This window comes from Homo sapiens, chromosome 6 (genome assembly GCF_000001405.40).
Source record: "Homo sapiens chromosome 6, GRCh38.p14 Primary Assembly".
NCBI classification, from domain to species: Eukaryota; Metazoa; Chordata; class Mammalia; order Primates; family Hominidae; genus Homo; species Homo sapiens.
In genome coordinates, this window is record NC_000006.12 from 4,326,959 (window position 1) to 4,398,495 (window position 71,537).

At 44.4% G+C, this 71,537-nt stretch overlaps 1 long non-coding RNA gene across 3 annotated transcripts, besides 6 other annotated features; it reads right to left on the reverse strand.

Moving 5' to 3' along the window:
• Nucleotides 6,886–7,490: an enhancer, noted in NCBI's record as "H3K27ac-H3K4me1 hESC enhancer chr6:4334078-4334682 (GRCh37/hg19 assembly coordinates)". NCBI's record gives its function as "activates a minimal SCP1, AML or CMV promoter by ChIP-STARR-seq in primed H9 embryonic stem cells {active_cell/tissue: H9 hESC(primed)}" and the evidence as "EXISTENCE:reporter gene assay evidence [ECO:0000049][PMID:30033119]".
• On the reverse strand, nt 14,796–20,204 carry LOC101927888 (uncharacterized). Of its 3 annotated transcripts, NR_187665.1 has the most exons (4): nt 20,052–20,204; nt 19,675–19,911; nt 18,765–18,848; nt 14,796–17,891 (listed from the first exon to the last, which is right to left on the reverse strand). It is a non-coding gene; the product is annotated as an uncharacterized LOC101927888 (long non-coding RNA). The 3 variants fall into 3 exon arrangements; NR_187664.1 differs by having other exon boundaries at nt 19,675–20,204; NR_187663.1 differs by having other exon boundaries at nt 14,796–17,908; nt 19,675–20,204.
• Nucleotides 31,341–32,092: an enhancer, noted in NCBI's record as "H3K27ac-H3K4me1 hESC enhancer chr6:4358533-4359284 (GRCh37/hg19 assembly coordinates)". NCBI's record gives its function as "activates a minimal SCP1, AML or CMV promoter by ChIP-STARR-seq in primed H9 embryonic stem cells {active_cell/tissue: H9 hESC(primed)}" and the evidence as "EXISTENCE:reporter gene assay evidence [ECO:0000049][PMID:30033119]".
• Nucleotides 31,341–32,738: a biological region, named in NCBI's record as "VISTA enhancer hs2060".
• Nucleotides 31,370–32,569: an enhancer, noted in NCBI's record as "BRD4-independent group 4 enhancer chr6:4358562-4359761 (GRCh37/hg19 assembly coordinates)". NCBI's record gives its function as "activates an origin of replication core promoter dependent on BRD2, P300/CBP, MED14 and CDK7 cofactors, and independent of BRD4, by STARR-seq in HCT116 cells {active_cell/tissue: HCT116}" and the evidence as "EXISTENCE:reporter gene assay evidence [ECO:0000049][PMID:35650434]".
• Nucleotides 31,390–32,738: an enhancer, noted in NCBI's record as "VISTA enhancer hs2060". NCBI's record gives its function as "enhancer in: somite[3/9]" and the evidence as "EXISTENCE:transgenic organism evidence [ECO:0001131][PMID:17130149]".
• Nucleotides 56,621–57,820: an enhancer, noted in NCBI's record as "MED14-independent group 3 enhancer chr6:4383813-4385012 (GRCh37/hg19 assembly coordinates)". NCBI's record gives its function as "activates an origin of replication core promoter dependent on BRD2, BRD4, P300/CBP and CDK7 cofactors, and independent of MED14, by STARR-seq in HCT116 cells {active_cell/tissue: HCT116}" and the evidence as "EXISTENCE:reporter gene assay evidence [ECO:0000049][PMID:35650434]".

Genomic DNA, 71,537 nt, shown 5'->3' on the forward strand with positions numbered 1-71,537 from the left:
AGACTGCTGGGAATTATTGGGTTTTCCTCCTTGCACTGTAACCTAGAAACGGCTGCCAGGTAGGAAGCTGGTACAAGTGCAGGGCTCACTTCATTTGTCTTTGTTCTCACTGGAGTCATAGTCTTGTGCTGCCTGTGGTTCAACGTCTGAAAACAGTTGTTTAATAGATTTTGTTTTCCAATTTTCTAATGATTTATGGTCGGAGGGCAATTGCCAGCTTTGATAGAACCAAGGAAATATGAGCTCAGAGGAAAAGATAATGACACATTTGAAGAGCACAAATACCATAAAGAAACACAATACACTGAACAAATTATACCAGGCAAATAAGAATTAATTGACCAAAAAGAGAAAACAATTAAAATAGCTTTTACATAGCTTCAAGTAGCCAAGAAAGGATATTCAACATGAAGGTAGAATAATAATTTGAGAAGAACCAACTGAAGTTATTGGGTTTGAGAAAAACAATTTGGTTCCTTCTGAAAGTATTGCAGACCAGATATGCTGAAAAGCTCCCCATGGAAAGCATCTGGATGCTGGATATATTTTTAAATGTTTTAAAATACAATACTGAATCCATAAGTGAGTAAGTCTAGCCTATACTTTCTGCCTCCCTCAACAAATAGAGAGTTGAAACAAGTATAGTCAATGAAGCTGGAAATGAAGGCTGCCCTCATTAGGATGTAATCTCTGTGAGGCAGGGATTTCTGATTATTTTATTTCCTGATAAAGCACAGCCCCTGGAGCAAAGCCTGGGACAGAGTAAGTGCTGAGTACATATATGTCAAATGAATGGATGAGTGAATGAAGCAAATGGTTATCCAAGATCTTAGAACTTTGAGTATGAATAACTTGTCAAATAGGGAATAGAAACTAGGCCTGGGAACCTGGAAATGTTGTAGGAGCTGCCCACTGCACCTCTTCTTATGAAGCCACCTCTCAAAGAGTCCATGTTCTTAGTGAATTGTTGGCTTTACAAAAATAAAAGAATCCACTTGCCTGAGACAAAAGAATCACTTAGGAAACATATTTGTCTCCAGCATGAAGCCAGAAGGGATAAAACCAAGTCATAATCCCCTGAGAATTTGCAACCACTGGCCTTTCCTCTTGCATCTGGTGTTGAATTTATACTTCCTGAATGGTCAGAGAAACATTAATCTAAAATGAAATTCAAATGGTTCCAGTCTAAGACATCCAGCAGAATCAAATACAGATCCTCTTTGGTGGAAACCTTCTTAGAGTCAGGTCCTTCAGGTCGCCTACAGATTAAATTCAGCCAAATAAGAGCTCAAAATTTAAAAATATATAGATATACAAAAATCATGAGGAAGCAGGCTTCCCTGAATAAGAGTCAGAGGGAACAATCCAAAATAGATTTAGACTCCAAAAGCTTCAGATCCTGGGATTATCTGAAATGAAGTAGAAAATAACTATGAAAAATTTAATTAAAAATAAAAGATCAGATCAAAAATGAACAAGAAAAAATAGACTGTTACATATAGTCAGATAGATTTGAGAAATAAGCAAATAAAGATTCTAAACATGAAGGCAAATAACTTCAAATTTAGTCTTTTATATGCAGCTAAACAATTTTATTATAAGGATGAAACAGATATTCTCAATTACACAAGTCTTCATAATTTGTAACATACAATGAAAGTATTCTGTAAAGAAGTACCCCAGCAAAGTAAAGAAATAAATCCATGAGGAAGCAATGAGATATAGAAAGAAAGGGTGAGTGAATAACTTAGAAAAATCATATTGTTTTAGATATATTGGATTAAATGAAATGTATTTTTTTCTTTTATTATTATACTTTAAGTTTTAGGGTACATGTGCACATTGTGTAGGTTAGTTACATATGTATACATGTGCCATGCTGGTGCGCTGCACCCACTAACTCATCATCTAGCATTAGGTATATCTCCCAATGCTATCCCTCCCCCCTCCCCCCACCCCACAACAGTCCCCAGAGTGTGATGTTCCCCTTCCTGTGTCCACGTGATCTCATTGTTCAATTCCCACCTATGAGTGAGAATATGTGGTGTTTGGTTTTTTGTTCTTGCGATAGTTTACTGAGAATGATGATTTCCAATTTCATCCATGTCCCTACAAAGGACATGAACTCATCATTTTTTATGGCTGCATAGTATTCCATGGTGTATATGTGCTACATTTTCTTAATCCAGTCTATCATTGTTGGACATTTGGGTTGGTTCCAAGTCTTTGCTATTGTGAATAGTGCTGCAATAAACATACGTGTGCATGTGTCTTTATAGCAGCATGATTTATAGTCCTTTGGGTATATACCCAGTAATGGGATGGCTGGGTCAAATGGTATTTCTAGTTCTAGATCCCTGAGGAATCGCCACACTGACTTCCACAATGGTTGAACTAGTTTACAGTCCCACCAACAGTGTAAAAGTGTTCCTATTTCTCCACATCCTCTCCAGCACCTGTTGTTTCCTGACTTTTTAATGATTGCCATTCTAACTGGTGTGAGATGGTATCTCATTGTGGTTTTGATTTGCATTTCTCTGATGGCCAGTGATGATGAGCATTTTTTCATGTGTTTTTTGGCTGCATAAATGTCTTCTTTTGAAAAGTGTCTGTTCATGTCCTTCGCCCACTTTTTGATGGGGTTGTTTGTTTTTTTCTTGTAAATTTGTTTGAGTTCATTGTAGATTCTGGATATTAGCCCTTTGTCAGATGAGTAGGTTGCGAAAATTTTCTCCCATTTTGTAGGTTGCCTGTTCACTCTGATGGTAGTTTCTTTTGCTGTACAGAAGCTCTTTAGTTTAATTAGATCCCATTTGTCAATTTTGGCCTTTGTTGCCATTGCTTTTGGTGTTTTAGACATGAAGTCCTTGCCCATGCCTATGTCCTGAATGGTATTGCCTAGGATTTTTATGGTTTTAGGTCTAACGTTTAAGTCTTTAATGCATCTTGAATTGATTTTTGTATAAGGTGTAAGGAAGGGATCCAGTTTCAGCTTTCTACATATGGCTAGCCAGTTTTCCCAGCACCATTTATTAAATAGGGAATCCTTTCCCCATTGCTTGTTTTTGTCAGGTTTGTCAAAGATCAGACAGTTGTAGATATGTGGCGTTATTTCCGAGGGCTCTGTTCCATTCCATTGATCTACATCTCTGTTTTGGTACCAGTACCATGCTGTTTTGGTTACTGTAGCCTTGTAGTATAGTTTGAAGTCAGGTAGTGTGATGCCTCCAGCTTTGTTCTTTTGGCTTAGGATTGACTTGGCGATGCGGGCTCTTTTTTGGTTCCATATGAACTTTAGTTTTTTCCAATTCTGTGAAGAAACCATTGATAGCTTGATGGGGATGGCATTGAATCTGTAAATTACCTTGGGCAGTATGGCCATTTTCACGATGTTGATTCTTCCTACCCATGAGCATAGAATGTTCTTCCATTTGTTTGTATCCTCTTTTATTTCCTTGAGCAGTGGTTTGTAGTTCTCCTTGAAGAGGTCCTTCACATCCCTTGTAAGTTGGATTCCTAGGTATTTTATTCTCTTTGAAGCAATTGTGAATGGGAGTTCACTCATGATTTGGCTCTCTGTTTGTCTGTTGTTGGTGTATAAGAATGCTTGTGATTTTTGTACATTGATTTTGTATCCTGAGACTTTGCTGAAGTTGCTTATCAGCTTAAGGAGATTTTGGGCTGAGACAATGGGGTTTTCTAGATATACAATCATGTCGTCTGCAAAGAGGGACAATTTGACTTCCTCTTTTCCTAATTGAATACCTTTTATTTCCTTCTCCTGCCTAATTGCCCTGGCCAGAACTTCCAACACTATGTTGAATAGGAGTGGTGAGGGAGGGCATCCCTGTCTTGTGCCAGTTTTCAAAGGGAATGCTTCCAGTTTTGGCCCATTCAGTATGATATTGGCTGTGGGTTTGTCATAGATAGCTCTTATTATTTTGAGATACGTCCCATCAATACCTAATTTATTGAGAGTTTTTAGCATGAAGCGTTGTTGAATTTTGTCAAAGGCCTTTTCTGCATCTGTTGAGATAATCATGTGGTTTTTGTCTTTGGCTCTGTTTATATGCTGGAGTACATTTATTGATTTGCGTATATTGAACCAGCCTTGCATCCTAGGGATGAAGCCCACTTGATCATGGTGGATAAGCTTTTTGATGTGCTGCTGGATTCGGTTTGCCAGTATTTTATTGAGGATTTTTGCATCAATGTTCATCAAGGATATTGGTCTAAAATTCTCTTTTTTGGTTGTGTCTCTGCCAGGCTTTGGTATCAGAATGACGCTGGCCTCATAAAATGAGTGAGGGAGGATTCCCACTTTTTCTGTTGATTGGAATAGTTTCAGAAGGAATGGTACCAGTTCCTCCTTGTACCTCTGGTAGAATTCGGCTGTGAATCCATCTGGTCCTGGACTCTTTTTGGTTGGTAAGCTATTGATTATTGCCACAATTTCAGATCCTGTTATTGGTCTATTCAGAGATTCAACTTCTTCCTGGTTTAGTCTTGGGAGAGTGTATGTGTTGAGGAATTTATCCATTTCTTCTAGATTTTCTAGTTTATTTGCGTAGAGGTGTTTGTAGTATTCTCTGATGGTAGTTTGTATTTCTGTGGGATCAGTGGTGATATCCCCTTTATCATTTTTTATTGCGTCTATTTGATTCTTCTCTCTTTTTTTCTTTATTAGTCTTGCTAGCAGTCTTATCAATTTTGTTGATCCTTTCAAAACACCAGCTCCTGGATTCATTAATTTTTTGAAGGGTTTTTTGTGTCTGTATTTCCTTCAGTTCTGCTCTGATTTTAGTTATTTCTTGCCTTCTGCTAGCTTTTGAATGTGTTTGCTCTTGCTTTTCTAGTTCTTTTAATTGTGATGTTAGGGTGTCAATTTTGGATCTTTCCTGCTTTCTCTTGTGGGCATTTAGTGCTATAAATTTCCCTCTACACACTGCTTTGAATGCGTCCCAGAGATTCTGGTATGTTGTGTCTTTGTTCTCGTTGGTTTCAAAGAACATCTTTATTTCTGCCTTCATTTCGTTATGTCCCCAGTAGTCATTCAGGAGCAGGTTGTTCAGTTTCCATGTAGTTGAGCGGTTTTGAGTGAGATTCTTAATCCTGAGTTCTAGTTTGATTGCACTGTGGTCTGAGAGATAGTTTGTTATAATTTCTGTTCTTTTACATTTGCTGAGGAGAGCTTTACTTCCAAGTATGTGGTCAATTTTGGAATAGGTGTGGTGTGGTGCTGAAAAAAATGTATACTGTGTTGATTTGGGGTGGAGAGTTCTATAGATGTCTATTAGGTCTGCTTGGTGCAGAGCTGAGTTCAATTCCTGGGTATCCTTGTTGACTTTCTGTCTCGTTGATCTGTCTAATGTTGACCATGGGGTGTTAAAGTCTCCCATTATTAATCTGTGGGAGTCTAAGTCTCTTTGTAGGTCACTCAGGACTTGCTTTATGAATCTGGGTGCTCCTGTATTGGGTGCATATATATTTAGGATAGTTAGCTCTTCTTGTTGAATTGATCCCTTTACCATTATGTAATGGCCTTCTTTGTCTCTTTTGATCTTTGTTGGTTTAAAGTCTGTTTTATCCGAGACTAGGATTGCAACCCCTGCCTTTTTTTGTTTTCCATTTGCTTGGTGGATCTTCCTCCATCCTTTTATTTTGAGCCTATGTGTGTCTCTGCACATGAGATGGGTTTCCTGAATACAGCACACTGATGGGTCTTGACTCTTTATCCAATTTGCCAGTCTGTGTCTTTTAATTGGAGCATTTAGTCCATTTACATTTAAAGTTAATATTGTTATGTGTGAATTTGATCCTGTCATTATGATGTTAGCTGGTTATTTTGCTCGTTAGTTAATGCAGTTTCTTCCTAGTCTCGATGGTCTTTACATTTTGGCATGATTTTGCAGCAGCTGGTACCGGTTGTTCCTTTCCATGTTTAGCGCTTCCTTCAGGAGCTCTTTTAGGGCAGGCCTGGTGGTGACAAAATCTCTCAGCATTTGCTTGTCTGTAAAGTATTTTATTTCTCCTTCACTTATGAAGCTTAGTTTGTCTGGATATGAAATTCTGGGTTGAAAATTCTTTTCTTTAAGAATGTTGAATATTGGCCCTCACTCTCATCTGACTTGTAGGGTTTCTGCTGAGAGATCCACTGTTAGTCTGATGGGCTTCCCTTTGAGGGTAACCCGACCTTTCTCTCTTGCTGCCCTTAACATTTTTTCCTTCATTTCAACTTTGGTGAATCTGACAATTATGTGTCTTGGAGTTGCTCTTCTCGAGGAGTATCTTTGTGGCGTTCTCTGTATTTCCTGAATCTGAACGTTGGCCTGCCTTGCTAGATTGGGGAAGTTCTCCTGGATAATATCCTGCAGAGTGTTTTCCAACTTGGTTCCATTCTCCCCATCACTTTCAGGTACACCAATCAGACGTAGATTTGGTCTTTTCACATAGTCCCATATTTCTTGGAGGCTTTGCTCATTTCTTTTTATTCTTTTTTCTCTAAACTTCCCTTCTTGCTTCATTTCATTCATTTCATCTTCCATTGCTGATACCCTTTCTTCGCATCAGCTCCTGAGGCTTCTGCATTCTTCAGGTAGTTCTTGAGCCTTGGTTTTCAGCTCCATCAGCTCCTTTAAGCACTTCTCTGTATTGGTTATTCTAGTTATACATTCTTCTAAATTTTTTTCAAAGTTTTCAACTTCTTTGCCTTTGGTTTGAATGTCCTCCCATAGCTCAGAGTAATTTGATCGTCTGAAGCCTTCTTCTCTCAGCTCGTCAAAGTTGTTCTCCGTCCAGCTTTGTTCCGTTGCTGGTGAGGAACTGCATTCCTTTGGAGGAGGAGAGGCGCTCTGCTTTTTAGAGTTTCCAGTTTTTCTATTCTGTTTTTTCCCCATCTTTGTGGTTTTATCTACTTTTGGTCTTTGATGATGGTGATGTACAGATGGGTTTTTGGTGTGGATGTCCTTTCTGTTTGTCAGTTTTCCTTCTAACAGACAGGACCCTCAGCTGCAGGTCTGTTGGAATACCCTGCCGTGTGAGGTGTCAGTGTGCCCCTGCTGGGGGGTGCCTCCCAGTTAGGCTGCTCGTGGGTCAGGGGTCAGGGACCCACTTGAGGAGGCAGTCTGCCCGTTCTCAGATCTCCAGCTGCGTACTGGGAGAACCACTGCTCTCTCCAAAGCTGTCAGACAGGGACATTTAAGTCTGCAGAGGTTACTGCTGTCTTTTTGTTTGTCTGTGCCCTGCCCCCAGAGGTGGAGCCTACAGAGGCAGGCAGGCCTCCTTGAGCTGTAGTGGGCTCCACCCAGTTGGAGATTCCCGGCTGCTTTGTTTACCTAAGCAAGCCTGGGCACTGGCCGGCGCCCCTCTCCCAGCCTTGTTGCCGCCTTGCAGTTTGATCTCAGACTGCTGTGCTAGCAATCAGTGAGACTCCGTGGGCGTAGGACCCTCTGAGCCAGGTGCGGGATATAATCTTGTGCTGCGCCGTTTTTTAAGCCCGTCGGAAAAGTGCAGTATTTGGGTGGGAGTGACCCAATTTTCCAGGTGCCGTCTGTCACCCCTTTCTTTGACTAGGAAAGGGAACTCCCTGACCCCTTGCGCTTCCCGAGTGAGGCAATGCCTCACCCTGCTTCGGCTCAAGCACAGTGCACGCACCCACTGACCTGCGCCCACTGTCTGGCACTCCCTAGTGAGATGAACCCGGTACCTCAGATGGAAATGCAGAAATCACCGTCTTCTGCGTCGCTCACGCTGGGAGCTGTAGACCCGAGCTGTTCCTATTCGGCCATCTTGGCTCCTCCTCTGAAATGTATTATTAGAATTAATTTTACCTGAAATTTTTGTTTTCTTGCCTGCTTTACATTTTAATGTAAAACAAATGCTGCTACTAGAAAATGCAATAGAATAAAACCAAAAAGAAATGTGAGGATTAAAATGGAAGAGATAAAACTATCACTATTTCCAGATGATCTTTATAGAAAATCTACCAGGCTTAATAAACAAACGATCAGCATATTTAGAGAGTTCAACAAGGTAGCTGAATACAAGGTCAATTTACACATACACTTTACCAGAAATAATCACCTAAAATATTTACCAGGAAACAAGACACATTTACGATGGCAACAAGATGATAAAATATCCAGGAACTAATCTAGAAGAAGGTAAAACAAAAACTTTATGCAAAATATATTTTAAACTTTATTAAAGAACATGCTATAAGACCTATATACAGAGAGAGTTTCAGCAAATCCAGGCAACAGATTATGATGGTTGTGACTTGGGTGGTACTAAAAATTAGTTTGATTCTGGAAATATTTTGACAATAGAGCCTACAGAATTTCCTGATGGATAGGATGCGAAGCTTGAGAGAACAACAACAACAAAAAGAGTTAAGAAAGGATCCAAGATTTTTGTTCTGAACAACAGGAAGAATGCACTTGTGTTTTAGGAGGTAGATTGTGCAGAGCCAGTTTGAAAGGAAAGATTGGAAGTTTGCTCATGGACATGCTAAGTTTGAGATATCTGTTGAACACCAAAATGAGGTGAAAATGCAGTGTAATATATGAGCCTAGAATTCAGGAGAGAGGCACAGGCTAGAGATGCATACCAGAAAGTCATCAGTGAACAAATGGCGTTAGAGCCATGAGGCTGGCTGGCCTTCCAAAGGGAGTGAATACAGATAGAAAAGGCGACTAAGGATTGCGTCTTGAGCTCTCCAACGTGGCCAGAGAGCGGGGAGAAAAATGAGAGAGTGAAACATTGAATGAAGGTGTTTCATGGAAGAGAGGGAGAACAATAATTTTAAATGACAGGTTAAGGAAAATAAAGACTGAACATTGACCATTGGATATAGGAATGTGGAGGTCATTCATGAATTGAAAAGGAACAATGTACATTAGCAAATTCTGTCAGCTTTACTTTCAATGTGTACTTGGTTGGGGCAAAACCATGATTCAAGGGAGAATGAAACGAGAGAAATTGGATACAGTGACTATAGACAATGCTTGGAGAAGTTTTGATGCAGAAAAAGAAGAGAAGTGAGGTATCAGGAGGGAGAAGGAGGGTCAGCATGGGTTGTTGTTGACTTTAAAGAAGAACTCACAATATTCTTGAGAAGTGAGTTAAATTTAGTAGAGGGAAAAGCTGATAATGGAGGAGAGAGGAAGCATTGGGTAGACAAAGAAGGTGGGATTGAGGGGTTGCCCTTGGTGGGAACATGGAAAACTCACTTCTATGAATAGGAGAGAGTTCAAGGACATAGACACAGTTGCAGGTAGGCGGGCGGATGCAGGGTTGCAGTTTGTGGACATTTTCACAGTATTGCTTCCCTTTTCTCTGTGAGGTAGAAATCACAGTATGAGGAAGAAATGGGGGAAGAAGTTTTGAGGAGAGAGCAGAAGGTATAAACTCTGCTAGACGAGAGGAAAAGTGTCTTACCTCGTATCATACACACAAATAAACTAACTGGATTAAAAGTTTAGCTGTGAAAACCATTCTCACAGCTAGTGCAAGAAAATACAAAACTTATGTCACTTTGGGGCAAGTATAAATTTCTTAAATGAGATCTAAAAAGTACCAGTGTTAAGGGGGAAAATGAATAGATTTGACACAAAACTCCTTCGAAGACTTACACTGTGGGCAGAAAGCCACCCAGGTGCCGAAGCAAGAGACTGAAGGCACAAGATGTTCCAATATAATTAAGAAAATAGTTAGGATAAGAGAAAGTTGTATTAGAAATAGGATATAGAGATGATTATGGATATTATCAATCATTAGTTTTCAGTATTAACCTTTGTATTATTCTTATAACCAAAGAAAAACCAGGCCATACAGTGTTAGGAGCTGAAGGGACATTGTGAGAAGTGACCAAAAGACAAGAGTGTGAGCCCTCTGTCACGCCCAGATAAGGGCTGCTTGAGGGCTCCTTGGTCTAGCTGTAGCGCCAGTGCCTGGGAAAGCACCCATTACTTAGCAGACCGGGAAAGGGAGTTTCCCTTTTCCTGGGGGAGTTAGAGAACACTCTGCTCCACCAGCCTCTTGTGGGAGGTCTGACATTAGCCAGGCCTGCCCACAGTCGTCTGGAGGCTTAAACATCTCCCTGTGGTGCTGTGCTTCAGTGGTCATGCTCTTTGTCCACTTTCATGTTCTGCCTGTATACCTGGCTCCTCTTTTTAAGTTCTTAGAAGATAGCAGTAGCAGAGTTAGTGAAAGTATTAAAGTCTTTGATCTTTCTGATAAGTGCATAGAAAAAATGCTGACGTATGCTGTCCTCCCTCTCTGCTTCGGCTACCACAAAGGGCCCCCTGTCACATGGACATTTGATTTGCTTGACCTTATCAATCATTTGAGATGACTCACACTCCTTACCCTGACCCCTTGCCTTGTATACAATAAATAGCAGTGTGTCCAGGCATTCGAGGCCACTACTGGATTCCACGCTTTGGTGATAGTGGCCACCTGGGCCCAGCTGTCTTTCTTACTCTCTTTTTTTTTTTTTTTTGAGATGGAGTCTTGCTCTGTCTCCCAGGCTGGAGTGCAGTGGTGTGATCTTGGCTCACTGCAAGCTCTGCCTCCCAGGATCATGCCATTCTTCTGCCTCAGCCTCCCAAGTAGCTGGGACTACAGGCACACGCCACCACGCCGGGCTAATTTTTTGTATTTTTAGTAGAGACGGGGGTTTCACCATGTTAGCCAGGATGGTCTCAATCTCCTGAACTCGTGATCCGCCCGCCTGTGTCTCCCAAAGTACGGGGATTACAGGTGTGAGCCACTGCACCTGGCCTTGTCTCGTGTCTTATTTTTCCTACGATCTCTCGTCTCCGCACACGAAGAGGCCTATAGGGCTGGACCCTACATTATACGGGTTGAGTAGCCTTATCCAAAATGCCTGGGACCAGAAGAGTTTCAGGTTTTGAATTTCTTTTGAATTTTGGAATATTTGCATATAATGATATCTTGGGAATGGGACCCAAGTTTAAACATGAAATTCATATATATTTTGCATATTTATTATACCTATAGACTGAAAGTAATTTTATGCATGATTTTAAATAATTTTGTGCATAAAACAAAGTGTGTCGACATTGACCTATCAGAAAGCAAAGGCGTGACTATCTCGGCCATCTCTGTGGACAATCTGTAGTTGTTTAGCATCACCATCATTCCTGACTCTGAATTTATATAATGCCGATAAGCAGTCATTCTCTTACACTTACTGACATACCATTATTACAGTGAGAGAATAAAGTGTAAGCAGCACAGTAGCATCACCAGACACCTGGAACAACTGTTAAACAACAGCAACAGTAAGCAACCTTTCAGTCTCCACTTATGATGCCTTGCTTGGAGTAAAAGTTTACTGTAACTGTAATTTTTTTCTTTTTTTTTTTAGGTGAGGGAAACATTAGAGGCATTGAGGGACCAGGAAGTGTGTCCTCTAGGGATGAGGAGGCATTCTGCTGAGTGGCCTTTCTAAATGTTTCCTCCAGTCATCTGCCTCGTTATCTGCGGGTTTTGTCTTAGAAATCTCTTTTTGATTTTATAAACTGACATGACTTCACGTTCTATTACGAATGCATGCTGCCCTAGTCCTTCGATAAGTCCTTCACACATCTTCACCATGTTGTCTCTAGGCACTTTTTCTGAAGCGTTAACATCGTCCTCACTGTCACTATTATCAGAATCATCTTGATTCAGAACCATTTTTACTGCTTCATCATTGGTCGGTGAACGAATAACTGGAGCCTCATTATCAATGTTAAAATCTTCAATATCCACTTCTTCCAGCTTGCTAATGGACTCTGAAGGAATATTTTTACCATATGTAAGGAAGTCAGCCATCTTTTTTTTCTCACTTGACATACAGAATCTTTCAAAGACACGACCTTGTTCATCATTATCATTAAACATAGTTACAGACCAGAGGTTGTGCCAGGCATGCACGACTGTGTCTTAGTCACTGTGTTTCATGCATTGGCAATGGCATATATGGCATTCTTCATGTTAAACTCCTTTTGAAAACCCCCCACAACCACACCTCCGTTCACTGCTGCTAGCATGCTGTTCAAGAAAGTGTTTCTGTAATCACTTTTGATTGATCTAAGGATTCTCTGGTCACATGGCTGAATTAATGATGTCATATTTGGAGGAAATGACACAGCATAAGCATGATTTTGTTGAGAATTTCAGCTGGAGGATGAGCAGAACAGTTGTTGAAGGAAAAACAAAATCTTTCAGTCGATCATCCAGTCCAGCTTCCCTGCAGTGAGCACAAGCCACTGGTACAAAATGTTTGTGAAATGAATCAAAAACTATGCCCCAGGTGATCCATGTATTTTTGTTAGCATAACAATTGGACTGGTAAGAAATTCACTTCTTGAAAACAGCATGAATGCAAGTCTGCCCATCACAGCAAGTGTACACTTACGCGTGCCTGCTGCATTAGCACATCCCAGCCGTTATTCTGTCCTTGGCATCCTTCATTCCTGTCTCATCAGCTGGAGTTAATGTCTTTCTGGGGCAGTAACACCGCAACAAGGATGTTTCATCAGTGTTATAGACTGTTTCTGGCATCAGATTTTCATCAGTGATGATTCTGGCAAATTTGTCAATGAATTTCTCTACTACTTTGTGATCAGCAGATGCTTTATCACCACAAATCTTTAAACATATAATGCCACGTCTTTTCTAAAATTTCTGCAGCCAGCCTGTTGAATATTCACACTTCCCTTCAATTTTCAGTTTATTGTGATAGATCTTCTCTTGTTTCATAATCAGCATACCATTAAGTGGCATGTGTTCACAGGGATGCTGACAGATCAACTCTTTCAATACATGATCAAGACCTTCGTGTTCATCTTTACCCAGTGTTTTCCTACTTTTTCATTAACTTCTGCTTATCACTTTTAGCATAGAATGGCATTAGTTTTATCCTTCTATTTCTTCAGATCACATATTGTGGTCATTCCAACACCATACTCCTCTGTAAGATGTTTCATGCACCATTGTCCAGTTTCTCCAACAGCTTGACTTCCTGTGCTATAAACATAAATACTTTCTCTTTTTTTTAAATCACTGTTACCCATAGGGTTATCTGCAGGCCTTTTTGACATTTTCAACAATATCTTTATCCCACAGAGTAGAGAATACACACACACACACACACACACACACACACACACACACACACACACACACACACACACACAGTAAGTAATGCACAGAGGTCTTGGCCTCCTGTGGAGCATTGAGGGGAACCTGCAGTCAGCGTGTCTCGCCTGGATCAGTGCTATTTTATTATTGTTCATGAGCGTGCTTGCGTGGGGAATCTGGGTGTCTGCCAAAAAGATAGATGGCAGCTGAAGGGGCCTGGGAGGATCTTTTTTCCCCTGGGGACACAGAATAAACTGGGTGTCGTGTGCCTGCATTTCAACTGTGACCCATCACATGAGGTTGGGCATAGAATTTTTCACTTGTGGTATCATGTCGGTGCTCAAAACATTTCAGATTTTGGATCATTTCAGATTTTCGGACTAGAGCTGCTCAACCTATTTACCGTCAGTCTTTCCTCAACACTTGTTTTCTTTCCAGTACACACTCCAAATAGTCTCCCGTCCTGCCACTTCCTCAAGCCTGACATCTCGAAGGTCAGCAATGTTCCCACAGGGACAAATCTCGAGGGCAATTCTCTGCCCTGATTTACCTCCACCTGGTAAGAGCTTCCAGCACATTGGGGCAGGCTCTCCTATGCAGACACTCCCTCCACCTGGCTCATGGAATCCCACCGCCTCTTGGCTTTTCCTTTACGTCCTCAGCTTCCTTGGCTGGGTGCTCCTCCCATGCTTCGAACCTCAGAATAGTGAAGCCTCCCCAGTGGAGCGTCCTCAGACTCTTCCTCCAGGGTCACTCACTTTGTAAGTGATCTCTTAGTTCTGTGATTTCACAAATATTATCTGCACACTAATGACTCCCAAACTTTTGATTCTGACCACAGCCTCCCCGCCTGGATTCCAGGCTTCTATACACAATAGCCTCTTTAACATCTCCATTTCTATCACTAGCAGGCCTCCCAAACTCAAACTCTTTAAAATCACACTTGCTATTCCTCCCTCAAACCTGTCCCTTCCTGAATGTGCCACACTTTATTATTGTTACCCTTGAGTCCTCATCTTCCCTCTCCACTTCATATTTAATCCATCAGCTCTACTTTCAAAGTCTATCAGGATATGACCACTTCTGAATGTATCCACTACTCTCACCCTGGCCCAGGCCACATCATATCTCCCTGCTCATGGCGATTCCTGCTTTACTTGCCCTCCCACGTCCATTCTCCTCACCCCCTTCTTCTTTGTATCCAAATACTTTAAGTATACAAATGATATCATATCACTCTCCCACTCAAAACCCTCCAGTGGATTCCCAGCATTCTTAAAACAAAATCCAGTGTCCTTACCTTGGCCTCTAGGGTCGTATATGATGTGGTCCTTGATCTCATTTCTTGCCCTTCACCCCTTCATCTGCCACCCTTTGGGCCCTCTGGCCTTTTAGCTCTTCTGGAAGCAATTGCTCAACTCAAGGCTGAATGAGCCCATGGCTCTCTCCTCCAATGTCAGGACCAGGAGCAAGGTTTCCTGACCCATTGCCCGATTTAAATAGCACCTCCCGTTAAATCTCTTCCTGTTTGTCTTGCTTTATTTCTCTTTATAGCTCTTATCATTACCTGGGTGTGTGTGTATAATTTTTTTGGCCAATATCTCTCACTAGATTATAAATTTCATGAGAATAAAGCCATGTTCTGTTTTCTTCACCACTGCAGATTTATTGAATGATAAAATGAATGAGTGAATTCAAATGACTGAATACAGCATTGCGGATAGATCATATAAACATTGTGTTAAGTGAAAAATTAAGAAATATAATGGAAATTGTAACGCAATACTCGTTATATAAGTTATGAGCACAAGCTTCAAGGAAATTCAATGAGGGAAAGAAAGTGTTTTCAACAAATGGTGCTGGAATAACTGGATAAGTATATGGAAAGAAAAATGAACTTCAATCCTTATTTATACTATACATAACTATACATGAGTGATAGGCTAGAACATAAAAGTTTGAATTATAAATGTCCTAGAAACAAATATAGAAAAATATATTCATGAGCTTAGGAGAATGTAGGCAAAGTTTTCCTGGCTAGCACCAAAAAGAGTACTAACCATAAATGAACAAACAAAAACAACCCCCGATACAATAGGCTTCATGAAAATTTAAAATGTCTGGTTAATCAAAAGACACCATTAAGAAAAGGTAAAGGCAAGCCATGGACTGGGAGAAAATATTTACTGTATATAAATCTAAAATATGTAAAGAACTTCTAAGAATCAACAGTAAAAATAGAAGCAATGCAATTTTAAATGGGAAAAGGATCTAGACTCTTCTTTAAAGAAGAAATAAATAACCAATAAGCACATGAAAAGATACTCTATCAAAAGTCATCAGAGAACTTCCAATTAAAACTGCAGTAAGATATTCTAGACCCCAAGAATGAAACATTCACATGGCACTGGGGGCAATGTGCAATAGCATGAACACTGTGGAGTGCGGTTTTCCAGTTTCTTATGAAGTTAAACATATAACTTCCTAATGAATCAGCAATTCTGTTCCTGGGCATTTGCCCAGAAGAAATGGAAACCCATGTCCACAATAAAGACTTGTGCAGAAACATCCAGAGCAGCATTACCCACGATAGCCAAAAAGTGCCACCAACCCAACTTCATCAACTGTTGATGGATAAAGTACATCCATTCACACAATGGAATATTGCTCTGCAACAAAAAAAAGAATGAACTACATGGATGACTTAAAAACATTATGTTAAGTGAAAGAAGCCAGACGTAAAAGGCTGTGAGGTTCCAGTTCAGCAACAGGCAAAATGCATGTAGAAATCTGAACAGTGGGTGCCTCTGGAGGGTGAGAGTTGACTGGAAGGTGGCACAAGGGGACTTTCCAGAGAGATGAAAGTGTTCGGTACCTTGGTTGGGGTGGTGGTTTTACTGGTATATACCTTTGTCAAAACACCTCAAACTGTACAATTAAGATCTGCATATTTAATGAAAGAAAAGTACACTTACAAAAACACATATAGAGCAAGCCTATATATATTTCAGAGATCATTGCCTATCTAAGGACGTATAGTAAGTACTTTTGAATGGGCCTTTTCTGGGGGAGGGGATTTTTTGAGGACAGCATGTAAAATATTTTATAAAATAACAAAAGAACTCAGAAACTGATGAAGACAGCCTGTCATGAAATGAGGAGAGCGACTATATGCAGAATTTGCACCAGAGATAAGAAAGGAAAGCAGATGGGCAGGCAGGAAGAAAGGGAGCAAGATGGGAAGTCAAGAAAGAAGGTGGGGAGGCAGGGGAGGGAAAACGGAAAAGGAGTTGTGTGGAGAGGACAAGTCATAGAAAGGAGGGAGGAAGAGAGAAAGGAGAGAGAGGGAACAAGAGAGAGAGAAGAATTAACTAAATACTATGCCGAGATTGCCTTTTCTTTCATTCTATTTGTCCTCTGCACTTAACCAGCTCATAAGCCCTTGGGAGGGAGGCACTATTTTTTATAAGTCCTTGCTCCTGCCAGTGGGCAGAACTTGTCGGCTGGTGGGTTAGTTAACAGGCAGCAAGAGACTGCGTATCAACGCCAGGTGTGCACTTTGTAGCACAGACAGCCCTTTCATCCAGATTTAAGGGAGGAAAATCCTGGTAGCATTTTACTGGAAACACTTTAGAGGCTGAGGCCTTTGTGATTTCATCAGCTAGGGCTCCCACAGGCCCCAGAGGGCCTTTTAATTATTGGGAGGGGCCTCCAGGGTGCCTCAGTCTCTTCCTACAGGTGCATGGGGTGCTGATTTTAACACACACGATGTGCCTATTTCTTCAGCAGGACTCAGTGTGAACTGAGCCACCACCTGGCTCTCTTGCTTTCAGTGGCTCTCACCGCGGCCTGAAGCCCCCTGTGCCGGGACAGTTACAGTTGTCTCTGGATTCTGGCAGCTCTGTGCTCCCATTCTGCACCCATGAATTAGCTTTGCTCACTCCTGCTACAGTTCAGTTTGGCTCAATAATCACTTAGTGAGCTCCTTCCAGATGCAGACCCAGGGTGGGTGCTAGGGTACAGGATGACTGAGTCATGGTCCTGCCCTCAAGGGGCTTGCGTGTAGAGTGGAAGACATAAGGAGACAGAATTGTGAAAAGAGGCAGCAAATGCAAAAAGAGCCACAGGGGCTGGGAATCAGGTACAGGGCCCAGGCTGTGGTTCCAGGAAAGACTTCCCAGAGATGATGCCTGAGCTGCATCTCAAAGCTCCTGCAGCTCTAAATTTGGCTGCTCTTTCTCCCTAGACGTTCCAAGGCTCACAGGAGCGAGATCCCAACAAGGGTCAGCCATGCTTCTGGAAGCCCCTGCTCCTGGCTGCCAACTCTGCATCATAAGGTATCATAAGGACTTTCATGATGGGGAACACGTTGTTTCCAACATCCTCCGGATCTCACTTCAAGCCCGGCATGTGCTACCAGGAGCCACAGAAACAAAAGACCCGGGTTCAAGTTACAGCTCCAGTTCCTACTAGCTGAGTGACCATGGCAATTTAGTCAGCCTCTGTCTGCATGAATTTCCCCATGTATAAAGTGAGATCATTGACAGCCTTCTCAGAACATGGTCACGAGGATAAAATGGGTAATGTTTGTACAGCTCATAGCCCCGAGGCTGGTGCCTGGTGTGCAGTAACCACCATCTTCCCATCTTCCTCTTCCTCCGTGGGGGCAGCAGTTTTCCAGCTGTGCTTCACGGAAACCACAATTGCATCTGGTTTACTTGCTGGCAATCACAGGGTATCTGCAAAAGAAACTAGGCTTCCACATGTTAGTGAAAGTAGTAGAATTTTCATCTTTTAAGCATCTGTGGAGACATTATTTATGAATCCAATTTCTGTTTTTATTCTATCTGCAAATTACATTCTTATCATCATCCTGTAGAGGCAAATTTATTCCCAAACATAATCACAGATTACCAAAAATAAAAAAGTATAAGTATTGTCATCCATGGATAGGGAGTTTATTACATTTGCCTTACAATGACCCAGATAAATGTAATGAGAATGAGAGAGAGGGGACAGAGGATATTATGTCTCCCAAACCTCTGTCTCAGCTACTACTACTTTGATACTTATTTATATCAGCCTCACCTTAACATCTCTCAGGTGAAATGCTTTCTAAAACCCTGGCTCTATGATTCAAAAATATAAAAACACTCTAGATATTCCAGCTCTAGGTTACTCACAGAAAACTAATTCACTGAAAGTCAATTCATCTAAGGATCTATTTCCATAATGACCAATTCATCAAATTTTCCAACTTATAAAATATATATTCCTTTCAGCTGCTTATGAAGCTTATAGCAATTCATTCAGATGCGTAGACAGGGCCCAGGAGAGCCATGGGAAGTCAGGACTGCAGGGATCTGGGTCCCTCAAATCCTCCTTTGCTTTTCAGAGTCCTCCTCTGTCTGCCTACAGAACCAATTATCCCCCAATTTAATGGCTTAAAAGAACAACAAGTATTTATTATCTCCCATAATTTCTGTGGGTCAGGAGTTCAGGGGCAGATTAGCTGGATGGTTCTGGCTTGGAGTCTCTTGTAAGGTCACAATTAAGGTGATTTGTCATTTGAGACTGGAGCTGGAACATCTACCCCCTAGATGGCTACTCACCGGCTGTGGGCAGGAGGCCTTGGCTTCTTGCCATGTGCTCCTCTCCCTAGAACTGCTTCCGTGTCCTCCCAACATGGCGTCTTGCTATCCCAGTGTAAGTGATCCAAGAGAGAGGAAGGGGGAAACTGCTATGTTATTTCTGCATTGTCCTCTTGGTTACACAAATCATTCCTATCCAGCATGGAAGAGGATGACACAAGGAAGGGGAGACCCAAAGGTAGAACTCACTGGAGGCTGGTGACCAAACTGCCCCTCTTTGACCCTCAGACTACTCCTCCTCTGTCTCTTAGTCTTCCCTTCCCTCTGCCATTCCCAATCTATTGCTAGAAATTTTATAAAAAACTAAAACAAACTTTTTTGGGGGGTAAATCAGTCAATTCAGTAAAACTGGAGAAAGGGTTTTTAAAAAGCTAAAATGTAGGCAAGACAGAAAATGGCTTTACCAAGGACTAGAAAGAAATTAGTTAAAAATTAAAAACTTCCCTTGCCAAGCATTGAAATATTGCACAAGGCGAATATATTTATTTTATTATTTTATTTTATTATTATTTTTTGAGAACGAGTCTTGCTTTGTCACCCAGGCTGGGGTGCAGTAGAGCGATCTCTGCTCACTGCAACCTCTGCTTCCTGGGTTCAAGCGATTCTCCTGTCTCAGCCTCCTGAGTAGCTGAGACTACAGGCGCGTGCCACCATGCCTGGCTAATTTTTGTGTCTCCGTGCCCAGCCTGACAAATATATATAAATTCACCAAGTATGGCCAGAAAGCCTCTCCCTTCAAACAGGCTTTTTGTAAGTAGGTGGAGTGGGTATCCCCAGAACGTATCCTTTCACAAGTGGGCTTTCAGAGAACTGGCCTGCTGCATAAAATCCTCCACTTTTGGCTGTGAAACCTATGTTGGCTGCCACTTACCTTTTTCAGGCTCCTGTCGGGGAATGTGGGGGTTCTTGTGCGCACCACCTCTCCAGCCAGGCTTCAGCTCCCTACGTCCCTAATCCTCAGATCTGCTGCCTCAGGTGCCCTTGGTGAAGCAGTCTGCACTGGTGGGTTCCACTGATAATGTCAAAGCTGCTTCCACTCCTTCAGCAACTCTATTACATAGGCATCAGATGATCCTTCTTCCCACAGAGGCTGGAGAGGCTGTGGGACCTGTCACACAGGCCACACAACAAAAAGGACAGAGTGAGGATTCAAACCTCACTGTGTCTGATTCCAATCACATCTGGCCATCTCATCCCCTCTGCTTCTGACTGTGAGTGGCAGCGTTGCCTCCTCAAACCTTCAGTCACCTGTTGCACCTCAGCCATGGAATTCCAGACACTCCATCCCCTGAGAGGGGCTGCATTATTCCCAGTGGGGGCTCCTGGTGGGCCTGTCTTGGAGAGACCCTTCCCTACCTTCCTCACTGTGCCTGCAGTCCCCAGGCTTGTGACTGCCTGTCTAAATGTAGTTATCAGGGGCGCCCTGGAGCCCTCAGGGGCCAGCCAATGGCCAGAGAGCGACAAAGAGCACATTCCTCCCCTGAGCCAGGAAGGCTTCCTCGAGGTTGCACATGAGCATGGGCTGATTGCTGCTGTCTGAAGAGGACAGAGAATGAATCATTTCAAAGAACTTTCAAGCCACCAGAGAGAAAAAAGAAAGAAAATCCTTTTCAATTTGCTCTCTTTCCTCCCTCTCCTTATTTTACCTGTCTTTCTCTCTTCACCTCTCTTTCTACCTTTCTTCCTCTGGTTCTCTGTCTTGCCATCTCGCAGTCTCCTGCATGTCTCTCTGTCTGGCTCTGTCTCTTTTGCTGTTTCTCCTGTGTCTCTGTCCCTCATGTCTAGGTTTTCCTTTGAGGTCGGGGATTACGCTGACTCTCCCTCTGGGTCCCTGACTCATTGTCTGGAATCAGGGACCACCAACAGGTGATAGCTGGAGAAAGGAGAGGTCACAGGAGTGACAGAAAACTGTCCAGAGTTGTTTCGGGGGGCAGACCCACTTCAGCCATCAGTAGAATTGGGTGACATCCTTGGATTTGTGCGCCATCGCTGGGCTGACACTTAGGGTCATCTGGAGCGGAGAGAAGGGACTGTGAGCATGATGCTGAAAGGCTGGAGGAACTCACCTGCCATCTTACCTGTTTTGCAGAAAACCATAAGCACTGGCTCTGATTTTCTAGCAGGCTTTGTTGCCCTACGGAATGGGATAGGGCTTGACTCATGCCACTGCTGGGTGGCATGTATGGCCATGGTTGTGGGTAGGTGGCAACCCAGTGACCACTCTTTGTTTACAGCATGGAGAAATGGGCAGAGGAAACCCAGATGTCCCAGGGGCATGTCTCAGGCGGCCGGTGCCACTGCCCAGGGCTCTGTAGCCATGAGGCGCTGGGAGCACTTGCCCCGTGCTCCTTTTGAACATTGCTTATGGAGGGGTGCAGCCCCTTGGGTGTCCTTGGAAAGCACAGGCGTATCACGGAGCAAATGAGAGCAGCTAGATGAAACCAGCGCCCATGCCTCGGTGACAAATCATGAGCACTACATTTTTATGAAAAATAGATCATTTAAAAATATTTTTCCTACTCGTGAAGCCTTATTTTTTCCTGCAAAGTACAAGTGTCTTTTCTATAATACCCTGACAGTGTATTTTAAGTTACAGCAAGTATTTTGAATAAGGCAGTCATCAAATTTCCACTCTGGAGGTTATTTCTAGAAGTTGTCCCCTGCTTTTATAAAGATAGCTCATTTCTTCTTGAAGTGACTCTGACTCTTTTTCATTTCTCTCTTTCTCTCTTTTAAAAGGCAGCACAACTGGCTAGCTCATTATGCCTATTTCTGCACAATTAGGAAGGGCCCAGCACACTTTCACTTCAGAGTGATGTATTTCGTGGTGATGACTGATACTGGGGTTGACCAGAGAGCAGAGAGAGATGAAGTGCTGTGAGAAATCTCAGCAGAGGAGGAAGTGATCTGTCGAAGACGAGATGGAATTAGCCGAACGTTACTTTCAAACTCAGTGGCCTGGGATCCATCATGGGGCCAAAGCTGGCTCAGGCCAAAACAGTAGAGCAGCACATTTTGTTCTGAGTCTTGCCAGCCGCCTTCCCCACCACAGCCTCCAATTTTGGCATTCCTTGCTTGCTTTATTCCTGAAGAGATATTGAATAGCTACCGTTTATATATTGTTAGGGCTTTACAAAGTTGTTTTTGTTTTGTTTTTCGTTTTTTGATACGGAGCCTCGCTCTGTCACCCAGGCTGGAGTGCAGTGGCACGATCTCAGCTCACTGCAAGCTCCGCCTCCCAAGTTCATGCCATTCTCCTGCCTCAGCCTCTCCCGAGTAGCTGGGACTATAGGCATGCACCACCGTGCCTGGCTAATTTTTTTGTATTTTTAGTGGAGACAGAGTTTCACCATGTTAGCCAGGGTGGTCTCGATCTCCTGACCTCATGATCCGCCTGCCTCGACCTCCCAAAGTGCTGGGATTACAGGCGTGAGCCACCATGCCCGGCCTAAAAAGTATTTTTTAAAAATAAGGTGCTGGTCCTTATATTGTGATGTTATAAAATGCCTCTGCCGAGGTCTGTTCTTAGAGAAACACAGGGCTCTTTGCTGTGGATATCTTCTATTTGAGTGGAAGGACAGGTCGACATGCGGCGGTAAAGGAAAGCCTCACCTTTTACTGCATGGTAGCAGGAACACATGATCAAACCCTCTACGTTCTTGGAGGGAGGAGGCCCAGGCGTCAGCCCCCGTGTTGGTATTGAATTCAATGTTCCCATGTGATGAGTCCATTGAGAGGAGAAAGTTAATTTAACTCGACCGGACTGTACGTCAATGCCATTAGGAAAACCACACTGCAAGAGTGAATGAGGCATCACGCCAACCCCGGGGAGTTGTCCAGACAAGGAGATAAAGCTTATGCATGGGGAAGATACAAGATATACAATAGTAGGTGCCATAAGTAAGGCTCAGAGGGCTGTGGGGGCTTAGAGCAAAGGCAGAGGACAAGGGGAAGGATTTAAGGAGGAGGCGGTTTTTGCCTTGAGAACTCCATAGCATTCAATGGCCAGAGAGACAGGTTATGAATAACCTTGAACACCAGACTATGGAATTTGACTCTATCTAACAGTGTAAGAGAAGGGATGCCAAATGCACTGTTGATGCGCCACAACTATCCTATCCCTGTACCTAACCACCTCCTACACAAAGCCAAGAAACACCAGTGATCCATTGTGGCCCTTCTTCGTGGCCTGACTATGGCCTCAGAATCCAGATGTTCCTCAGTATATAAAAGCAAAAGGACCAAGTATCTTGCAGTAGCCACAGAGGTGCCTGCCTGCAAGCAAACCTTTTGCAGAGATCACAGCTGATTGAAACCTCCGGGAAGCTGCACCTCTGGATCCATCAGGGTGTTCGCACCTGGCCGCACTTCTGCCAGCTGCCTCCGGCCAACACTGAGCCTGGCAGTGGTGCTAGAAGTGGGCCATTCTTGCCCTCTGGGTGATTCCCTTTATGGGCAGCTTTGGCTCAAGGACTTGCCATCTGTCTGCCTAGGACTCGCTCAGGACTGCCATGAGATCTGGGGCTCTTCCTGTCCAATGCTCCTTCCCTCTCAGCTTCTCCTGCTCCCACCTCCTTAGGCTTCACAGGTGGCTATCCCCTAGAATCTCTTGCACTTTGAATTTTATTTCAGTATCTGCTTCTTGGAGGACACATGCCCATTACCAATTAATTGTGTCACATTTAAGTCTAAAACTTTTGCTGTTCCTCTTCTTGAAAATGGGAAACCATGGACATTTGGGAGGCAGGGGGTGAAATGCTTAGTCTGTCCCTCAGCAGTGTGAGCAAAACGCATTTGACTAGAGTCAGGGAGGCAAATTAGGGTTACTGCTGTAATTCAGGCTGTGCACACCTGGACAAGGGTGGTGGCAGCGGGACTGGAAAAGAGGAGTGGCCACAAGTGACATAGCCACATCTGCCTCATCTGACTGCCATCTCTCCAATCAGCATGGAAAAAAATGATAAACAATGGGTTTTTTTAAGGAAAGAACACTGACGTAGAGGTCAGGAAGCCTGGGCTCAGCTCCAGCACTAACCAGCCGTGCACCCCAGGAAATGACAGCAGCTCTCTGAACTCAGCTTCCAACACCTGGAAATGGACAGGGAGGGGTGGGATGAGGTGATCTGGCAATTCACTAGTGTTCTCACATGCAGCCCTCCCCTTTTAACGTAACACAACATTTGCCATTTTAGTCATTTTTAGGGGTACAGTTTAGTGGCATTAGGAAAATTACACTGTAAGAGTGAATGAGGCATCACCCAACCCTCAGGAGCTGTCCAGAGAAGGAGGTGGAGTTTGTGCATGGGGAAGATACAAGACATACAATAGTAAGTGGTATTGGATGCCACAGTATCCACTAGATGGATGTTATGCACCCATCACCAACATCCATCTTCAGGACTTTTTCATCTCCCCAAACGAAAACTCTGTCCGCATGAAACACCAACTCCCCATTTCCCCTCCTTCCCCAGCAGCTCCTGGCCCTTCTCATGCTACTTTCCGTTGTTATGATTTTGACTACTCTAGTACTGCATGTACGTGGAATCACACAGTATCTGTCCTTTTGTGTCTGGCTGATTTCACTGAGCATAATGTTCCTCCATGTTGCAGTGTGTCAGAATTTCCTTCCTTTTCAAGGCTCAATAATATTTCATTGTGTAGATGACCACATTCTGTTTATCCATTCATCACTAAGAGACACTTGGATTTCTTCCACCATTTGGCTGTTGGGAATAATGCTGCCATTAACACGGGGGTGTAAATATCTCTTCCAGATCCCGTGTTTGATTCTTTGGGGTGTATACCCAGAAGTGGGATTGTTGGGTCACACGGTAGCTTGCTGTTGTCTAAGCAGCGCTTTCCCAAACTTCCCAACAGAGCAGCCACACAGCCACTGTAAATGAGTGCAGGAACTAGTAACCGTCCAGTAGTGGCCAACATATCACGCTCTATTTTACGAATTCACCCAGATTCAGCATTCTGCATCACATCATATCCTTGTTTGTTTATAAAAGTGTTGCTTTATACTACATTCCAGTGTAAGGAACACTTTGCTCTGCAGAGTCCAAAAAGCCCTGCTTCTCCTGTGGCTTCCCCGGGCTGGGCTGTGATGGCAGTGCCCAGCTGGACGAGCACCCAGAACAGGGTTGCAGTTAAGATCCCGTCCAGCTCTGACACTCTCTGACTTAAAGCAACACCCCTCCCAGTGGCTTCTTCATTTTCAACAAAAGTGAAGTGAGCTCAGGACTCTTGCTGCCGAGCCAGGAGGCGTGAGTCACTAGCCATGGGAATTTCAGGCATCTGCGTGTGTGCGATGGCGGCTGGAAATGGAGAGGGAGCATTTCTAGAGCTGAAATGTCGCAGAGGCACAGCCCCCAGTGGGTCTGGCACAAAAGCAGCGTTATATCGAGAGGCCTGGCAGCGCTGCCTGGGCTTGTTTCCCAGCTCTTGCAGCTCTCGGGGGGTTCTAGAAGATCGTCCAGACTATGACTCATTCCTGTGTTACTGTAATAGAGAAAGAAGTAGGTGGCAGTGTGACATGGATTTCACGGAGAATTAGTGAGAAATCTGTGTCCACTCAAGCACATTTTATGTTGTCTGAATGTGAGGATTCTCCTTTGGGCTGTTTATGGGCAGGGTGGGAGAGAGATCGCAGAGGTGCAGTCATGGGCTTCCAGAGGCTTTTTACAATTCTGTAGTGGCCATGCTGGGAAGACGCCCTGAGAAGACACTGCGACTGTCCATGTGACAGCTGCGGGAGTGAAAGCCATTGGAAATTCCTCCAAACCCATTGAGCCAAGGCTGCCACTGCCATGTCCCATCCAGGTGAGGCTTTGGCCAGAGCTGGCTATGGACTGGTTTGCATTTCCCTGCTTTTGATTTCCCTGACAGTCTACGGTGGAAATGCCCATGGGGAGTGAGGAGATGGAAGAGAACACAAAGGCAGACAGGAAAGGCTGAGAAGGTTCTCCCATTGGACACATAGTCCTCAGATGCATGAACTGTCCCTTGAGAGAGAGGAGTGGGACTGTAGGTCTAAATTCACATCACTGTAAATTCCATTTGTATCTTCACGGGATGTGACGAGGACCATAATGTCAACGCTCTTGAGACGTCTGCCCACAGGTGCCCTCGTGCTGAAGCTTTCCCTCCCAGCTCCCATTTCAGGAATGAAGTGTTTCTTCCCCTAGCTGCAGCAGATGTCACCAGTGGACAGTCTTCAGTGGACAGCTCTCTTCTGGAAATACCCTAGCTGAAGGGAGCCAGTCTAAGCTGCACAGCTCTTCCTGATGCAGACTATACACCAGCCATGATGCCGAAGTCAACTTGCAAGTGGAGAGAGAAGGAATTCAGACCAGAAATGGACTAGGGTTCACAGCTGAAAAATACCAGTAGTGGCCATGAGGTAGGTTGTGTGAGCCACAGACCTGAGAGACACCGTGGGCAGCAGCAGGAGAGGCGGTGGTGACAGAGGCCAGCACCCCAGGCCCCTGGTCTGCAAACACCTCCAGTGAAGCCAGGGCAGAGTGGTGACCAGGCGCCATCCTCCTCCACTGTCATGACAGCAGGTGAGACCTGGAATGTGTGTGCAACCCCACAGGGAGCCAGGATCAGGAACACTTGAATTCATTAAAGTAAAGTAACCCCAAACTGACAGAGAAGCCTTGAACTGAAAGAGAAATTACTTAATTGCCTGAGAAATAGCTAAATTTATTTTTGCACACCTGAGGCTTGTGAACAATCTGAACTTCATACCTGCTCCACAGTGTTTGCAGTTTAATCACTTCTTTCCTGCTTTTCATTACAACGGCAGGGGGAACAGAATAGGGTGCCAGGACAAGGCCCACAGACACAGCTCAGTAAGCTCTCCAGCTCTCCAACAAAATCCTACCTGCGAGGGTGTGGCAGCCATGGAAATGCCTTGCTCAAATCTCTCTGCAAGAGAAGCTTCTGTGGAGAACACTGCTGACTACAGCCTCCAGCTGCTAAGCCTTGGATCCATCATGGCGGCCAAGCCAGGTCCCACCTCCCCAGGCTACCCAGAGAGGGTGCCAAAGCCAGGACTCTGGAGGATTCCTCTTCCTGGCAGCTTTGGCCCAGGGACTCCCAGTGGCCCAACTGGGACTCTCAGGGCTTCTGTGACATCTGAGGCTCCTCCTGACCATCCTTCTTCCCTCTCTGCCCTCACAGGGGTCAGACCCGCACTTCAGTCTGAGGGTCCTCCCTGCCTTCCTATGCTCCCTCCCCTTTGTCACCAAATGTCTCCTCCAATAAACCTCTGGCATGTCTACTCTAGTCCTAGCATCTGCTTTTCAGAGCACCTAAACTGACAAGGGAGAAGGAAGATGTTCCCTGGAAAGCACTCAGCATAAAAAAAACAAGAGATGGCCTGAGGATCTTGACTCGGGAATAGGCTTTGCTAGAGAGAGGCAGGGATCAGAGCGTAGTATGCCATCTTGTGTTTGAAGCCAGCGTTGGCCCAGCTCCCTGGACTCCTGTTTGGGTTCTGAAGTCAGAGGATGTGACAAAAACGTTCATCAAACTTTGCGACATGCTAGGGGGTGCCTCTCCACCAGAGTGTAACCCAAAGCGGGGGCATTCTCTCCAATATGGACACGAGTCCAGCTTGGAATCCCTAAGATCTCCCGGTTGATCTCCCAGTGTTCCTGGTGGGGGCTCCCTCCCAGGCCTGCAGCAGCCTTGGCAGGCAGAGCAGCTACCTGCAGGAGGGACCTGTGTGGAACAGCACTGGAGTGGCACCTGTGACATCAGAACCAACTGACTGCTTGCTTGTTTGGTGGTTGCTGTTTTATTTTCTCTAATGACACCCCTCCAGCTTCAAAATACCATGGTTTTATTCCACGTAGGTCTTGCCTCCCTGACCAGACTGTAAGCTCCCTATGTCAGGGATTATATTTTCTGTGTTTTCATCCATTTCTAGGGACATCATAGAAATCCAGGATATACTGGTTGGCCATTGGTAGTTACATAATTGTCCAAATTTTATTTTTTATTTTTATTTATTTTTTTGAGATGGAGTCTCACTCTGTCACCCAGGCTAGAGTGCAGTGGCATGATCTTGCTCATTGCAACCTCCACTGAGTTCAAGCGATTCTCCTGCCTCAGCCTCCCAAGTAGCTGGGTGAACGTCACCACATCCCACTCATTTTTGTATTTTTAGTAGAGACGGTGTTTCACCATGTTGGTCAGGCTGGTCTTGAGCTCCTGACCTTAAGTGATTTGCCCACCTCAGCCTCACAGAGTGCTGGGATTACAGGTATGAGTCACTGTGCCCAGCCTCAAAATTTATTTTAGACCTTCAACTCTTTGTATAGTTTCATGTGCAAGGGCACTATATCAATACTGTTTGAGGATGGTTATTTTCCAATTGCTATTCCTCTTGATATGAAAGCTATGATGAGCAAGAAATTCAGAGATATAAAAAGAAATTGTTTTTTCAAAAGATGAATTTATCAACTCACGATAACATACCAGGCATAGTGATGGGCTTTGCAGGGGGAATGATGACACAAAGATGAGCAGGACACAACCCCTGTCGTGCACTCATGTGGCCTGATGGGAGGGACAGGCATGAATCAATAGGTCTTATACAATAGGATAAGAGCTACAGAGTCTGGGGACCCGGGGGTTCTGACGGCACAGGAAAGAGGGTGACTAACTTTATCTTGAAATCCTCAGGAACGCTCTGGAGAGGATTAGTAATTGAACTGGCTCTTGCAGGCTGAGTAGGTGTTTGCCAGTTGACAACAGAATGTAGGGGGAGGATGTCCAAGAAGAGGAGAGGAGGGCTTTACAAGTGCAGAAAGGCCAGGAAATCACAGTCTTCCCAGAATGTGTGGAAAGTGAGAGGCTTAGGGGCATGGCCAGCCATGGGCAGTGAAGCAGCTTAGCCCTAGGTTTTCAAGGCCTTTAAACACCACCCTTGGGAACCCAAACTTTGCCCTTGAGTTTGTTACTGTGGAGCCGTGTAACGTTCTGGAGGGTAGTCATATTTTATATTTCAGTTATGGAAACTTTACTGCTTTATTAAATAGAAAAACATCAATTGTTGGTTTTTTGCATACCTTACCAGTGTTCACTCAAAGACATGTTTCCTTATTTATTTATTGCTGTTGCATTTTTTTAAACTTTTATTTTAGATTCAAAGGTACATGTGCAGTTTTATTATATAGGTAAACTGTGTGTCAAAGGGGCTTGGTGTACACGTTATTTTGTCACCCAGGTAATAAGCATAGTACCTGATAGGTAGTTTTTCAATCCTCTCCCTCCTCCAACAACAGATATGGCCCCCTGTCTGTTGTTTCCTACTTTGTGTCCACTTGTACTCAACATTTAGCTTCCATTTTTAAGTGAGAACATGTGGTATTTGGCTTTCTGCTCTTGTGTTAGTTTGCTTAGGATAATGGCCTCCAGCTCCATCCATGTTGCTGCAAAGGACATGATGTCATTCTTTTTTATGGCTGCATAGTATTCCATTGTGTGTGTGTGTGTGTGTGTGTGTGTGTGTGTGTGTGTGTGTATCACATTTTTTAAATCCAGTCTACCATTGATGGGCATTTATGTTCATTCCATGTCTTTGCTTTTGTGAATAGTGCTTCGATGAACATACTTGTGCATGTGTCTTTATGGTAGAAAGATTTATATTCCTTTGGGTATATATCCAGTAATGGGATGACTGGGTTGAATGGTAATTCTATTTTAAGTTATTTGAGGAATCGCCACACTGCTTTTCACAATGGTTGAATTAATTTACACTCCCACCAGCAGTGTATAAGCATCCCCTTTTCTCCACAACCTCGCTAGCATCTATTATTTTTTTACTTTTTAATAATACAATTTCTGACTGGTGTGAGATGGTATCTCATTGTGGTTGCAGTTTGCATTTCTCTAATGCTTAGTGATGTTGAGCATTTTTCATGTTTGTTGGCTGCAAATATGTCTTCTTTTGAAAAGTGTCTGTTCATATGCTTTGCCCACTTTTTAATGGGGTGTGTTTTCTGCTTATAAATTTGTTTAAATTCCTGATAGATTCTGGATATTAGACCTTTGTCAGATGCAAGTTTGCAAATATTTTCCCTCCATTAAAGACGTTAAGTTTATAGAGATGGCCAATCACCCTCTGACTTTCAACTTAGAGATGAGATCATTAGTTTGTTCCTCTTAAAAACATGTTAAATGGAAAAAGGGATATTTTTTTTTCCCAGAAAGAAAGAGGTCATTTTTCTTTTTTCAAGTTTATGGAGAGCACTGTATTTAAACTGTCTTCTGAGTTTCCTGGCCGCATATCTAGGGAATAAGAGCAGTTTCCCAAGGATAGAAACGAAACAGTACTTCCTTTGTTCTACTTCTACTTGATGGGGGACACCCAGGAACTTCAGATGCTTTCAGTGGAGCTGGCAAGTCCCCATGGGGAGCCTGTTACGTGCCCGGCAGCCCTGTCTTCATCCACTGTTGTGCTCAGTTCCTGTTGGGAATCACTCTGTGGTGTGTCAGGTACTGCCAACACCAAAGTGCTGGGCTCAGCTATGGAGGCACCTGTAAACATCAGCATGCTGGCCACCACCCCCACCTCAGGATGCCCCCAACTCTGGGAGCATTACAGGTCTGTAATCAGCACCATAGAGTGTTAGAAACGGGTCTGGCTAGGGACATAAAAGAGGATTGCCAGACTAGGGACAGTTGTGACCAGAAGCAATAAACCTCCAGTGCCAGCAATTAGTTCATGGTTTTCTTCCACCCCACTTGCTGCATGGGAGCAAATGTGAGAAAGGCAGATGGCAGGGTTGGAGGTCAACTGGGCGAGCACAGCTGGACCAGGGAGGGAGGGAAGTTGCAGTGTTGTGTTGAAAGGGCCAAAGAACCCAGATGCGGAAGGAAGGAAGGAAGGAATGATGGAAGGAAGGAAGAAAGGAAGGGAGGGAGGGAGGAAGGAAAGCCAGGAGTGTTGTGTCAGAATGAAAGCATCTGTGAGGAGTGAGCCTGGAGTTGAAGAACTGGTTTAGTGAGAAGGAGGGCGTGGGAGAGGTGGAGAGGCCCTTGGGGTGAGAGATTTTATTTGTCATGGTTTAGATGCCCCAGATCAGAGAGGTGAATTTCACATATGAAGTATTGAGGTTTTAAGATGAAAAGTCAGCACATCAATACATACTTTGTATCTCCTTAGAATGTAATGTGGCACATATACACCATGGAATACTATGCAGCCATAAAAAATGATGAGTTCATATCCTTTGTAGGGACATGGATGAAATTGGAAATCATCATTCTCAGTAAACTATCGCAAGGACAAAAAACCAAACACCGCATGTTCTCACTCATGGGTGGGAATTGAACCATGAGAACACATGGACACAGGAAGGGGAACATCACACTCTGGGGCCTGTTGTGGGGTGGGGGGAGGGGGGAGGGATAGCATTAGGAGATATACCTAATGCTAAATGACGAGTTAATGGGTGCAGCACACCAACATGGCACATGTATACATAGGTAACTAACCTGCACATTGTGCACATGTACCCTAAAACTTAAAGTATAATAATAATAAAAAAGAATATTTACTTTTTTGAGGTGTGCTCCAAAAACCACCCCCAGCATCTTAGGCTCTGGCTGACTGCTGCTCACCTGTGACCATCTCTAAGTCTGAATCCACATGGCTACACCGTCATGTTATCTGCAGTGCTGTTACTAAAAATGAGATCCTTTTCCTCATGTCCAAATCAGGGCTTCATCTGGATGGGGTCCCAGCTCTGGCACAGGCCAATGGCAGGAGAGTTCAGGGATGGGCACACCTGGCCGGCTGAGGGGAGCCTACAGCCAGGCTGGCCTCCCCAGCCTCTTCAAGTGCAGGGCCTGGCGAAGGCCTGCCCTCTTGGCACCTGTCCTGTTGGTCCTGGGACAGAGCCCACAGCTTGGGATAGTCCTGTGGGAGGGGGAGGTTGAGTCACTTTGCATCACATTCATGTCTCTGCAAATGCTGAGTCACCCTGGATGCAGAGCGAGAGGATGCTGTGGCTGCCTGCCGGGAACGTCTGAACTGGGCAGCCCTTTGCCATTGGCAGGAATGAGTGGGCGTGACGCATTCTCTCCAGTTCTGTGCCTTAGTCACCAAGGTCACTAGATTATGTGTGTCATGCGAGGGAGGCGCATAAAGGGCTGGGAAAGGTGGCAGGCTGCGGTGGGGGAGAGAGAAGGGCAGGAGCAGGCTTGTGTTTCAGATCTCAGCTTTCCTTAGCAAAGGGAGCTTCAGCTTTTCCACGCCCTCTCTGTGTATTCTTTAATTTTCCGGTCTCCCCTTAAGATGACTTTGCAGTTAATCAGGCTTGAATCTTCACGGTCTCTTGTTGCTACAGGATGAAGTTTCAGTTCTTAGCCTGGCATTTAAGGGTCTACAATTTGGTGGCCCAGCCATCATGTCCTGGGAACAGCTCTGGCCCTGGAGAGGAAGCCTCTCGAGGCTGTCACAGTTTGGTTCTTCTTTCCCAGGACAATCCTCCACTGCTCTCCTGGCCAGCTGCCTCCTCCAGCCAGCCGGCCCTCTCCCTCCCTGCTCTTCCCAAGTCCCAGGCTCAAAGTGCGGCTCACATCCCTCCTTTCCCTGAGCCTTCCCAGACAGCCAGCCCCACAGTGGCCTCCTTCCATTCTCAAAGCCTTTGGTGGCACTTCATGGCAGAGCCAGGGTAGAAAACAGGGACGATGAGACTTACAAATCTGAGCTCAAATTCCAGATCCTTCTCTGACTTGCAGTGTGATCTTGTGCAAGACACAAAACCTCCTGGCCCTTAGATTTCTTCTTCTGCTACAAATGATCAGAGGTTCATGAGGGAAATGGAACTTAGTGTCTGAGTGCTGGGCACAAGGTAAGGACTCAATCAGTGCTGGCCCCGCCTCTTTTGCTCTCACCGCCTCTTACTTTTTTATGACTTCTTTAGCATCCATTATATCCATGTATGTTTATATTTAAAGTTATTTTATTATGTGTGTGTATACTGATTCCCTAATTGAATTGATTGTGTGTTTTCATTCATTTTTTGAAAGAATTTTTGTGGAGAGTCTATTATGTTCCACAGCTTGTGCCAGACACTAGGGAGTCAAAGGGGGAAAGATGCTGTTCCCAACAGAAAGTCTGGTCTTATACTTCTTTGTAAAGTCACCATAAATATTCTTTAGTGACAGGTAGAGTGAAAATAAACAAAATATTTTCCACATAGTGATAAGTATAATAGATGCCAAATAAATATTTGTTGAGTTTTAGCTTTGGAGTTTTAGATGAAAAGTGTGAAATGCCTTCATGATATTTTATTTCAGAGCTTAACATATTTCAGTTGTGACCAAATTGAAAAGTCCGAACCTTCAAAACTGAAATGCTAGGAAATGATTGCTCATGATCTAGAAGGATTTGTCAAGGGCTTTCTTTAAAAGCCTTCAGCCTCGCGGGGCTCCGTGTGTGTACACACGCATGTGCGTGTGTTCTGAGGGCTACCAAGAGAAGCAAGGGTTGCAGGGAAGGCTCTAACAACGCCCTTGAAGGGAAAAGTCAATCAGAAACAAATTGACTACAGCTGTGAGATTCTAATGTATGTCAATGAAGAGATAAGATTCAATCTACAAATATTTGAATTACATGCAAAATGTAAGTCACAAATCTCGCACCTAAAGTCAGGGTTACCTTCCAATACTCCAGCCTTGTTGTACAAGTCGGGGCTTACACCATCGCAGGGCAGAACTGCTCCCATAATGAGTATAGGAAATATTCAGCCCACCATTTCTGAATAAATATCAGTGCATAGCACATTTCTAGTCTTTAAAATGTCTAACTGCTTTCTGCATGAGTTCCCATAGTCAAAACAACACCCTTCTTCCCTCCTTCCTCCTCAGGTCTCACATTTGTGACTGCTCCCTCAACAGAGTCCCAGGCTTTCTTTTCTGTGTAGATTCTTGCAGAGCTTTCTTGAAATGGAGCCGCCTCATCAATAGGCCACCCTGCACTGCCAGCTCTGTTAAGTAACCAAGTCTCTGTTGGGCGGAATTTGTGGGTCTGGATTTGTGACTATATTCCAGGTGTCTCCTAGTGGCTCTCAACAATCTTTGGTCCATATTTATGGCCCCTTGTTTCTTACCTGCATCTGCAGGACAGGCCGTCTTCTGAGGAGCTGTCCAAGCTTCCTGAACTTGCCTTGAGGGGCCCTGCAGTCAAGATAATACTCCCTGCAACCCTAGGTTCCATTGTTCCACCAGATGCTCTATGCCACTTGCAGCCATCATCACTAGCAATAACCACGGTGATGGAACTTTACATTTCTGCAGGAGTTTACAGCCTGCAAAGGGCTTTCACATACATCGCCTCAGTGTAGGTGACTGACCATGGTGCTGCCCTGCCCAACAGCCTTCAGTGGTGGCTGGAATTCCAGTCTCCTTCCCGGGGTGTTCATGGCCCCCATCTCCTCGCTGTGCAGGCCAGCTCTCACCTCTTTGCCGCCTCCCCATCCCACCTCCCACTGCAAGCTCCCGGAACTTCAAACTGCCTGTGGCTCTCAACACACACATCTCCCTCCTCTCACCCTCCGTATCTCGGCTTTGCCTGTCCTTCAGCCTATGTGGCTTCCCTATCTGCTCTGCTCTTTCTTCCACCCCCAACCCCCCTGCCATGCTCCTCCCCAGCTGTGCCAGGCCCCCTTCTCAGGGCTCGTAATGTCCTGTGCATATCTCTCTGATGGCCTCTGTGGGTGTGTGGCTTTCTTATTGGGATAGAATATACCAAACATAAAATTTGCCATTGTAACCATTTTTAAGTGTACAGTTCAGTGGCATTAAGCATGTTCACATTGTTGTGCGACCACCACCACCCATCTCCAGACATTTTTCATCTTCCCAAACTGAAGCTCTCTACCCATTTGTATCAGTTTGCTTGGGCTTCCATGGCAAAGTACCAGACTGCGTGGCTTAAACAACGGACATTTATTTTCTTACAGTCTGGAGGCTGGAAGTGCAAGATCCAGGCGTTGGCAGGGTTGGCGTCTGGTGAGACCTCTCCTCCTGGCTGTGGCTGGCCAGCTTCTCCCCGTGTCCTCACATGGCCTTTCTTCTGTGTGCTTATTGAGAGAGGGGGCTCTGGCATCTCTTCCTTTTCTTACAGAGACACCAGTCCCATTGGACTGGGGCTTGGCCTTCATTTAACTCTAATTACCTCCCTAAGGCCCAGTCTTCAAATACAGGCACACTGGGGATTAGGGTTTCAACATATGCATTTCGGGGGGCACAGTTCAGTCTCTAACATCATTGAGGAGTAACTCCCACTCTCTCCCCCAGGCCCTGGCAACCACCATTTCACTTTCTGTTTCTATGAATTTCACTCCTGTAGGTAGCTTGTATAGGTAGAATCACACAGTGTTTGTCCTTTTGTGACTGGCTTATTTCACTCAGCATCATGTCCTCAAGATTCATCTGTGTTGTAGCATGCGTCGGAATTTCCCTCCTGTTTAAGGCTGAGTGATATTCCGCTGTCTGCACACACCACATTTTGTTGATCCACACATTCACCAATGAAACCACTGTGTTAGAGAGGTGTTTGTGTCTGTCTCTACTCTGAGGTCGGACCCTTTGTCTAATACTTCTCTGTATCTCACGCACCAAACACCGTGCCTGGCATGTCATTCTCTTGATAAATGTTGAAGGAACAAATGAGTCAATTATTTAACATGCTGACCATCATGACAGCCCTGAGTTAGGCAAGCTTCCCATTCCTACTTCCATTTCTCAGATGAGGAACTCAGACTTGGAAACGTAAAGGGACTTTCCATTTTATCAATTGCCTTTCTCATCCTGCTGGTAATTATGTGAAGCAGAAATCTTCCTGCTGTCTTTGGCCCCCAGACATCATGCCCTATGTTAGACATCAATCATATAGCTTGATTTCTATAAAGGCAACTGGACTTCCTGGGAAAGAGCTAGTACAGCTCTTACAATGATGCAGAAGTAAAGCCAGGACGTTCTGGGACTGTAGTGAGGAAACCATCAGAGCCCAGAATCCATGATGGTGAAAGATCCTCACAGTGGTCCTCAACCAAGGGCGATTCAGCCCCCCAGGGGACATTTGGCAATGTCTGCAGACGTTTTTGGTTGTCATGACTTGGGGTTAGGTGGTCCTGGCATTGACTGGGTGGAGGTCGGGCATGCAGCTGAACACCATACACTGCACAGGACGGCACCCAGAACAAAGACTGGTGTTGCCCAAACGTCAATGATGCAGAGGTTGAGAAACCTGGTCCGAAAAGAGTCAGGAATTAAGTGGCCCCAGCAAGGGGAGTGGCAAACAGAGGAGAACGTGGGGCCTCCTTAGGGGAACCAGTGTGCAGACTTCTGCAAGACCAAGCTGCACTGACCGATGGAGATACTGAATGACTTGCTAACAGCTTTGGCCTAATGATTTTGTGCATCCTGGAGCCCTGGGGCTTTTTGGAGGCAAATGTTAATGTAATGCTTCAGTTCTGCCTCCAACTTCTATGATACTTACGTGTTGGATTCATAGCTGAAATATAAAAATGACATATATAGACTATGCCAAGCATAGATCTGTGTATGCAAAATAACACCAACTGAAAAAAAGCAGAATGTAAAATGCCATGTGTATGGCATTTTACATGCCACTAGTACATCTGTGTCCGATATAAAAGAATGTACATAGACAAAGATCAGAAGAGTTTGAAATAACACAGTTTATATTCAGTTGTAATCTTTGTTAGTTACATTTTAACTTTTAAGGTGTTTTATATAAACATCCACTTGAAGTTTCAAAAATCAGGAGTCTAGCCCTTCTTTCAGAGCCGTACGTACGGTTTGTTGAGATTTTCTACTCAGCCAAGCAAGGAACTGAGTGCTTTTTGGACATTGTTACATTACACCCTAAATTACCCAATGAGATAGGCACTGCTGTGCCTGTTTTACAGATGAAAAGCCTGAAGCTTTGTGATTAAGTAATTGACCAAGGTCACAAAGCCAGCAAGTGCTGGGGCCGAATGTTCACCAACTGCTCTGTGCCTGCTCCAGAGTGCATGGGACATGCTGTGTGACCAGATTTGGTGATCTCACACCATGGCCAATTTCATCAAAAAGCTACATGGATTTCCCAATCTGAATCACTAAATAACTAATTCCCGGCATTAGTCAGGGCTCTCCAGAGAAACAGAGCCGATAGGATATGTGTGTGCATTTGTGTGTGCACGCGTGTGTATGAGATTTGCTATGGGAATTTGCTCGTGCAATTATGGAGGTCAAGAAGTTCCACATCTACCATCTGCAAGCAGAAAGTCAGGGCTGTAATTCAGTTTGAGTCCAAAAGCCTGAGAACCAGGAGTGCTAATGTCTGAGGGCAGGAGACGATGAATGTCCCAGCTCAAGCAGAGAGAATGAATTCACCCTTCCTCTGTCTTTTTGTTCTATTCAGTCCCTCAGTGGATTGGAAGTAGCCTACCTACACTGGTGAAGATGATCTTCTTTACTCAGTCTACTGATTCAAATGTTAATCTCATCTGAAAACACTCTCACCAGAAGTAATATTTTACCAGCTACCTGCACATCCCTTATCCCAGTCAAGTTGACACATAAAACTAACCACCCCACTTCCTGTTTTGCAAATGGGCAATTATGAGAATGGTATCTCCAGGCTTTTTCTGTGGTCATAAGTTTTTAGATCTCAGCTTTTGCATAGTAAATATGATAATTTGTCTGTAATGCACTAACATTATGACCTAAATTGGGTCTCAATCATTTCAAAAAACCAGAATGAATTCTAAGTGGTATTTATATCAGCGTCCACAAAACAGAAGAAGTAGCTAAATATGTCACCCCAAAACATGATCTAGTTTTAACTACTAAGCATTCAAACGGTCTATTGCTGTGCCATGTAAAAATGGTTTATTTTTAAAATTTTCAGGCAATGATCACATTTTACTCCTTTCCTCTTTTTTTTAATTGGTGACCTAATATTTCAGGTTTTTGAAATGTAAATGACACAGTGCTGTCATTTTATAGGACTCTGATTGCAAAGTTAAGGCTCAAAGGTCATGTATTTTCTGTGATAGGTATATGGCCCTGCAATTTGCCTTCTTTTGAGCCTGGGGAACATTTGGTTTGCCCTGTGGTTATTGCCTCAGGTCAGGGTCCCTGGAAGCAGAGCCTCAGACAGGGATTTTGTGCACAGTGCTTATTGCAGGTGTGCTCTCTCCAGGAAGAACTATAAGCCAGTGAGGGATGCAGGATAGAGAAGGAAAGGAGCTGAGTAGGGATGTTACTCTTACCCCTAGTGGGGGGCTCTGGAGCACAAACCTCACCCCAGTCTTGTCTTCCATTTAGGAAAGGGTGCTACCCTTCCATACCCCCTGCCCATCAGTCAGGCAGCCATGGGTGTGGGCTGATGGCGCCTGTGGGTGGGGACATAGCCTCCCCACTGAGGGGTCACCTATGAGCCAAGGACAATTAGTAACTAAACTCACAGCGCCCACGGGACAGAGTGAAGGGAGAATGCGAAGGGGGCATGAGTGCACAAAGGCAGTGAAGGGGATGAACATAGGGTCAACAAAAAACACATACTAAAGTTCTCATCTTTCTTTCTACAGTCAAGTTTTTCTAAAGAACACTGTATTATAAAAGATTCACGTATAGAGCAAAAAATTAATACCTACAGCAAGTGTAACTAGATACAGTGAGAGGTTAGTAAGAAAGGTAATATGTTTTGTTTTTATCTTATTCCTATTCATAAATATGTATGAGAACATAATTAGGTAGCTTATCTCAATATATAATCCAAATTCATGGTTTCGAGTATCTGGAGGCCTCACTACCATTTTGATAACTGCCAATTTGAACTGCCCTAATAGGTAAACCAGATTGGCCTCATCTGGCCCCTTCCCCCATGGTGTTTGGGATCTTTGTCACTCAACAAGGCTGCAGCTTTTCCTATAAATGCAGTGAAAGAAGGACCTTAGTCTCATCAGGCTTCTCCACCCAGGGTGAAATCCATCTCAGCTGTCTTCATCCATCAGAGGAAGGTTCCTCCACGCCCAATACATCCTCGTCTGTATCTTTTTAGTTGTAACTTAGTGGAGAAAATCATTCCCCTTGGCCTCTTGCCTCTGACCAAACTAGTAAGGCCCTTGGAGGAACCAAAGTTTGCCTTTGACAGTGTCCATAGCAACAAGCAGCCTAACAGCCTCTTCTCTGACACCAAGGGCTTTCGGTTAACTGCTGTTCCAAAAACCTTGCTCTGTATCAGAACATGACTTTTTAAAACACATTTAATTAGAGTTTGACAAGGATTTTATTCAGAGCTATAAAGCAGTTTCACCACAGTGATTTGTAAATATCTCGATGTGGTTTATGATTATTGTCCTTAATTTACCCCATAATCATCATCATCAGCCTAATGATATGATGAACAATGCAGAGGTCTGTGTGAAGATTTACGTGTTTAAGATGTAAAAACATTTAGAGAAAGTAATGCTGCATGAAGAATCTTCATGGATACAGATTTGAAAGGTGAATTGGCGTGTCAAGACCTGAATGATAAATTTGTAGCGGGTTGGTCTGTTTCCCACTTGTGCTGTGATGTGAGTCTTATACAGCATGAAAATGCGGCTGCAATATTTTTTATCTACTCTTGAAATGCAGAGCACTTCTTGTCAGGTAATGAGTCTCCATCATCTGTTCTGCCGCTGTAGGACCATTTGCAAATTCCACCTGGACATCATCCCCTTCTCTCAGATTGTAGCTTAAAATGTACCAATCAAAGATGGCTTATGACTCAGCTATTGGCAACCACTGAGATAAGCCAGGTTTCCCAGCAGAGAGAAACTTCTGCACTCTCAGGCACTCATTTTGTGGAGCAGCTCATTCACTCGGATGCCCTGTAGTTACTGCTGCCAAATTTGCCCATAGGAGAGGCCATGAAATGAAGAGAGGCCAAGGGGTTGATTTCATGTTTAGTAAGTGAGAGTGTTAGCTAATTTGCATCCACTGTGTAAGGGATGGGCCTCCAAATCCTGGAATCCTTTTCGAGTACTTGTGGGTTCATCAGTCAAATTCACAGTGACGGATGGTGAACATAGCTCAGGGAAAACAGGAGGCGTTTTATAAAGATGAGAGCCTGCCAGCCAGCCAAGGAGGCTGGATTCCTATCGGGACTCTATCAGTTTCTCTTCAGAGCCAACATTCACACTTGCTGAATGCCTGCACCTAACCAAACAGGAGGTTAATTCTCCTGTTGGGGTTCGTGAAAGCACAATAGCATGTCCTGTCTAGCAGCCGCCAAGGCAAGGAGAGCCTTTCTCTGGTGGGGAATTGTCTGCAGGGACAATGGGTAGCAGCAAGGAGAGATCTTTCCCTCCAAAGCTTGAAAAATGAGCACACAGATGAAATCCAGCATCCTAGGCTGGAAAATCTCCATAGCAACACATTCTGGCTCTAACCCTCTTGGTCCCAAACTTCCAAATCAGACCTTTTCACAGAACCGTGAGGTAGGGGAATGTACATATTACAAAGAGACAGTCTTTCCCTTTTTCTTTCTCCTCAAATCCCACTACGTGCCCACCCCATCCAAACACACAAGCGTGCACCCCGACAACCACACTCACACGTCTACCCACGGAATTTTAGGGAGGAAAAACACCTTCCGTGCCTCTATTTCCCAGGGTAGATAGCTTTATCCCAAGAGTCTTCATCTGATGAGGAAAGACAGTCAACAGTAGTCATAATTTTAAACACAGTAGCCATTTTACAGTAAAACAGCAAAGTAATTTCCCAAAATAATGGCCCTGGGTATCTTGGAAGAGGAGACTCTATCTCTGTGTTTCCCCCATCCCTAGTTTCATGAGCAATTAACCCTGTATTTCCATGCTCAGGCAAGTCAAATAACCCTTGCAGAGCTGGTTGAAGGTGCTGGGAGGAGAGGTGGTCTTGAACTGCATGGTAAGAATGGTCCTGAAGTGCCCAGGGGGGTGAGAGAGTCCAGTCCACCAAAGTAACTAATCTGGGCCAAAGCAGGCAGAACAGTGCAGCTAGCCTTTCCAGAAGTCAACAGCAGATAAAGGGAGAGACGTCTAGACCACTGGGTCTCAGGCTCAGCATGCATCAGAATCATCTGGAAGGTAAGTTAAAACACCAGCTGCTGGGTGCTAGCCCCAGAGTTTGTGAATCTGTGGGTTTGTGATGAGGCTGGAGGGTCTATGTTTCTAGAAAGCTCTCAGGTGAAGCTCATGTGCTGGCCCACAGACCCCTCTCATTAGTCTCTATGCCTCGCAGTGACCCTCTTGGTCCTCAGGGGCTGCTGAAGTGAGAGGGGTGGGAGAATGATGAATGAGCATGCTAATGCAAATCACTGTTCACTACTCATGTAATCCTTCAGGCAGTCCTGTAAAATAGGTCTGATTTTTTCCATCTTTCTGATGAGCAAAGTGGCTTAGAGAGGTTATTTCTCAAGTTCACACACTTAAGTGTCTGTCAGAGTGGATTTAATTGAGCTAGGGGTCCCACGATCAGGTTTTCTATAGCTTCCAGGTGATGGTAATATGCAGTGTGGGCTGGGAGCCACTGATCTGAGACTTCCACACTCTGAACCAGCTGCCAGAACAAGACACTGTTGACCCCATAATGTGAGGACACTTCCCCAGGATTTGCAGTGGAATGTGAGGGTTTCCAAAGTCATCTTTTTGAAGAGATTTTTTTTTTCCACATTCTGGTATTAAAAGAGTTGTGAGGATAGGAAGACTAGCAGGCAAAGACATTGAGAAAAAGTTGTTTTAAAAACAGAATTTGAATGTCATTCCAGGCTACTGACTTCTTTTGGCCCTCTGGAAGCATTAGACCTAGTTTCTAGAACAATCACACTTAGGGGCATGAGTGGCCATCCTACCCTACACCCAGGTATAAACTGACCAGTGGCTATGACTCCTCTCTTTCCCCACTGTACCAGCCATGGTTCCTGCAGGGAATAAATGGCCCACTCTAAGTAAGACAATGGAGGATTGTCCAATAAAGGTGCTACCTGCAAAGCTGGGGGTGAGTTGGTAAACCACAAGAAATACTGCAGTGCCCAGAAGGAGAGAAAGCAATAGAGGTGACTATTTTGAGAGGAACAATGGCCTTTGGTTAAGGTTGGCATGAAGCTACCCCACAAGGAAGAAGCCAGCAGAATGAATATCCCACCACCATGGTATGCTGGACAGTGTTTAATCATTGGCCCTCTGGAGAAAAAAATATTTGTAGCATTTACCCATTTTCTGTGTATTAAATACCATCCCCATGGCTTATTTCAAGCTACCTATGTGAGGTCACCAGATGCAGAATTGACAATAGATGTGCACAGTCAACTCTCGTGAGCCACTATGAGCAGGCTCTAGCCCAGCACTGCCCCAACTTCATTCATCCCCCTTCACTCCAATCTCCTGCCAGACATCCCCACTGACCACACCCAGCTGGAAGCCAGCGGCAAAGGGAGTCCACTGACAGAGTCCATGGACAGCCTCTCAGTCTGCCAGGACGGGAGACCATTAACAAGAAGAGGAGGAGGAGAAGAGCTTTGAAAAAGTGCCCTGGGAGAAGTCATTCAGCCTTTTCCTCCAGGCTCCCTGGCTCTCATGGACCCCCATGTGCCCACCTCAGCCTTTTCTGGGTTGTGGCATGAAATGCCCGTGTGCTGCCTACATGACCCAAGTGATACTGCCAGGGAGATAAATTTGGCCTAGGCTGAAATTTGAAAAGCAAGAGGACATCCGCCTGAAGACTTGCACCCCCTGGGCTTTTTTCTTTATTTCATCACATGAAGAGGGGAATAAGTAGAGACGATCTGGTTGTGGAGAGTCCAGAGGCAGGAAATCCACATTTATTGAACCTCATGTGAGTTAGAAACCTTAACATAGGCCTGGCTCATTTGCTAAGTATTCACTGGGTTCCTGCTGTGTGCAGGACACTGTGCAAGAGCTGAAACCTGTAAGAGGAAGCAGTGAGTTTGCCAGGACTCCTCCTCTACACTCTTTCCCACTGGTCCTTTGCCAGTCAGTTCTGCCAGGAAATAGAAACTGCTCTAGGTCTTTCTAACGGAAGGAATCTGATTGAAGGGATTGGTGACAGAGGGATGGGTGAGCTGGGAAGCACAGAGGGACGGGTTAGCAGCAGAGGAAGTTGCTACCACCCCTAGACTGGGAAAACAATAGGGGGAGGTGGAATTGCCCGGGTCTGGAAGTTCGCTGGAGGCTGCTGCACAAAAATGATGTGGCTGCTGCAGAAATGCCATGAGAACCAGAAGGAAAAAGGGAATATTCTGGGTGTCCCTTCTCCCACCCTCTAATCGCTTGCTTGTTGTTCTAATTGGCTTCACTTATGCAGATGCTGGGAAATGCAGTTCTGTCTGTAACAGAGCAGGCAGAGGGGAGATGGATGGAGCCCAAGCAGGCTCTCGACCTTGTGGTGCATTTGTGCACTGGAGGTCTCAAGCTAGCAGATCATTTTCTTTGGTTTGGGAGTCCAGGGAAGCAAATTAGTCATAGAGGGATTGAGTAGTCAGAGCTAGCCCCACCAGCTTAAATTCTAGGTACTTGAGTCATCAGTCTTTTACAGCGGTGTGTTTGTTAGTCAGGATTCTCCAGAGAAAACCAATAGGTGATAGATAAATGATAGGTGATAGAAGAGGGAATTTATTTATTTATTTATTTATTTATTTATATTTTGAGATGGAGTCTTGCTTTATCACCCATGCTGGAGTGCAGTGGCGTGACCTCGGCTCGCTGCAACCTCCACCTCACAGGTTCAAGCGATTCTCCTGCCTCAGCCTCCCGAGTAGCTGAAACTACAAGTGTGTGCCACCACACCCGGCTTTTTTGTGTGTGTTTTTAGTAGAGGTGGGGTTTCACCATGTTGGCCAGGCTGCTCTCGAACTCCTGACCTCAGGTGGTCTGTCCCCCTTGGCCTCCCAAAGTGCTGGCATTACAGGCGTGAGCCACCGTGCCTGGCCAGAAGAGGGAATTTATTATGGGAATTGGCTCACATGATTATGGAGGCCCAGAAGTCCCACGATCTGCCAACTGCAAGCCAGAGAATCAAGGAAACTAATTCAGTCTGAGTCCCAAGACCTGAGAACAAGGAGAGCTGATGATGTAACTCCTAGTCTGAGGCTGAAGGCCTAAGAACCAGGAGCACCAGTGTCTGAAGGCAGGAAAAGGTGGGTGTCCCAGCTCAAGCAGAGGGAGTGAAATTATCCTTCTCTTACCTTTTTGTTTTATCTTGGTCCTCAATGGATTGGGTGATGCCTGCCCACAGAGGGAAGGGTTACCTCCTTTACTCAATCCACTGACCCCAAGGCCAATCTCTTCTGAAAACACCCTCACAGGCACACCCAGGAATAATGCTTTCCCAGCAATCTGAGTATCCCTTAGCCCAGCCAAGTTGACACCTACAGTTAACCATCAGCCTGTGTCACTCCTCCACCCTCTTCCTTATAGATCCCGCCTCATCCCCTTCCCTTCCTGCATGTCCCGTCCACCTCCTCTCCCCAGGCAGGATGGAGACACCAAGAGACCTCCAGATCCCCATCGGGTAAACCCACCGAGTTGGACTCTGATAGTTGACTGTCACATAAGCAGACTGCCTGATGTACCATGCCCTGTTCTCTAAGCTCTCTGACATATTTAGTGGGTGTTGATGTCTCTGCTTTGATGGAGAGGAAACTGACCCCACTGTGAGTTGTTGGCTTGTCCAAGGTCACCCAGCACATTAGCAGGAGTTCCAGAATTGGAGCCCAAAGCTCCTGAGTCATGGCCAAGTGACGAGCTCCATTGCACTACGTGGCTCTTTGTGGCTATAAAAAGATCCATCTCTGGAGAGCACCTCCTCCAAGGCTTGCTGAGATAAGCTAGATGCTGGCCCTGTGTGTGTGCCTTAACCGGGCAGTGAGCCACCAGTCCCCTGATAGGAAGAGTGACTCTCGTGGGGAGAGGAAGAAAGAGAATGCTTCAAGAAGTCGGAGGAGGCAGCCTTTTACCTTAAATGGCCCATGCTCAGATCAAGACACGGCACAATTATTGTGTCTATATTGTAGCCTGATCTGCCACAAGTTGAGAAAAATCTCTTTTTCCATAGCATAACTATTTATGGCATTTGCCAATTTTCTCCGTGTAAACACTTTTCCTGTGGCCTATTTCAAGGTACAAACAGGAGGTCACTGGACACAGAATCTGGGGGAGATGTGCGCAATAACAGCTCAGGAGCTGGTCTGAGCAGTCTCCAGCCCACCACGTCCCTAACCTTACTCACCCCACCCCTGCCAATGTCCTCATCTTTAGGCAAGGATTATCATACTAATCAAGAGTTCTCCATCTAGAGTTTATCGTGTGTGATACCTAGCTCAGCGAAGTAAGATTCTGATGCCCTCGTGTATGAAATGGGCTTGGATATTATCTTTGTTATGTAATGTCACGCCTAGAAATAAACAGGACCTGTCCTTACAGGCACTAAGTGTACCATCACAACATCTGCTGCCCAGTTTTGAGATTAAGGGCATGACCCTGCCTGGGTTCAAATCTTCTCTTTGACACTTAACTAGCTGTGTAATCTCAGGCATTTACCTACCTTCTCTGTGACTTAATTTTCCCATCTAACTAATGGGAATACTGGTAATATGAATCTCATAGGTAGTTATGAAGATTAAATTATTTAGAAGATGTCAAGCACTTAAAATAGTGCCTACTAGCAATTGAGGGCATAAGTGACCCCTAATAAATGTTAAATCACATTATTACTACATGCTGGCAGGTCAAAGGTGCATCTGTTAACAGATGGGGAAGGTGTGGCAGTGGTAAGCTTGCACTTGGGCCATGCACAGGTGTAGAGAGAATCAGCAAAGAACATGTAGAAAGGTACTCTCATCTCAGAAAAAGGGTGTTGACAGCACTTAGTTCAAGCTTGCCCTTTTCCCAAAGGGCAAATCCCTTCCACCGCATCTGTGCCTGCTTGAACAAGTGCAGTATGGGGATCTCATTACTTCTCAAGGCTGTTTGGTCCACTTTCAGACCTCTCTGATGTGTGCATCTCCTCACCGTCCCCCAATTCCAAATCAGAATTAGCCTTCCAGCAGTGTAGAGCTCATTGGTCCTAGTTAGTCTTTCTGGAACCTCACAGAAAAGTTTGATTCCTCCTCCGCCTGAGGAGACATCACAGAACTATCATAGCTCTGAAAGCTGACCCCTTGGGAAACTTGGTGCTCTGAGGATCTCAACACTCAAAGCCACAACACAGGCCCTCAGGCCCCATGGGACAGGGCCAACCAGGTTCTGTCCTGTGTGGTTGACTCAGCTTCTATGCTGCCCCTTGGCTTCGGGAGGGGAGGCACCTTCCCTAGCAATCCCACTGGGACTGCACACAGTGAGGGTAAAGTAGGAACCCACAAAATAAAAAATAAGCCAACTCTAACCCAAAAGTAAGGTGGTAGGAGGATGATGTTTTCTATGATAACTCCTCAAGTATTTGAAGACAGACCCCGATCCATGTAAGGTATTTCTTTCTAATGAGCAAACAAATGAAGAAACTCGTGTATTCACAACACTGCTTGCATTTAACATGCAATGTTAGATTTTGTAAAGCAAAATCTTCTCCTGCAGATGAACTGTAAGTGGTTGTGTATCTAGAAATTCACGCCCAATTGTTTTTCCTTCTGAAGGCACGCAGGGAAGGGGAGCAACATGGGGCTGTAGGGTGAGAGTCCCGCGTGGAGATTAAACGACAAGAAGTTCCTCCAGAAAGCCTGAGAAGGCAAGGCCAAGGGACACTGTTGATGGAAAGGTGGCCCCTGCATCTGGATGGGCCCTGCTCATGCTGCTGGGAAACCAGGAGCAGCTGTCAGTCACCCCTCCAGAGGCACTCCAGCCAGCATGAGAAATGCAACACTTACCCAGCATTTCTTCCTCGCCCTCCAGGGAAATGGACCTTGACAAGGGCTCTGATCAGCCCCGTCACTACACTTTCAGAGGTTTTCCTTCAATGAACTCCTTTTATTAAGTAAAAAAGCAAGTCCAAAATGTGGCACTAACAAGAGGAATAATTCAGAGAACTGAAGCAATGTTCACTCAAATACCTCACGCAAAAACAAAAAAAGAGTACCTTCCACATGACAAGTCTCAGGGAACTGAAGCAAGAAGAATTTTATTTTTGCCTGCAGTATCCATTCAGTCCAATTCTGTGAATACTTACTGCACACCCAGTAAACCCCCAGTGCCACATTTGGGGCCCTGGGATCACCAAAGTGGGAGGCAGTTCCCCTCCACGCAGTCAGTAGCCCCATGGATGGATTTGGGTGCACTCCTCAACCCCTGCTCTCTCTAAGATAGAAACCCAGTTCCCTGCCCTGAATTTTCCATCGGCCACCTGCTCATCCCACCTCGGCTGTATGTTAACCTGTCACTTAGATGAAGTGTCATCAAATAATGTCTGCCACCTACTTAATTTAGCATCCTCCCAACTTCCCTGCAGATTTTCTTTGGGCTTTGTTCGGGGAATGCACTGCAGATGGCTCATGGTGAGGGATTCTGTTTCACAGCAGCTGTTGTGCTCTGGGATGCTGAACCGAGCCCCATTCTATGAGCTCTGACCAGGCTCCTGTACTCGTTAGACCACCTGAGGAGCTGCCCTAGCAAGAGCCTGCCAGTGTCACTGTGTGTTTGTCCTCGGGCTGCCTGGCTGCCGTGAACATGGCCAGCCGGGCCCTGTGGCCTCAGGTGCTCACACAATTACAGGGACAAGCAGAGGGCTCCACTGATGCCTCCGAAGCCTTCTAACTCACCAGGTTCTTCCCTGCATTCTGCCGGGTTCCGTCCTTGCTCTTCTCGTCTCATTCTTCATCCTCATTCTTGGCGACCTCATTCACCTCCTTATCTTTAAGTACTACACAGCCTGGCCATTCCTAAGTCTATATCTGCAACCCCCTCTCCTGGCTCTACCTGTGGGTGTCCTCTCTGACCACTTGCATCAAGCAGTTTCACAAACCTTATCATCATTATAGCAGTGCCAGCCATATCCCGAAAGACACAATCCCTAATATTAAAATCTTGAAAGATCAAAATCCCCACAGAGCAAAATCTCTAAAGTCTAAATAAAATTCCAAAAATCACAATCCCGAAGGATTACAATTCTGAATGTTGAAATCCTGAAAGCCGAATTCTGGAGACGTGGTTAGTTGAGTTTTCTGTTTTGTGCAGGATAGTTGCAAAACTATTACCTTGTTGATGTCCTTATTTGGAAATTAGGTGTAGTTTCGGGAGATACGTATGGGTGCCAAGTTGACAAGGGTGGACTTGTGGACCTAATATTAGGTGTTGACTGGATTAAGGAATAAACCTGGTAAAGCCTTAATTGGGGATTATGGCTCAACCCCCCCCCCCAACAGACGCTCTTCTTTTCTGAAACATCTAAACCTTTCTCACCTGAGGCAGGATGCCAGCATCCCCCCTTTCCCCTCTGAGGCTCCCCAACAACCACAGGGTCCTCATGTCCTGCTGGGTCTCCTTAGAATCCCTGCTCTTCTTTGTCCCAGCCACCCACTGCCATAGGTCCTTCCCTTTTCCATTGAGAAGGCTGTAATATAACTTTCTGTAAGGATCTCTCTGTGTTGAGTCCCAGCACCCTTGCCCCAATCCATTCTCCAATGTACTGCCAGACCACAGACTTTTGGAACACAGATTTAATAGTGATATCCCCTGCTCAGAGCCCCACGATGGCCCATCTCCTGCAGCAGTGATGATATTCATAACCAGCAATCAGTCCACTCTTGCTGGGTGGCCAGCCCCTACAAAACAATTTGCCTGTTGTGCTTGTATCCAACTCTCACAATAACCTAAGAAGAAAGTACTGTCTTTATCCTCCCCCCTACCTTTTTTTCTTTTTTTTTTTTTGAAATGGAGTCTTGCTCTGTCGCCCAGGCTGGAGGGCAGTGGCACAATCTCAGCTCATTGCAACCTCCACCTTTCGGGTGCAAGCGATTCTCCTGCCTCAGCCTCCCAAATAGCTGGGATTACAGGCATGTGCCACCACACCCAACTAATTTTTTTGCATTTTTAGTACAGATGGGGTTTCACCATGTTGGCCAGGCTGGTCTCGAACTCCTGACCTCAGGTGATCCATCCGCCTTGGCCTCCCAAAATGCTGGGATTACAGGCATGAGCCACCGCACCCAGCCATTATCCCCATTTTTGAGATGAACAAACTGAGGCACAGAGAGGTCACTAGGCTAGGAAGTGATGCAGGCAGAGCTCACTCTCCTGTCCATATTCTTCATCCCTGGGCTACATGGCCCCTCAAGCTGTTATTCCTATAGCAGAAGGGCACTTTTGATTTTCACACCAAACCTCATGTGGAATCCTGGAACGGTATACAAAACCGATGGAAGTGAGGGGGAAGGGGACACAGGACCCAAAGCCATGCCCATTCATGTCTCCTTTCCTTTTGTGGGCTCTGAGGCCCCTTCTTGGGACTCCAGGGCTCCACAGGGCTGAAGTCTGGCCTCACTGACCCCACAATTCAGAAGTCGATCCCAGGCCTGAGTTCCAGGGGCTGTGGTCCACAAAGGGTCAAGGAGCTATGGAGGGGGGAAAGGCACCCGGAGCCAGGGTGTAAGAGCCAAAAGTGGTGCCAGGGAGCCACTGAGGTCATGCTTGTGTGGGTGAGGAAGGAGGATTCCAGTAAGGAAGGTGGAAGTCAGAGTAACTCAGGTGTGAGAGAGGTGGGGTCCTGGATGGGCCAGGAGCTCACGGTGCTGTGAGGGTGTGCTTGCTGCAGCCCAGGCAGGCAGATCCTCAGGCTGAGCTGCCTCCTACTCATGAATCCTCCCACATTCCACTCCCCAGAGCCTGCACACGCCATGCCTCCAGTCTGGAGGCCCTTCCTGTTCCACCTGGCCCTGGCTGATGCCCACTCATGTCTCAAGACACTGCTTCTGTGCCACCTCTTTAGCCAGGCCTGTCTCTGACTTTGCAAAGCTGAGTCCATCTTATAATCCTCTGTGCATCCCACAGCACCACAAGTGCAACCCTTATGGTGGCATCTGGCCACCATCTTTTGTTTATGGACTGACTTCCATCCCGAGCCCCCTGCCCGTCTCGTCAGATTCATGGTGGATAGGGGACGGGCGTCACTCTCTCTGAAAGCTCTTGAGGCAGAGAACCTCTGAACATGAGTGTGGTCAATTCAGTGGCTGGGAATGTGTTGCCTCCAGCTCTACCTGCTGGGCAAAGCCTGACCCAGACGGATGTTTGATGATGGAACAAGGAATCAGGGGAGCGTCAGGGAGCCCTTTGGAGGTTGCCTGGATGATATCCACATCATTCACCTTCACTCTGGGGCTGCCCTTGGATCAGCTCAGTTTTCTTCCTTCCTCTACCCAGTCAAGCTGACTGCCAGTCTGGCTCCCTGAGGTCAGCAGAACCCCCTGACTTTTTCAGAGTCCAGCCTGCCTTAGACATGATCTTATTCACCTCCCACCAGCCATGGGTGCAGAGTATCCTCAATGGTGCCTTGAGATTCCATCTGCTCAGGCACTGCTCCTGGTCACTGCCTCCCAAGGAGCTCTTCTCACTGTGATCACTGATGACTGCCTTGGGAAGCAACGCACTGGCGGGCGAAAAGTGGGGTCTTTGGAACCAACCCAGGTGTGAATCTTATGGAGCTTTCTCTCTCTGTATCCCAAATTCCTCATCTGTAAAAATCCAGGTGCTAAGGTTCACTTTCAGAAAGCAGGTTCTGAGGTTTCATGTACTTCACACATTGCACTTAGAACAGTGTCTGGCACACACAATGAAGGCTTCTTTAAAGATTAATTGAAGAGTGAATGACTGTCTGAGAGAAGGCAGTGCATGTGAGGTGCCTGGCACCTCCACACAGCAGATTTCATGTAAGTGTAGGGATAATGGGCTTGGAATTGTAACCAACATTGTTCCCCAGAGTCTCCACCCCTTTGACCTTCCTGGCATCCATCAGCCACACGTCCTGGGCTTGTTGCCCCCGGGGAGGAATGAGATGGAGCATAAAGTGAAAAATAGCATGTGGGTCTTTTTTTGGCTTTAGTTTCCAAAAGCCCTTGTGGAAAATACCTTGCCCTGGGCAAGGACAAAAAAAGATAAGAAATGGGGGCTGGGCACTGTGGTTCACGCCTGTAATCCCAGCACTTTGGGAGGCCAAGGTGGGTGGCCCTTGGTGAGGTCAGGAGTTCAAGACCAGCCTGACCAATATGGTGAAACCCCATTTCTATTAAAAATATAAAATTAGCCGGGTGTGGTGGCATATGCCTGTGATCCCAGCTACTTGGGAGGCTGAGGCAGGAGAATCGCTTCAACCTGGGAGGTAGAGGTTGCAGTGAGCTGAAATCGTGCCATTGCACTCTAGCCTAGGCAACAAGAGCGAAATGCCCAATCAAAAAAAAAAAAAGAAATGGAATCTGTGGGGAGTAGAGTTTCTCCCAGAGCCAGGGAAGATGGAGGGGACAGGGATGAGCGCAGAGCTAGGGGAGTCCACCTGGAGAGAGTGGGCTGGTTCTCCCTGGGGGAGGTGCTCCTTCCACACAGGGCCCTGAAGGGCCTGGGGGAGCTGAGCTCAGTGGGGGCTGACTGCTGGGAGTTTCCAGTGAGTACACGTCGCCATCAGCCAGGATCTAATCGGGGATCTGCAAAGGGCTCTGGCCGCACTGGGGGCGGAGTCTTTGCCTGACTTTCACCTAATCGCAGTGTCCACTGCCTGCCACCCCGAGGGGCCAGGCCAGCTGTCCTTCCTGCTAGTGTCTATCCCCAAGGATGTCCTGTGAGGGCAGCCAGACCTGCCTGCAAGCATCCAGAAACAGAGGGCTTTGCTGTGCCCCGGGACCAAGCTTCTCCTCTTCCTACTCACCCCATGGCGACAGCCCTTTCCAAGTCTCAGGAATCCCAGGAGCCCAAGAGGAGGAGGTACGGCAGTGTGGTGCCGTAATGGTTCCACCCCTCATAAAGGCACCAGTCAGTCCAGTGAAGAGCCCTCTTGAGGCAAGACCATCATGAAACACCAGCCTGTTGCTATCACATTTGTTTTTCTCTTCAGAAGACATTTTTTACCCCAAATCTGATCCAATATCAATGGCCACCCACTGGTCACCGTTCCAACTTAAATAGCCCCCCCAAAAGCCCCCAATTTGTGGGTGATCACCATGTGCCCCAAGACTCCTTGCCTTTGTGTTGACAGCCCCATTCCCATAACTGAAGTGGAATCCAGAGCTTCTGCCATCTTTGTCCACATCCCCAGTACCTGTTCCTGTTCGTTACTGTCCCTTAAAATGAAGCACCCAAACTGGCCATGAGGCCTCTGTCTCCTATGGGACTACCTCTCCAACGGGGTGCCTTTAGCCTTTTAAGAGGAACCACTGCTGGGTCCATTGTTTGTCCTCACTGCCCCCTAAGTACTGTGCCCCCAACAAGAGGACGTTACCATGTCACCATATAACTAAAACTGGACTTCAGACATTTTCTTTGATTGTCAGCAAAGCCAAAATAATGAGCTCCCTTGGCTGAGAGAGTGAGCAATTCTTTATCTGAGACAAGAAACCATTCCCATGAAAACTAGATGGAATTATTAATACAGGTTTTCATAAACATCTAGGAAACATTTCATTTTGTATATATATCTATAGATATCTATAGATATAGATTTTTTTTGGCATCTGAGATTCTTCGGGCACTTTCACAAAGGGTTGTTACAACTGCACAATGTCATCGTTTTAGTGAACACCTAGTACTTATTCCATATAGATCCCAACATTGAAAAGTCGTTTTCACTCACGTCTAATCAACCTACTGAAATGCCTTTCTGGTCACTGGTCAGGTGTGTTGGTGAGGAGAATACACTTGATTCTTCTATCCCCAAAGTAGCCATTTTAAGGAATATCTATCCAGATACCCAAAGTGGTAAGCTCCTGGCAGCTTAACCAAATGCTAAAAGGGGTTGCTGGGTGCAATGAGAAATGCTTGAGAGGAAAAGGTGGGGGAAGCACCAGGCTGAACACGAGGTGTGCTGTGCTGTGTGTCCCATGGCGGACAGCGGGCACCTGGGGCTGGGGTGCCATGCTCCAGCAGATCGGGGAGGGAAATTTGGGAAATGCTGTTTTCCTTCCCCACACTTCTCTGAAAGTCAGCGAGCAGAGTGCTCTGTTTTTATACTAAGTTATCCATTACACAGAAGCCTGAGTACCCAACAGGCTAGAATTTCAACAGAGGCTCATCTCTTTACTTTGGAGGCAGGAAGGCTTCCACTTCATCATCACTGAAGGTAAGGGAATGTCAGTAAAGACTCATTTGTTTGACAACTGAGGTAAGGGAACATCAGTAAAGACTCCTTCATTTGACGCCTGGTTCCTGCGGCTCTCCTGGTGTGGTGATGATTGGCCCAGGATTTCCAGAAAGCCTAGCCAAGGGGCAGGCTGAGAAATAAAGATAAATGAATGTGAACCATCTGAGAAAGCATATCCCATCCATATCCACTGCCTGTTTTCAACGTGCAGTGGAGGGGCTGGTATGGGGGTGCAGTGGCAGAAGTTCATTACAGCTGAGTGTAAATTAGAGAAGGCACCCCCACATTCTGATGGATACAGTCTTTTATGCTTCCAAAGCAGCCCTTGCATATATTATCCTACTTGATCCTAACAGTGATAATACCACTACACAGACAAGAAAACTGAGGCTTAAAGAGGGCATGTGATTTGTACACACTGAGACTATCAAACCCCAAATCCAGGTTTTCTGACTCCAAATCCAGAGTTTTTACCAAAGCGACACACAGTCTTCAGGGAACCAGGGAAACACCTAGCATTGATTGAATACCTACTGTGTGTCTCACACATCGTTTCTCCTATTTCATCCTCTCACAGTCCTGCCCAGTAAGCATGAACTTGACCATTTCTCTGAAGAAGAAGCAAGTTCGGCTTTAAACAATTTGACCAGCTACAAAGTGGTGGGGAGTTGGGGTTAAAACCCAGTTCTACTAGCTTGCAAAGACAATTTTCTCTCCTCTCTGCTGATCTAGTCATTGTGTATTAGACATGAGAAAACAAAGACCCAAGAGGTTAAGTGACTTTCCGGATCACACAGCCGGCTCAACAGAGAGCTGAGACCAAAATCTGACCCAGTACAACATGGGGATCTGGGCTGGGTTATTGTCTAATCGTCACTTCCCTGAAATCAAACAAGACTATAATGAGGTACCTGGTTAGTGCTTCCTAAGCAGCTCTAACATTTAGTAGAACAAAGTGTTGAAGGAGGTCTGGGACCTCAAAATGCCCGAAAGAATGGTATCAAAGCCGGCAGCCAGGGGCACAGCCAGGTCAGTTCTATATATAGATGTAATTGTTCACCAGCGATTTCAACTAGCTTGTCTGAGCAGCCTCGGCTCTCTTTGGTCTGCTGTCTCCATGGGTGCCAGGAACTGTGCTGTGAATATCTGGATGCTGCATCATTAAACCTATTGAGTATCTCACTGTCTGCTGAGCCCAACTGTGACTCTGTTCAAACAAATAAAGGTACCTAATGGCTGCAACCTGAATTGTGGGCACATGGCCCAAGTGGTAATCAGAGATGGCCTATGTCACTGAGGCAGAAGACCCACAAGAAGTGCAGAGAATAATAGAGATGCAGAGGCTATTCCCAGATTCCCACTGGAAGTCCCATTAGCAGTGACAAAAGGAGACACAGACGGAGGAGAGAGTTGCGGCAGATGGTCTCCATCCAGGAAGGAGCAGAAGAGATGCTGACGTCAAGAAAAAACGGGGGCTGTGACTCTACTGATGACTCTATTTCCTGTTCCAGGCTACTTGGCAGGGATTCTGGTAGGAAGAATATTTATTGTCAAACCTTAATAGGCTCTATTCTTTGCAATTATTTGAGCATCTGAAGAGAGGAGAGGGTCTTGCAACTGGAGGAGGATATTTTGCCTGGCCATTGGTTGGGGCTCAGTTGCTGTTGTGAGTGGAGTTCTGATAGCATCTCTCCGCCCTTGCAAATTTTTATAATGGCTAATTAGTATCTTGCGAGTAGAGTGGGGAAAACAGTGGATCTCTGAGCATTTTGAGGGTCAAGGATTGGAAGGCAGTTCTGCTGCACTGGGCCATATTGCAGTGAGGACAACAGAGCCCAAGAGAGGGAACTCATAATTAGGAAAGCACTTAAAATCAAGATGAACAGTTGTGCAGGTTGTGCACTGAACAACATTGTGGCATCATTTACTTCTTAATCTCTCTTTAGATTTTTATGGTGCACAACATGCAAATTATATGTCACAACCCTGGCAGTCTACACTAGCAAACCTTACACAGCCCCTAACTGTTGAGGTCAGAGAAGGGAACTGATTCTAGGTATAGCATATTGCAAATACTAGAATCCACCTTGACCTGCCCACTCAGGTGCCCTGGAGTATTTGAAGAAGATGACTTCAGGTTTGTTTGAACTTAAAGTGCTATAGCACCAAATGCTATTACAATTTAGGACATAAGCAATTTTTGTATGAAACATATCATTCTCACTCTTAGTTCTCCGGAGTCAGAAGGAACTAAGAAAGGTTTACCTGGAGGTCAGCAAGAGCAGATGGATGAACGGGAGCCAGGGAAAGAGGGAGTTGGGCTACCAAGCCTTGGTACAGCTGAGAGCAGCTCCAGTGTGGTCAGCAGATTTCCCTGGTGGGGGCTGTGGCTGCCACAGGTTCGAATGATGCAATGGGAGTGACATCTCCAAGGACTGTGAAGGAGCCAGGGCGGGGGTCATTCAAGTAACAGGGACCTGATGAAATTCCCCTTGGGCTGTCCATGAGTGCCAATTGAAACTAGCTTGAAAATCTGCAGAAGCAGATTGGGAGCCTCACACACACTTGGGAAGGGGAGAATTTGTGGCAGATAGTGGCTTGGCAGAGCTGAGCACTGGGGATCAATGGAACATGGCCTCTTTTACACTCAATGGCTATCCAAGGCTAAGGCCTGCTGGCTACACAGATATGTTCATTTCACTGCAGAGACAGGGAGGGTGTCAGTAAATGGCTTCATTTTGTATCCCTTGTATCTGCAGGCCACAGAGGAAAGGCTCTACACCCAGACACACAAGGAATAAAGCAGTGTGTGCCTCCCAGAGTGGGTGGAAAGCCAATGATCGGACAATCAAATGGGGTCATGGAGCCAGCAGGAATGAAGCAACTGGTGTCCAGTAGAGAAGAGGGAGAGAAACCTCGAGGTCTTAATTTCACAGAGGTTCTTGACACAGGGTGGGATTCATTGCTGTCTAAGAAGGGAACTTAGGATCTTGTGGAGTTTTGTTTTTTTTTTTTCTGAAGCTACTTCCTCAGTGTGTTGTTTGGCCAAAATCAGGAAGAAAATAAAACCTACCTGTTAGGGTATGTTGCACTCAGAAAACCTGGCTCAGCTGATGGGATATTTATCACACTAAGTATGCTGACATTTTCCAGGATTCTTGAGGAGGTCTAAATAGAAGGATCTAAATTCACCAAAATGATAGCATTCTGTAAGAGAAAAGACTAAACAAAAATATCCTCAAGGCAAGAGGATAGCTTGAGACCAGGCATTCAAGACCAGCCTGGGCAACCCTGTCTCTACAAAAAACAAAAAAATTAGCCAGGCATGGTGGTATGACCTATAGTCCCAGCTACTAGGGAGGCTGAGGAAGGAGGATCACTTGAGCCAGGAGTTCAAGACTGCAGAGAGCCATGATGAACTGCTGCACTCCAGCCTAGGCAACAGAGTAAGACCCTGTCCCAGGAAAAAAAAAAAAAAAATCCTCTTCTGTCCAAAATAATACAGGCTGAGAGGGAAAGTCATAAGGTTTGTAAGATTCAGCTGAAGGAAAAGACAGAAAGCATATTGTGTTAATGCAGCAAGAAGAAAACTTATGAAATTGTGATAACAGGTGGTGCCCTGAAGTTAAGAATTTCTAAAGTTCCATTTTCACAATTTAACCTACCTTTAAGGACAGTAGTGCAAGTAGTTAGTTCTCAAAAAGTTCCACAGTGCCACTGCTGTCAACAAGACATTGTTTAAATGAATTGTTAGTTGGGGGCATATGTCAGAGATGATAAATTCCTCTTCAAAGGTTTTAATTCCCTCTTCTTCCAGTTCTTTGTTTCTCTAGTTTCTATAGTTACCCGTGCTGTAAACAACCCTTCCTGCCCTGACTGTTCCCTGACATGTCCTGACAAGTCTAGACAGGCCTTGCACCATAATGGATAGCCTTCCCCTTCCTGCCTAGATAGCTGTATTCAATTTCAAACATTAGCCAATCAGGTCAGTTTAGACTGTGCAGTCCAACCCCAGCCAATGGAGAAAGAACACAGCAGTAGGAACCAATTGCATTAGGGATAAAAACCCCTGCCCTATCCCCCGGCTCGGTGTTCTCTTGTGATCGTGACTGGCACAAGCTGCGTCCTTCTGCAGAAGTAAATTTGCCTTGCTGAGAAAATTTCTGTTTGAGTGCTATTTCTTTTGCAGCACCAAAACTTATTTCTAACAAATTTGGGGGCCTGTGTGGGATTCCCATTCTCCTCTGGGGAAGGGTCCGGTCCTCTCCCATGAGGAGGCACATCCTGCTGCCTCATTGCGGTAGCCTCAGGGGTAAGGAATCGAGACTCACTCAGTGTGATGAATAAACCTGGACTCTCAGCAACACAGGAAGAAACAGACCAACAACTTTGAAAAAAGAAAAAAAAAAGGTAATCACATACTGTGGTGTCCAGGTAACTCTGTGCACAGATCAAGGTAAGAAACCTCACAGTGGCGACAAAGTATTTCCTTGATGATCGGAACATCTCGGAGGTTGGAAGTTGAAAGTGTGTGAATAAGCACTACTGGTGTGCGGAGTGAGCGAGTCCAATCTGTGGTTCTGTGGTCACCTCATATGACTTACAGCAGCCTTTTGGGGGTCCTGTCAGGGGTTTATACTGACCCACCAATGTTAAAAGGGACATGATGTTCCCTTCGGGGAAGCAGCCAGAGAGGAGGAAACGAAAGGAAAAGAGTGCAAGAAGCCTCCACTAGGGGGTATTGAGGCTCTGGAGAAAAGGAAAGCAAGAAATCCCAATATGGGTGGGGCGGGGGTGGGGGTTGAGCCTCTAGAAGAAAGGAAAGGCGAGAAATCTCCAGTAGAGGGGATTGAGCCTCACACAAACCTCCAGTCATAGGGAAGGCAAAAAATTTCCAGTAGGGGAAGTTGAGCCTCACCCTAAAACCATCAAGATGGGAAATACCCCAAGTAAGACAGAGAGTAAAAAGGATAAAGCTAACAGCAATGATATTCCCCTTAATAGTCCTCTAGGTCTCATGTTAAAGTATTGGAAAGATAATGAAAGGACTAAGCATAAGAAAAAGCAACAAATGTTAAAATATTGTTGTTTTATTTGGACCTAGGAACTAATCCTCAAACCCTCAGTTTTCTGGCCAAAATTTGGGTCAAATGAGGATTGCATTTGTCAGCTTCTAATAGAACATGTTAATAACAAGAGTCTAGTTTCCCAAGAAGAGATAGATTATGCTTTGTGTTGGCGACAAGGACCTGTTCTTCTCTACCCCCTAAAAGCTCTAAAAGATAAGCATAAGCCACAGAATGTTTCCCCTAAGGAAACTGAAACTCTGAACTCCAAGCTCTCTATGCCTTGGGACCTGCTAGGTCACCTTCCCCCACCAAACACCCCTATCTTTCCTCCCCTCAAGAGCTGCTGTCCCAGACCCTTCTCCTACCGCTATTGTTCCCCCTCCTTATAACCCTGCCTCTTGGAAATTGTCCCTAGAGCCCACTCACTACCAGCCTAAGTACCCTTCCCTAAAGGGACTTCAAAGTGAAACAGCAATGTAAAGAAGATATTCAAAATTGCCCCTCCCCTTTTACCTCAGGGGAATCAGCTCCAGCTCTCTTCCCCATTGAGGGAGGTGCCCCTAGGAGGAGGAGACATTGGCTTTGTAAATGTTCCTTTAACCATCTCAGAAGTATGAAACCTAAAAAGAGAGCTTAAGTTACTATTAGATGACCCTTATCGGGTAGCAAACCAAATTGACCAATTTCTAGGACCACAGTTATGTACCTGGGCTGAGCTAATGTTCATCCTAAGCATCCTCTTCTCAGGGGAAGAAAGAAGCACGATCCATAGGGCTGCTATGGTAGTCTGGGAATGTGAACACCCTCCCGGCCAAAATGTTCCTGCAGCAGATCGAAAATTCCCCACCCGAGACCCCTGGTGAGACAATAATAACGCATCCCACCAAGAAAATATGCAAGACCTTAGGGAAATGATAAAAAAAGGGATTAAAGAATCAGTCCCTCAAACCCAGAATCTTACCAGAGCATTTGTTATACAGCGAGGGGAAGATGAAGGGCCTATAGAATTTTTAGACCAATTAAAAGACAAATGAGAAAGTATGCTCATCTAGATCTCAAGGATCCTTTTGGGCAGGGAATGTTAAAATTTCATTTTGTACTAACAATTGGCCAGATATTTCAAAGAAATTATAAAAGATAGAAAATTAGAAAAACTGTCCCATGAGTGAATTTCTTAGGAAGGCTCAAAAAGTGTATGTAAGAAGGGCCAAAGAAAACCAGAAGCAGAAGGCAAGAATTCTGCTGTTCACCATACAACAAAGTACTCGGGGCCAGAACCTATAAAGAGCCTAGGCCCCAACTTTCCAGGCCATATAAAGAACACCAAAGAGCAAAACCTGGGAACTTAAAATTAGGAGAGGAAGAAAGGATCTCTTTAAAGGCTATAATGCTTTGAAAACTGTGTTGGCAGTGTGGCATGACTGTTTCAAGTAGATAAAAGCTTGTCATTTTACCCCATCCTGGCATGACTGTGAAGCCGGTGAGGAAAGAGGAAGAAGGGCAAGTTCAGATGCCAGCTGGGTAGCTGGGACAGGTTGGCTGAGGGACCACTCGGGAGGTCTCTTGTGCCTGGCATTGCCCACTTCAGCCCAGTCACGTGTTTACAGCAACCAGAGTCCCTGCAAAGGTGTGGCTGGCTGTGGTCAGGGCCTACTAGCACCATCACCACACTCCCACCAGCGGCTTAGCTCCTCTCTGCCAGGCCAACTAAGAGTGCTTTGTCCTGGGTGGGACATGGGGGCTGATAGAGATGGGGGAAGACATAACACCCAGAAATGAAAACAGAGATTTAGAGAAGGAACCAGTTAAGTATGAGACAGAAGTGAAATATAAAAACTGATCAGCTAGTACCAAATTTCTGTTAATTCTGGAAGCAAGGACAAATCTATTAGGAAGAGATTTAATGCTAAAATTAGGCTTAGGCCTCCAAATCAATCATGGAAAATTCCTCCCCTTCCTAAACTTGCTCACCACTGCAGACGAAGAACACATTCATCCTGAGGTATGGTCAAAAGACAGGAATTGGGAACGTTACAGATTCCTTTGATTCATGTTAAATTAAAAATCCCTAGGGAAGTAGTAAAGAGAAAGCAATACCCTAATCCTTTAGAAGCCAGGGTAAATTTAAAACCTATAATTAAAGGTCTTCTCCATGATGGGCTTCTTGAACCCTGTATGTCTCCCTATAACACTCCAATACTGCCTGTAAGCAGCCAGATGGGTCATACCGGTTAGTGTAAGACCTTAGAGCTGTTAATCAGATAGTCCAAACTACACACGCTGTTGTTCCCAATCCTTACACTGTTATCAGTAGGATCCCATACAGCCACCAGTGGTTTATAGTAATAGATTTAAAAGATGCCTTCTGGGCTTGTCCATTAGCAGAGGACAGCTGGGACCTATTTGCTTTTAATTGGGAAAACCATCACTCAATTTCTCAAAAACTGATATTAGGTCTGTCTTCTGCCCTCTCCTCCCTCAAGACTCAAGGCATTCTAGCCCAGACTCCACCTCTTGAATTTCCAGTTCACCACCACCAGCCTGGAGATCACGTCCTCATCAGGAGTTGGAAAGAAAGGAGGCTCAAGCCCACTTGGGAAGGACCTTTTTTAGTGCTCTTAACAACTAAGACAGCAGTTCAGACCACCAAGAAGGGCTGGGCTCATCACACTCGAGTTAAGTGGGCACCACCCTTCCCAGAATCATGGACCATTGTTCCAGGACCAACTCCTGCCAAGCTAAGGCTAAAGTGGTTTAACCCTCTTATTCTGTATTTCTTTCCTTCCCCCTTCTATCACTAATCCCCTTATCATTAATGTAACCAAGTCAAGCTCACCCCAAACTATTACCTTTGATGCTTGCCTTGTTATACCCTGCAGAGATTTGTCAAGTCAAAAGCAACTCTCCACCTCAGAAAAGTATCTCTGTCCTTCCTGGCTGTCCTCAGATTGGGCATTTGTTAACTGGGATAAATTAGTTTGGGAAGAGTTTGACGAAGATTCCAATATGAACTGGGAATCTAGTCCTCTTAGAGCAGAGCTTCTCTGCCGAAGTTGGTCCAATGTTCTATGAAATACTAAAGGGCAAGGATGACCTCCCCAACTAGTACTTACAGTTTCTTAAAACCATATATTCATTTTACTAAAGGGATTACCCCTCCCAATTGTCAGCTGAACCAATGTAATCCAGCACAGATTACTATCTGTGCTCCCCAGAGTTCTTCCCCTTCATTAAGCCATTTCTATGGTATAGGAGCATAAGTCTCAGGGAAGGACCCCATAGGATCCTTTGAAATGTGCTTCACTGCTTCCCCACCTCCTGCATCCCCTTCTCGCTCTCCTAAGTTCTCTGCTAACCAAACCTTTTCTCATTATATACCCAATGATAAAACCAGAGTAGCTGTTGTAGAGGTTAAAGATTTAAAACAAATTATAGCAATTGAAACAGGGTATCAGGACGCAAATGCTTGGCTGGAATGGATTAAATATTCTGTTCACATGCTAAACAAAAGCAACTGTTACTCTTGTGCAACAGGCAGGCCAGAGACCCACATTGTCCCCTTTCCACTTGGGCGGTCCTGTCACCGAGGAGGCATGAGCTGTATGATAGCCCTCTTCCAGAACCCCATAGCCTGAGGCGATGAGTCATGCAAGACTCTTTCACTGCTGTTCCCTGAGGTCAAGAGCCCTGCAGGTCAGCCCCTGAGGGCCATCCGGCCTCCAGCTCCTAATATTAACTTCACCTCGTGCCTTTCACAGCAGGGGGAAACGTTTGCATTCCTTGGAGACTTAACAGGGTGCAGTGATACCAAGCCTTTTCAAGAGCTTACCAATCAGTCTGCCCTTGTTCATCCCTGAACGAATGTGTGGTGGTATTGCGGAGGACTATTGTTGGGTACTCTGCCAATTCACTGGAGTGGCACTTACGCTCTAATTCAACTGGCTATCCCTTTCATCTTGGCACTTCATCAACCAAGAAAGTTGAAAACAGAATGTCATAAAAAGAGAGATGTCTCTCAAGGATCCTTTGATCCTCATGTTTATATAGATGCTATTGGAGTACCACAAGGGTTACCAGATGAATTCAAAGCCTGAAATCAAATAGCTGCAGGATTCAAGTCTATATTGTTCTGGTGGTCAACTGTAAACAAGAATGTAGCTTAGATAAATTATGTCTATTATAATCAACAACACTGTGTTAATTATACTAGATATACTATTAAAGGAATACTTGAACAATTAGGCCCTACCAGCCAAATGGCCTGGGAAAATAGAATAGCCCTTGACATGATATTAGCTAAAAAAAAAAAAGGTAGGGTTTGTGTCATGATTGAAGTCCAATATTGTACTTTTATTCCCAATAACACTGACCCTGATGGAACAATAACAAAAGCCTTACAAGGCCTTACCCTGTTATCAAATGAGTTAGCTAACAATTCTGGAATAAATGACCCCTTTACAAGCCTCATAATAGCAGTAGATAATACCCAGAAAGTAGCAACCCTATGCGATCTGTGCTTCCCAGAAACCCCCAAGACAGTGCATCTGAAACAAAAAAGGAAAAGATGGAAGACCAAACTGTGGGTGATCATATTTAAAGGGTCATAAACAATTATGGTGTCATTTGTAATGGAGAAAAAGTCTTTAACATCGTTTAAGAAATGTTAGACTACCAGCGTTATCCACTGACTGCCTAGACAATCAAATCGACAATTGATCAGACTCTGCTTCATTGTATCTTTTCTTTTGTTGCCTAAAATAATTGGCTCCCAACTGGTGAGACAAAAATCATTGGTGGGGCTTCAAATCCCTTTGCACAGCACAAATCATCTGTGGATTTAGTAAATACTTCCAACATATTATATACATTACTATTTTTCATATTGGTATTAATAAGATTAATAAAATACAAATCCAGTAGAAGGCATTACTAAAAGTTATTGACTACTTTTTTTCATCTATTTCCTCAAGCAGTGGATGCTAAAAAATTCCAAATCCTATTATAAATTTATGTCTTTCATACTAAATGATATTGTTACTTTCCTCTAATTACAAAAATAATGGCTTCTTATCTAACATTCACTGATCAGTTATTATGTGCCCAGTAATATGTGAAGCCCTTCACATGAAATATCTCAATTTATCCTCATCACAATTTTACAAGGTAGGCATCATCATAACCCTCATTTTATAGATAAAGAAGCTGAGGCTTGAAGAGTTTTGGTAACTCACCTGCATTCAAATAGGCAACAAGAGAGAGAGCCAGGCTGTAAAAGCAGATTGACCTGTACCTTAATTACACATAATATGGCCTCATGTGCTCTATCAGAAAATAGAGAAAACTGGAGAGTATAAAGTAAATATCTCTCATAATCCTGCTAATCAGACATAGGACTGGTAGATAACATGTTAGGTTGTGTCCTTCTAGTCATTTTATTAGATGTTTGTCCCCCTACTGAAGTGGTTTTAGGCAGCACATTTTGTTTTGTATTTTCACACAGCATCTACATAGACAAAAATGTTTTTCTAGGATATTATGCATTTTGCAGTGTGTGGTTGAACTATGTTTTATCTGACCATTCTTGTGTACATTTAGGTAGTTTCCAACATTCATTATCATAAATAATGTTATGTGGCAGATTATAAAACTTGCCCGCATAGTATCCCCATTGTCAAGAAGTGGAGCCTATTTCTCCACTCCTCAAATCTGCACTGGCTGTGTGATGTACTTTGGCCAACACTGCTTGTGTCCGCAAGTGTACCCAGCAGAGACTTGGCGTGAGCTGCACACTGGGACTGGCTCTCTTGCTGCTCTTGGGACCCCATGATGGCCATCGTGTGAAGAAGTCCAGGCTTGCCTGCTGCCCCATCAGCCCTGCCAACAGGTTGCCAACCACCACGCCTGTGGTTAGCCTCCATCATCCAGCGCCCTCCAATTCGCCATCCTCTCCCAGACACCCAGCAGGGACTGGACAAGCTACCCAGATGAGGAGAACCACACAGCTGACCCACAGAACTGTGAACTAATTACATGGCTGCTATAAGATTTGGGGTCGTTGGTTAACAGCAAAAGCTAATACATACTGCAGTGAATAATCATGAATATACAAGTTTATACAAGTTTAAGAGTAGAAGTTACAATACAGAATGAGAGATGGAGTGAGGTTTAAGAATGGGATGAGGTTCAGGGATGAAGGAAGAATAGAGGAGGCTCAAGGAGAAGAGGAGGACAGGAATGGGATAGAGTCCTAGATGAGAAGAGAGTTTAGGATGGAGATGGCAGGCTCCAGAATCAGTGAGGATATCTATGTGCATTTACTTGATAATTTTCAAAATCTGAACGTTTATTGATTTGTTTATTAAGCTGCATCAAAATGTCATTTGCAGAGAGTGTATATTCCCCATATACTCATCCAAAACATTGATTATTCTTTTTCCTCCTTGCCAGTGTGATAAGTGAGAATGATACCTGCATGTCTGAGTTTTGCACTCTGCAATTAATAGTGGCATTGAATTTCTTTCCACGTGGTTACCGTCCTTTTGCTCTCCTGTTTGTGTCTGGCCCATTTTGCCAAATTTTTTCATGCCTTTTCCAAGTCAATCTCCAACCCACCCCTGGTACCAGGCAACTATTGTTGTGCGTTTTTCTGTCATTACAGATTAAAATTGTCTGAGCTTTTTAAAAATATTCCATTGCTTTGCACATCCACTTATTTTATGGTTAGTGTTTTTTCTAGCTTTTTTAAGTTTTATTTTTTAATTGATGTATAATAATTGTACCTATTCATAGGGTATATAGTGATGTTTTGATATCCGTAATGCATAATGATCAGATCAGGGTAATTAGCATATCCATCATCTCAACCATGTGTCATTTCTTTGTGTTGGGAACATTCCATACCTCCTTCTAGCTATTGAAATTACATGATGTATTATTGTTAACTATAGTCATCCTACAGTGCTGTAGAACACTAGTGCCTATTCCTCCCGTCTTTCTTAATGTCTAGGCTTTTTGATAAATAAAATGTATTTTAATCTTTCTTTTGTTAAATTGAACAAACTTTCTTTAACTGTGTTAGTTAAAACTGCCTTTCCCACACCAAATTTACATAGAGATTCACCCTATATTTTCTTCTGTTCATTTTTACATTTAACTTTTAGGGCATCTTGGATATATTTTAATATATACTATGAAGCATCTATTGTTATTATTTCACAAGAGTTTATCAGTTATCCCATATTATCTTGTCCCACTGACCACACACTCAGACACACACACACACAAATACTTGGATCTGTTTCTATTATCTTTTTTGATCCTACATTGTTACAGACTTTTATCATTGCAATATCTGAATAACTGGTAGTATAAGCACACTGTCTCTCTAACCAATGCTTATTCCTTTTTTTTCAATATTTTCCTGGCAGTTCTTGCCCATTTATTCTTCCCAATGAACTGTAGAATCAGTTTATCAGGTTCTTTTAAAAAATACCGGCAGGGCGTGGTGGCTCACGCCTGTAATCCCTGCACTTTGGGAGGTTGAGGCAGGTGGATCACCTGAGGTCAGGAGTTCAAGACCAGCTTGGCCAACAGGATGAAACCCTGTCTCTACTGAAAATACAAAAAATTAGCTGGGAGTGGTGGCACATGCCTGTAATCCCTGCACTTTGGGAGGCCGAGGCAGGTGGATCACCTGAGGTCAGGAGTTCAAGACCAGCCTGGCCCACAAAATGAAACCCCATCTCTACTAAAAATACAAAAAATTAGCTAGGCGTGGTAGCACATGACTGTAATCCCTGCACTTTGGGAGGCTGAGGTGGGTGGATCACTTGAGGTCAGGAGTTTGAGACCAGCCTGGCCAACAGGATGAAACCCCATCTCTACTAAAAATACAAAAAATTAGCTGGGTGTGGTGGTGCACGCTTGTAATCCCAGCTACTCAGGAGGCTGAGGCAGGGGAATCACTTGAACCTGGGAGGCGGAGGTTGTAGTGAATCAAGATTGCGCCACTGCACTCCAGCCTGGGCAACAAGAGCAAAACTCCATCTCAAAAACAAAAACAAACAAACAAACCAAAAAACCTGGTAAATTTGTTTAAGTTCTTTGTAGATTCTGGATATTAGACCTTTGTCAGATGGGTAGATTGGAAATTTTTTCTCCCATTCTGCAGGGACATGGATGAAGCTGGAAACCATCATTCTCAGCAAACTAACACAAGAACAGAAAACCAAACACCACATGTTCTCACTCATAAGTGGGAGTTGAACAATGAGAACACATGGACACAGGGAGGAGATCATCACCTACCAGGCCTGGCAGGGGGTGGGGGCTAAGGGGAGGGAGGGCATTAGGACAAATACCTAATGCATGTGGGGCTTAAAACCTAGATGACGGGTTGTTAGGTGCAGCAAACCACCGTGGCACATGTATACCTATGTAACAAACCTGCACGTTCTGCACATGTATCCCAGAACTTAAAGTAAAATTTAAAAAAGAGATATAATTGTCATAAATGCAAAAATGAACATATAAACAAAAACTTGGGAGCCATGATTTTTAATCATTATTTACATTTTTATTTCCTTAAGTCTTATTTGTCCAAGTAGACTGTAGGCTTCCTAAGGACAATGGTCATATATTGGAATAAAAGTCTTTGTCATCTCCACAATGCCTGGCACACAGATGATGCCTAGTGAATGTGTGTTGACATAGCAACCACTCCCTGGAAATCTATGTCACCAGACGCTTTTTAAAAATAAATATGTTTAAACTATCTATGAAAAGAAAGAAATAGCAGTGTATATATACTACACATCTAATTTCCACAAAGCTGGTGAAATAGTTTAAAAATTTAAATGTGCATCAACATTTACATGATTCTACATAAAATAAATTAACAGATCAAATTTGAAGTTTAATGCCAAAAAAACTGTCCAATGTCTTTTTTTGTACTTGGCTTTGATTGTTATGTTGAATATTGCTAAGTTAGGTAAGCCATTACTTGGACTTTGCATTATGTTACATTTTGTGTGTATGCTTGTGATGAAACTTAGTAAGATTGACTTCTGTTATAAGAATGTCTCCATATACAAAATTTTAAAACAAAATCTTAAGAAAGGTAAGCTAAATCTATATAGCTGATTCACAGTACTGACTTTTTAATTTTGACTACATTCATTTGTTAGAGAATTCCATAAGGGCAGAGCTGAAAGTGCCCTAGAGAGCCAATTCCTTCATTTAACTGACCAGGAAACTGAGACCTAGAAAAGTAAGGTTAAGGCCATATAGTTAGTTGATGGCAGAGCTGGGACTAGAATCAACTCTTTTCCTTCTCACCCTAGTAATGAGATTCCAAACTTGTTGCCCTTCTCTCAAGATCAAATTAATTTAAAGTTCCTTTTTTAGAAGCAGGCTTTGTAAAATTTTTGCCCTTGTTTTTGGGAGAAGGTTGTCATTAGATGAAACTAATTAACAACAAGGGCCCTAAAACTCTCAAAAGATAAGTTTTTGCAAAAAGCTAAATCTGCTTTTTTAGAAAGACCAAGATCACTTTCAATACAAAATGGCAGCTCAATAAAGCCATTGACAAAATACAGAATGGGCATAAAAGTCAAAAGAGGCAGACAGAGAAAAATGTGGCAGTACTTGCCCAAGGAGAAGTGACTTTCAATAGACACTATAAATGGACAAATCCATCAAGCTGACAGAGAGGGTGGAGCTGGAAGACAGCAGGAGGCACATCGGGTGGTACTGAGGGAGAAAGGAGGAAGCATGAAAAACATTTCGAACAGCTCTCCACTTCACAGGATTTCACAAGCCACTTCAACTACTGAGATATATTGAGGAGGTTCCCATCTGGTGAAGAAGACAGCTTTATGACCTAGAGTGTAAACAATGCAAACAGAAGGAAAATGCCTCCAATCAAAGGCAATGCAGCCAGAAGGCTGTCTGTCCACAGACCGTTCATTGACTCCAGTCAGGTAAAGGTGAGTCACGAAAGATCAATGTCAGGTAGGCAACACATAGCTCTTTAAATTTAGTCCAGCAAGAGAGAAGTTTATAGATCCAGGCATTATGTGTCAAACAAAAGGGAAATACTTATGTTCAGTCTCCTTTTCGAGAAATAAATACCAAGAAGAGTGCAAAATAGAGAGTCAGAACCCACCCATAAAGATAAAGTTCTAGGAAGCTCCAGAAACCTTACGTACACTAACAGTTTTCTAACACTTGCAGTTGTCAATAAAATGAAGCTTAGCTTATTTCACCATCATCTTTTTACAGATTGGGGTAAAAAGAGTATTTTCTCATAGGGACAAAAGTAATAAACATGGAAGTTGTTCCCTGGGGACCAGGATTCTCTGGCACATCTGAGTTATTTAGCTTGAAGTATTACAATGAATGTATTTGTAAAAAGCAAGGCAAAATTTCAAGTGGATTGTAGATTTAAATGTGAAAGGCAAAAGAATAAAGCTTCTATTGAATAACAGGGAAATATCTTCATAGCTCTTGGGGTAGACAAATATTTCTCTAGCAGGACATGCAAAGAACAGTGACCATAAAGGAAAGTGATAATTTGAACTATGTTAAAATTAAGAACTTCTGATGAACAAAAGGCACCACTGGGGAGAGATTGAAAAAGCAAGCCACAGGATGGGAGAAGACATTTGTGATACATATATCCAACAAAAGTTCTGTTGAATATATAAAGAACTCCTGTGGAATATATATATATATATTCATTCCTTATATATTCTGTTGAGTATATAAAGAACTCCTAGAATATATAAGGAACTCCTACGAATCAATTAGAAAAGACAGATAAGCTAATTAAAAAATAGTGGTAAAAGACTTGAGCAGATGCTTCATCAGAGAGGATATCAACATGACCAATAAACATATGAAAAAAATGTATGGCAAGGAAATGCAAATTAAACTCCAACGAGAGAGAAAAAAAAAAAAAAGGAAACTCCAATGAGATTCCACCAAACACACACCAGAATGGCGAACATGAAAAAAACTGTTGGTAAAGATGTAAAGTCATTGGGACACTAATACCCTGCTGGTGAGAATGGAAACTGGAGCAATTGCTTTGGAAACTCTTCTGACAGTAGCTACTAAACTTGAATACAAGAATATCCTATGATTCAGCAAGTCAACTCCTGGATTTACATTACAAATATGCACCAAAAGAATGTACCTCCAAGAAAGCTCAGAGAAGCATTCATGGAGCAAATAATAAATATAATTATATTCACTATAATTATCTAAACATTATAAATATAAATATTATATTGTTTTCATTATCACCCCAAAATGAAAACAAACTCCATGCATTCATCAACAATAGAATGGATAAATAAACTGTAATATATTCATGTAATGGAATACTACACTGTGATGAAAAGGAACAAACTACTGTTACTATGACACGGGGGGATCTCTCAAACGTGACATTGGACAAAAGAGACCAGGCACAGAATAGTACACATACAATTCCATTTATATGAAGTTCAAAAACAGGTAAAACTTACTCCTATGGTGCTAGAAATAAGGATCATAGTGTCATTTTGGGGATGGGTGGGGGTGAATTGGAGGGGCGCATGCAGGGTTCTTGGGGTACTGATAATATTCTGTCTTCTAATCTGGGATGGATTACACAGGAATGTTTGCTTTGTGAAAATTCACTGAGCTGTGTGTTTAGTATTTGTGTACTTTTCTATAGTATATACCTCAATTAAAAATCTGTCTAAAATTGGTGCACGACAATGTGAATGTACTTAACACTATTGAACTATATTCTTAAAACTGTTAAAATGATCAATTGTATGTTACATGTATTTTATCAAAACTATAAAAAGATTTTTAAAAGAATGAACCAACTTCACTGATACCTTGATTTGACTTCTGGCCTCCAGGGTCATGCGATGCAGCCATATTTACTTCCAGTGAGTTCCCAAATCAGTATTTTTTAGGCTCAACTTAGTTTCTTATGTATGTAACATCTGCCACCAAAAGTAAATATTTTCTAACTGGAAAAAAATAAATTTAAATAAAGGAGTTTCCCTGCATACTCTAGTGCTAATAGGAAAAAATACGGCAGTCCATCAGAGCTCACCAAGCTCGGTGATTGGATCAACTCTGCCAGAGTGTGAAATCAAGCAAGTAGACTTAAAATCTCAGCTTCTCCCTCCCTCTGTGCCGACAGGCCCCTGGAGGGAAGTTCAGCTGGACGAAGTTCACAGGCCTGGGGATGCCTACTGAGACAAAGCCCTTGCCAGCTGTTGTTTTCCTCACCCTCATAGTGTAGGAACTGAAGCCAGGGCTGACCTCAGCAGCTGTCCCCACAGATCATGTCTAGAGCACACTAAAGGGTTGGACCAACCCCAGATCACAGACAGCTCCACAAGGTCACAGTTCCAGCCCTGCAACTGACCTCACCAGCAGCATTGTTTAGAGCACTCAGCATTGTTTGCAAGAAGTTTGTCTAAAGTTTGTCGTGTAACCGTGCTCATCAAACATCCCGTCCATCCATCCATCCACGCATTTATTCACCCAACAAATATTTGTTGAGTATATGTTTGAGGCCCTCTCCTTGGTTCTGCCAGAGAAAGCTCTAGCCTCCACGGAGACTGTCTTATATTTTTAGAGGTGTCAAAGCTTCAATTTGAAGGACAACATAAGATACGGATATCCTCTGGATGGAATTGACAGGACACATACAAAAAATAGACTTCTGTACCTTTCCCTTAGATGTTCCATCCTCCTCCCTAACCACTGCTTGTGTCTGCTTTCAGCATGTGAAGTAGGCAGGAGGAGCAGAGAGCAGAGGAGGCTTAATTTCAGCCCTCACTTGGATCAAGGGGTGCAGTAAAACCTGTCCTCTTAGGGTAATAGGCACTCTTGGGATTCACTGTATGTGACTTCTCCAAACCAGCTCTTTTCTGGGAAAGAAACTGTGGCTGACACTCCTTCATCCCCCTTCTTCGGAGCAGAATCCTGATTTTGTGAAGCTATCTATCCTCCTGTCTGCCTGTGTGTCAGGGAAGACCCCAGCTCAGAGGGCTGATCCTGAGAGGTCTAAGCCGATGGTGGCTTTCTCCTCTCCCTCTGCCAGTGGCTGATCTAGGCATGGGTCCATGATGAGCAAACTCCAGCCTGACACCTGAGAGGAGCGCTGCTGGGGGCTTCTGGGAAAGTTTACTGTCTCAGACAGAGCTTGTTTGTGGCTCCATGATGCCTGGGTTGCTGCAGCCCAACTTGCCACCAGCCTGGTATAAAGCCCTCACAGGGGTGGCTGGGCAGGAAGAAG